The 72,089-nt window shown below is 34.5% G+C and overlaps 4 protein-coding genes and 1 pseudogene across 9 annotated transcripts in view; 4 read left to right on the top strand and 1 right to left on the bottom strand.

Annotated features, from left to right (window-relative positions):
- Positions 1-26,332: 26,332 nt before the first annotated feature.
- LOC114276940 (protein LATERAL ROOT PRIMORDIUM 1) lies at positions 26,333-29,661 on the bottom strand. Of its 3 annotated transcripts, none has more exons than XM_028218774.2 (3): positions 29,397-29,661; positions 28,069-28,817; positions 26,333-26,905 (listed from the first exon to the last, which is right to left on the bottom strand). In XM_028218774.2, the coding sequence occupies exons 2-3, from the start codon at positions 28,649-28,651 to the stop codon at positions 26,571-26,573; spliced, it is 918 nt and encodes a 305-aa protein (XP_028074575.2). In that variant the 5' UTR covers positions 28,652-28,817; positions 29,397-29,661; the 3' UTR covers positions 26,333-26,570. The 3 variants fall into 3 exon arrangements, with proteins under 3 accessions (XP_028074575.2, XP_082755993.1, XP_082755992.1); XM_082899867.1 differs by having other exon boundaries at positions 29,515-29,647; XM_082899866.1 differs by having other exon boundaries at positions 29,463-29,614.
- A 19,198-nt stretch (positions 29,662-48,859) lies between these two features.
- Positions 48,860-50,407, top strand: LOC145804779 (delta(24)-sterol reductase pseudogene; annotated as a pseudogene). Its single transcript, XR_014347177.1, has one exon. The product of XR_014347177.1 is annotated as a delta(24)-sterol reductase pseudogene (transcript).
- A 5,739-nt stretch (positions 50,408-56,146) lies between these two features.
- LOC145803869 (uncharacterized) lies at positions 56,147-56,923 on the top strand. The gene has a single exon (XM_082897249.1). It carries the CDS (start codon positions 56,147-56,149, stop codon positions 56,921-56,923), a length of 777 nt encoding a protein of 258 aa, XP_082753375.1.
- Positions 56,924-57,058: 135 nt separating this feature from the next.
- On the top strand, positions 57,059-58,822 carry LOC145803868 (uncharacterized). The gene is made up of 2 exons (XM_082897248.1): positions 57,059-57,927; positions 58,471-58,822. Exons 1-2 carry the CDS (start codon positions 57,059-57,061, stop codon positions 58,820-58,822), a joined length of 1,221 nt encoding a protein of 406 aa, XP_082753374.1.
- Positions 58,823-71,444: 12,622 nt separating this feature from the next.
- Positions 71,445-72,089, top strand: part of LOC114276973 (signal peptide peptidase) — a 7,892-nt gene continuing 7,247 nt past the window's right edge. Inside the window, exons 1-3 of one of the 3 annotated variants that reach the window (XM_028218805.2) lie at positions 71,445-71,774; positions 71,954-71,996; positions 72,088-72,089. The exon at positions 72,088-72,089 is cut by the window's right edge and continues 119 nt beyond it. The gene's annotated coding sequence lies outside the window, so the exon portion shown is untranslated. Of the gene's footprint in view, positions 71,775-71,953; positions 71,997-72,050 lie in introns of all 3 variants that reach the window. The other 2 variants (XM_028218803.2, XM_028218804.2) reach the window with 2 other exon arrangements.

Here is a 72,089-nt window from a genome sequence, read left to right as displayed (position 1 = left end):
AAACACTTAGCTCTATGTTGGCCGGAATAACTAACATTTAGCTCTCCTAAGCCGAGATAAGGATATCTAGGCTGTAGGAAGTTGGCAGGTTTAACCAAGAAGTCTTTGCCCGACTTGGGGGGCAATCAAGAAGTTTGGCAGGAATAACCAAACGCTTAGCTCTATGTTGGCCGGAATAACCAACATTTAGCTCTCCTAAGCCGAGATAAGGATATCTAGGTTGCAGGAAGTTGACAGGTTTGACCAATAAGTCTTTGCCCGACTGGGTGACAATGAAAAAGTTTGGCCGGAATAACCAAACACTTCACTCAGAGTTGGCCGGAATGGCCAACTTTGAGCTCCTTTCAGCCGAGATCAGAATCTAGGCTGAAGAGGTTGGCTGAAAAAACCAACATTCATTGTTCTTCAGCCGAGATAAGGATCTAGGTTGAAGAGGTTGGCTAGAAAAACCAACTTTTAGTCCGCTTCAGCCGAGATAAGGATTTAGGCTGAAGAGTAGTTGGCTGGAATAACCAACTTTTGGTACTCTTCAGCCGAGATAAGGATCCAGGCTAAAGAGTGGTTGGCAGGGATAAGTAGATTGCAAGGTTAAGATCGAGATTGGTATCTCGGAAAGAAATTGTTATACTTCATACAAGTTATAGTTGAATAATGGATGCAGGTATAAACCGAACAGAAAGGTGAGAAAATTGAAGATTTCATTCCAAAAGTGCATTACCAAATGAGGGGCCATAGCCCGGTTACAAAAGCTTCCAAAGTTAGCATCCAAAGAAAAGAAAGTACAAGGTCATGCAAAGAGATCATCTAAATCGGCGTCCAATTCAACCCTGGCATCACCTAAAGGTAGCTCGGTTATGGCAAGCACACTTTTGTTGAGCTCGGTCGAAGGCACCGCATCAGACATAATAGGAAAAGGTGGGATGGAAACCACTGGAGTTGGAGAGATGGACTGGCGACCGAGCTGGGTGTTGTTATTAGGCTCTTGGGATGCATCATCTTCCTCCTCAGCTTGAAGAAATTTTTACCGAATGGCATTTATATAATCCGCCATGGAGCTCAGTATAAAATATGAAGGAGGGTTTAGGAAGACCTCGGTCTCTTGGCTATGACCGAGTTGCGCCACAGCTGCTTTCCACCCACACTTGAAGAAGAGGTCTTTGGCAGCCTCACATTGCAAGATATAGGTACTTGTCTTTTCATTCGACCAGGGCCTTTTGCTTATCTGCTTCCGCTTATTTGACTAGCTCGGTAAGGCGGACGATTTCGGTCTGAAGTTCGGTTGTCTTTCGTTAGGCCTCTTCAGTATCACGTTTGAGCATGCAAAGGTGTGCCTGGCCAACCTAGTCAGTCTATAAAGTGAAAAGGAAAAATATTAAGCACGGATCGTTGGACCGTGCTAAAAGAAACAAAGGCAAAATAAATGGAGTCCTCGCTCGGCTAAGTGGAACGAGGGATTCGTAGCCCGTTTGAAGCTTTTGGTGCGCCATTCTTAGTTCGGTTTTGACTAAGTCAGGGAGTTGGTTTCGCCCCAAGTTATTGCTCGGTTGAAGGGCTGAAGTTTTTAGCTCGGCTGTTAACAGCTAATCCCAAATCATGCTACGCAGATGGAATTAAGGGGCAATTGAGAGGGTAATTTGTGTAACCAAATTGGGCCGAGCTAGGTTGGAGTGGCGATCAAAGATGTTTTTAGGACCTAGCTACGAGACCTAGCTATGGGACCTAACTATAGGACCTAGCTACGGGACCTAGCTTCGGGACCTAGTTACAGAACCAAGTTGTTGGACCTAGCTACAGGACCTAGCTACGAGACCGAGCTACAAGACCTAGCTACGGGACCAAGTTATTGAACCTAGCTACACGGCCTAGCTATGAGACCTAGCCACGGGACCTAGCTACGGGACTTAGCTACTTCTTAGTGGCGGTCAACGCTATGGCCGAGCTACCAAGCAAGGTAGTCAAACGGAGAGAAGAGCCGAAGTAACTTAGTTGATCGCAATGTTAGCCGAGGTAAAGGTGTCAGCCGAGGTAAAGGTGTCAGCCGCGGTAAAAAGAGCTTAGCAAGTGGATCACAAGTGTTAGCTCGGTCCAGAGTAGCCTTGCAGTTAGTCCGGTCCGGAAGAGCTTGGTGGTTAGCTCTGTCACCACGATCGGCGCGGTAACAGTTAGCCTGATCATACCATATTGAGCCAAAGTATGTTGAGCGTTCCTCAGAACCATGCTATGGGTTAGTTTGGTCCTAGCTCAGTATGGTTAGCACGATCTCAACAGCCTGGTTGGAGTATGTCGAACCGAGGTACACGCAGTGAAAGGAAGAACCAAACTACGTGGAGCTCGATCTAGCCTGCGGCTTTAGCATGGCCATGTTATCCCAGTCGTATTGACATCCGACCTAGGTAAAACCATCTCACTTGGTTTAAGCAGTGAGGGGGGTGTTGAAAGATAAATATTATCTTTCAGGAATGTTATTCCTATGAGGACTTTACATGGAGGAGTAAGAGTCCTATTAGGATTGTGCCACGCGGAACCTATAAAAGCTTACAACATCACCTACGGAGAGGTAACACAACTTTGATTCTCGAATACACAGGGCTTTTGTCTATTTGTTTATTTCGCTGACTTAGGCATCGGAGAGATATCCAGCACACACCCGCCGGCTAGCTCACGTTTGTATTTTCAGGGAGTAAAGCGACGTCGTACGGAGGAGAGCAGACTTGATCAACAAGATTATATGAGAAGGATTATTTCTTGCTCATACAGTATCTAAAATTGTAGGGACAAACAATATGAGTTTCGAGTTCAAAAAAAAAAAACAATATGAGTTTTTAAGTTTATTTATTAAATGAGTTTGACTTAAGAATAGTTATTGGTACAAGTTTTAATATATATATATATATATATTTGTTTAAATATTTAAATTGCACATCTAAGTTCCAACGATGCTGTTCCGTGAACAATTTTTTTCCCCTCAACTTTGGAAACACATCGATTAAATATATTTTTTCTTACTATTTCACAGTAAATCTATCAATTATATTAGTACTCTTATAGTTTTAAAATTTTGATCTCCTCCCATAAGTTTTGAGTCGCATATTGTGCCTATTTGGTACAGCTTATTTTCAGCTTAAGTCAACTTATAGTTTAAAATAAATTATTTTTGTGTGTTTGGTGTAGCTTAATGGTGTGGATTATAGCTTTTTATATGTTGATTTTCAGTTTTTTCTTTGAGTGAGGGAGGAGCTGTTTTCCATTTCAGCTTAAATGAAAAGCTAAAAATCGAGGGGCAAAATTAGTTAAATGACCCTCGTCAATTTCAAATATTACAAAAACCCAAGTATATAAACTCCCTTTCTCAAAACACTGTCATTTGCTCACTGGAGAGACAGAGAGAGAGAGAGGCGATTTCCGGTAAACAAATCAGAGTTCTCTCTCACGAACCGCTATCTCTTCTCTCTCTCTCTCTCTCTCTCCGGCTGCGTTGTTCTCCGGCGTTGTTTGCCACCGTAAGGATCGACCCGTGCTCTCTCTCTCTCTTTGCGATCGCGATTGCGATCTGAAACCCTAACCATTGCCATTCCTCTCTCTCTCTCTTTTTATCTGCATTGTTTGTCACCGTCGCAATCACGATCGTGATCTCATTGTTCTCCAACGTTGAAACCCTAGCCACTAGCGGCGGTTAATAAATTAATAAAATAATATGTTGTGAATTAATAAATTCAACAAAATTAACAAAAAGAAAGAAGAGAAGAAAATAAAATGAAGAAAAAAAAATCAACAATTTTTATGTTGGTATCAATATTAATTGGTATTAATTATTAATAAATTAATATTGTATATTTTTGTAATGAATTAATTATTAATTGATACTAATTAATAACAATTGTTGATTATTAAAATTAATTGATACTAATTAATAATTTTAGTATTAATTGATACTAATTAAGCCATTAATTGATACTAATTAATAATTTTAGTATTAATTGATACTAATTAATTTATAGTGGAAAAAAATTGTTATAATAATACTTCCATTACATTTTTATCAAATGTGCCAATTTTTATATTAATTGATACTTATTAATACTAATTATATTAACTTTTATTAATGAAATAATTTTTTTAAATTAAAACTGAAAAAAATGACAAAATTATCATTTCTATATCATATAAGGACAAAAATGACAATTACACAGTAAAAAGTTATTTTACAGCTTATCAACCAAACACTACTCTGCTGCTTAAATCCATAATCTCATAGCTGCACCAAACAGGTTAACAGCTTATGTTCACAACTATAAGTTATAATCTGTTAAGTTATAATTTATAATCACTTTCCCACCATGCTACCAAACGGGTCATTATATTTCTCTTTTAGTTTGTCAATCATTAAGTTAAATAACATATTATATTAACATTTCATAAATAATTATTTAAAATATCAATTTTGACTCTAATTGGGATGTTTTGGAAAAATGATTAAAAACTAACTTTTGACCATTTTAAATTTTTTTATTATTTTATGTGAGAGGTGATGTAATCTAAAATAAATTAAAAGTTGGCTTTTAACTTTTAACCAATGTTTTCAAATGGCCCCAATGTGTAATCCAACACTACATCTCACAACACAACAACTTCGGCCTCGTTTGGCAATATCATTTTTTAGTTTAAAAGTCAAAAAATCACTAAAAAAAATCAAAAAGTCAACAACCTATACCAAAAAGTTAAAGACTCTATTTTCTCTTTACTTTTTGCATATCTTTTCGTAAAAAATCAAAGAATCATCTTAAACATACTAATTTTTTTACATTATATTTTAATAAAAAAAATTAAAAGATTACTAAAAAAACAACTATTCTCAAACGAGTCCTTAGTACTTTTGTTTGTGGTATCTGAGTAAGCGGTATCTTCATTGTCTGAAAAAAGAAAGATTAAGTGATATTGCATCACACCTTTTAAAACACACAAAGGTGATTTTTTTTTTTTTTTTTTTGTGGACATTTCTCAAATTAGTAATTGGCTTTTTTATATTATCTAATTGCTTATTTTGTGGGTGTTTGGGAAGTGGTTAAAATATGATGGATTTTTATTTGAGTTGGTGTATTGAAAAATGTGTAGAAATAATGTTTGAAGTTAAAATAACAAATTTATCTCTAACCTCACATTTTTCAAAATTAATCTGAAGGGGTAAAATTGTAATTTACCTACCTGTCACTGTGACAGTGGTAGGTTGTGCCTACACTGTCACAGTGAGAACCCACTGCCGACCTATTTTTTATTTTATTTTTTTAACTTTTGGTTTAGGAGCTTTTAGGCTAAAATTGTTTTTGAGGCTATTTTAGCCTTAAAGCTAGGTTCCCAAACACCCATTTTATGTCAATGATAAAACAGTACAACTCTTTTTTTTTTTTTTCTTTTTTTTTTTTGTTACAGTTGGTTTGATAAAAGATGTGAGAAGATTAAAAAAAAAATAAAAAAGATTGCAACTAGTGTGGGAAAAAATAAATAACTGATTTATTTATTTTTATTATCATGTTTGAATGAGTGAAAAAATAAAACATATAAGATAATAATATGAGTAAGATTTCTTTTTGACAATTTTATGATTCGCCTCCTCTCCAGCAGTCTTCCTGTGCAACACTGTGCAGCAGTTTCAACAGGATTGTGTCACGTCATGGAGAAGCAATCCAAGGAATTCAAAGCTCCCACGTTGCAGTGATAGAAATGAGTCTAGTGTTGGACCAAAAAACAATGTCGTTTTATCATATAATGTAAACGTAACAGAGGCCTACATGCTCACAAACTCCAAACCCAAGTCACTCCTCTTATTCTAAACTCAAATCTCAAATCTCAAATCTAACACTCAAATCTCCATTGACGACCGAAGAAAAGAAAAGGAAGAATGGAGTAACAGCGGGGCCGATTGAAAATGACGTAGATGAAGTCACCACCAAACAAGAAAACAAAGAAAAAAAAGAGTTGGAGTTCCAATTGTTGGGTATACTTCCTTAGTAGAGTATGGGACCCAATTGGTTTATTAAAAGAATTTTAATTTGATTTGGTTTGATTATAATATATTTTATACATTATATTTGACTTTTGAAAGCCCAATGGACATTTTATAATCAGTTTAGTAGCAAGCAGGGTTTTGATAAATAAAAAAAAGCCTAAAATTCAACAATATATATAAAGATTGTCTTTGTTTTTCCCGACGTTGAGTGGAGTGGTAGCCAACATTGATATTCAAGGGTACTATTTTTGTGTGTAATCAAGTTGGTGCACTGTTTTTGTGTGGAATCAAGTTGGTGCATATTTGGTTGTTTCAGTGGAGATTGATTTGGGTTATTATTTTAGGTATTCTACAATTTTATTTATGTCACGACCCAAACTCGCTCTTATAGGTCTAGCGTCGTGACCGACCAGTAATCCGAGATTACCAAAGGCCTGCTTAGCAGTAATACAATAATAGAGCCTGGTGGAAGCTTGTAAATAATAAAAAATAACGTCCAATGAGCTATGAGAACTTAAATGTAACCAAACGGCTTTCATATATGTATATACGCATCGATCCAAGCATCAAGCTTATGTACAAAAACACGACATAATTAGGGATTAAATCTTATTAACAAAACCAGTCTTAACTTCAGACTATGATAACATTTAGAACTAGTCTCAGTAACGTTCAAAATAAAAGGGTGAACTCTAAACCACCCATGAAGCCTTGAAGCTTGTCTAAGTAGGAACCTCAAGGTGAGGCACAGAAGTTGGCTTGACAAAACAGAGTCTAGGTTGACGCCAATAAGTCTGCTCTTGCAGTTGATCACCTACATATAAATATAAAACAATGAGTTAGAACCCAGTGAATAACAACTGTGTAAAGGGGTTATGAATGATGTCCTTACAGTCTTTGAAACAATCGATTAGCATTAGAACATTTTCAATCAATATCATTTGTCAATCAATCATTCAATTCGATCAATTCGATCCATCATATTCATTAGGTCATACGTGGTACATCCAACAACAATAATACACTAGGTCTTAAAAGACCGAACAATCAATTGATGGCCATCATTCAATAACAATAGTTCCAAGATTTGGAACTGATAGAGATCTCTGTAACAATAACGATAACAATATCAATAACAATAGCAATATGCTATGGATGTCACGAATACAGTTCAAAATAGGATCATCATTCAATCGATAAAAAGTATCATTTCAAAAAACAATATGATTTATCAATCAGCAAATAAATACGATTGAACATATCTTTACAACGTTGTTACTCACAGATGGCTCTACTAGAAGATCAGATAATGCAGACTATTCAGATAGTAGGCGAACGATAGTGCGTGACCTACACAAACCCATAACATATACACATCGAAACACAATATCAATTCCTTGATCAAGCTTGACTTTTCTTCTCTTTTTCTATCTAAGTAGTTCGAGATTCTACTACGTGTATTCTTCCTTTATTCAAATGAATCGGATTCTTATTTCACATATCATTTCATTACTAAATCATTATTTTCTGAATAAACCAATTCTCACTTGGCTTCTTAATCAAATTCTACTAAGTTAATGACTTATTCTTTTAATCAACTAATTAATGTTGATTGATAGCTTATTAATCTTTATTGAGCTATAAATCATGCCCAGAATGCTTTGGAAAGAGATGAGAATAAAAATGTGAACTAAATGTAATTTTCCAAAATATGCTGAAAATAGGATCTTCGCTCGAGTGCCACTTTGGTCGCACAAGCGGACTGTAAAATTTTGAAAAACTTCCGGGAGCTCGGCTTTCACACTCGAGCGAGACTTTCTTCGCTCAAGTGGACAGTGTGAATTCTGGAATTTCCAGAATTGTATTTGAAGTTCAGATTTGATATTCAAACCTCAAAACTTGTATTTTTGGTACACAAATATGCAGAACCATTGTATAATTTAGTAAACACTCTCAATTAGAAATCATTTATTCAAAATCATGCTCCAATTGCCCAAATTTAGTTTTAACTCATTTTCTCCATATCAAACCCACAAATTTTTAAAACATGAATTAAACTTCCAAGACTCTTGCAAATTCATGATGCATGTGCAATTGAAACTCAATTTCATGTAAGAAAAATAAATTCAAACCCAAAATGGTTATTTCCAAATTAACTTCTATAATTTTGAATCTAATTCAATTTCTTCACCCTTTTACTAATTCCTTTTAATTTACATGAAATTGAGTTGTATGACTCTTACGAAAGTATTTTCATGTATGAAACTAAGATTAAAACTAACTAATTTTTCTATATTCAAAATCAAATCATAATTTAATTCTTGATCTAGCTAAATTTAGATTTAATTAATTTTCTTTATATCACACTCAAAACTTAATTCGTAAACATAGATGTTCCATAACATATTTAAATTTTGAACAAAACTCTTTCATTATATTACATGCATGGGTTAGAGATCAAAATCAAATCAATGTCTAATTTTCCATAAACATGAGCCTAGCTTAATTTTCTTCATATCTATTCCAAATTTAAACTTATAAGTCTTTCACACATGAATTTAAGTCTAAAACATTAAAATTCCAACATGCATGTAAGGATGAGTTTCAACTTCGTGAAAAATAACAAGAATCATACTCAATTAATTACTCTCTAAATTTATTTCCATAATCTTACACCAAACTCAATTTTTCATCATCTTCTTGCCAATTTCTTTTTAATTATATGTAATTGAACCTAGTTATCTCTCAATTTCAGCTTTTAAATGATTTATCTACAAAACTTAAACTTTAATTTCTTACCTAAACCTTCAATTTGTTGAGCCTCTTGATCAAGTTGTGAGTTGCTTCCTTTGTTTTCAATTTCTTGCTTGAACTCTCTCTCTCTCTCTCTCTCTCTCTCTCTCTACTCCCGGTTTCTCTCCCTCTCACCCGGCTGTTTTGCCAGCTGAAAGCATAAACATAGATGATATAGCTCTAAGGCTCAAATACATGGCTCACCTTCTTTGATTTCATTTGTTATTTTATTAAAAATAATGGGACACTTGTCCACCTGAAAATAATCCATGTGGTGACATATTAGGATTAGTTAAGCACATTAATTACATATTAGTTTAATTAAACATCACTTAATTTTGATTAATCATAATTAGCATATAACTTAATTAATCATAACTAATTACAATTCTTAAATGATTTAATTAGTCTAATTTGACTTTCATAAGGCCCAATTAATTATATTTAAATTTATCATTCTGAATCAAATTTTTAATCAATCTCTCGAAGGCTCCAAATGTTAAATTAAATTTATTATCATTATCAATTTTAATTTCCCAAATCATTTAGGTCTTCAATTTTTGATCAGACTCAAATTTCCATCAATAAATTACATATTCAAATTGAACACCTTATAATTAAATTTAATTTATAATAATCACAATTCTCAATCCTCATGACTTAATCAACTCCAATTCAGACCCAATTAATAAAATATCAATTTTATAGATTTGAATCAAATATTTAATTAAGCTCTCATACGATTCGATACTCGAAATTAAACTAATTCAACTCGTCAATTACACTCTCTTGAGCCATGTTGGCTTTCAATTTCTAATTTCAAAATAAATCCTCAATAGAATCATATACAAATCAAACTAAATAATTCTTATGACCCCAAATCAAATTAGAACAATGGGCAATTAGAATTCAAATCTCCTTAATTAATCAAGTGTTATTCATTATACGTGGTGGGGTCGTCACAATTTCAAAGGCTTTTGTTCATCTACTTGGTGAGTCTTTCCTCTTATTTATTTATGATTATTTGGAATTCACTTAAGAGTGGTTTTGTGAGACCATTCGTATCTCATTTGTAATCGTTTGGAAACTCTTTGGTTGATAGTGGAATCGGATTTCGATTCCGTAGGCGTACTTCACATTGAGGGAACCACGTAAAATTCTTGTGTCGCTGTTGATTTAATTTTTTCGCATTAGTTTTTATTCCCATTGATTGATTTACTTGTGGGAAATCATATATTTTCCCTAACAACTGGTATCAGAGCTTACGGTTTATTTGGATTTATTTATTTGTGTAACTCAGTGGAGGAGAATGTGGGTCGTATGTCTAGCTTCAATGAAAGCAATTGGGTAACTTGGAAAACTAAAATAGAGGACCTATTATTTTGTAAAGATTTGTATGGACCCATTGAGGGTGATAGTAGCAAACTCGAGGGTATAAAAGATGATGGTTGAAAGAGAAACAAGACAGAAATTGAAATGCATCTGATCAAACAATAGTGGTGAATACATTAGGTGTAACAACCCTCGTCATTGTTTACCGATAAACTACCAATTACTGCTAAACTGAGACTGATTATGATTGATAACTGAAGTAATTGAAATATTGAACTGATTAACTGAAATCTGAAACTGATTGATTGACTGTATCTGTTTAAATGCATTTTCTATCTGTTGATTGTTAATTGATCTGTTCGTGTTTTTATGTTTAAACTACAAATTAGAGGCCTTATCGGTGGCCATATCTAAAATTGATTAATGTTCTGTGTTCGTTAGAATTTATAGGATTTGATGGTATATTTATCTGAAAACTGATTTGGTATGATTAAATTAAATTAAATAGTACTAAATTACAAGAGTTGCATTATTTACCAAACTAACCCCTAGTGGACCACTATACCAAACTTTGTTTAAGCCTTAGCCTTGCATTACAAAACATTTCATCAGCCACATTTTGAGCACACCACCGAACTAGAGAGAGAGGAAGTGAGAGAGTTGAATTGTTCTAGAGAATTGGCTTGAAAGACTTGAAGAGATCATAGGAGAATTGCCTAATTGGACTTCTACACTTGTAATTGAAGCTCTAGGTAAGGAATTCAATCTCTCATTGTTGTGTTTAAATGGATTCTTGCATTGTTCATGTCAAAATTAGTGGATTGAGTCTAGAAATAGCTTAATTTGCTGAATTGAAGCTCATTTCATGCATGCACGTTTACATTGTTGTATTTTGAGTTGATTTCATGGAAAATTGTTACATGCATGCCCATGTTTTGAGTGTAGGCCATGATTTCATCTTGTTTTGGAAACAATTGGCTCATTTGAGTTTGTATTTAAAGCTTTGAAATGATTTAAGTTCATGCATGTTGCATGTTCATCTTATTCATGAAAAATTGGTTTGAAATTGGGTTTGAATTGAACACCCTTGGGCTTTGATTTTACAATTGAGCTTTGGAATCATGTTAAATTATGAGTTTTGGATTGTTTTCTGAAAAATTGGCCCAAGATGATCGAAATTTGTACATTTGAACTTGGTTTTGAGCTTGAAGTTCAAATATGGAAATTCCAGATTTTGAACTCACGCTCAAGCGGGGTGACTGGCGCTCGAGCGTGAAATTCGTGCTCCTAGTACTTTGCATTGTTTTGAAGTCCGCTCAAGCGGGGTAATTAGCGATCGAGCGGGACCTTGTGTTTTACGCTCGAGCGGCTATCGAGCGCCCAATCGAGCGTGATTTTCATCCATCCAGCACTTTTGACTGTTTTGCAGTACGCTCGAGCGGGTAAGTCTACGCTCAAGTGGATACCTTTGTCTGCATTCACGCTTGAGCGGGGAAACATACGTTCGAACGGGACCTCTGTTTTCTGAAAATTCTGAAAATATTTTCTAAGTGCATCTTTGCATCCTCATCCCATCCTAGGCATTCTTAGGCCTAGTTTAAGACATTTTGATGAGGATATAGATGTAGAACACACCTAGGCAAATTAGGGATTAAGTTATTATCTTTCCCAACTGTATAGCTTAGTGTGTGTTCAATCTGTAAACTGTGTAGGGTTGGCGACTGGGGACGTGCTCTAACTTTACTGTAGCCCAAAACTCTGTGAGTAACAACTGTGTAAAGATATGTTCAAAATGATTATCTTCTGAACAATTGAACTATACTGCTTTCTAAACTGATACTGTTAATTGAATGAATGTATGTCCTATATTCTGAATTGTATTGTGGCATCCTTAGTAACTACTGTTTACTGTTACTGTTACAGAGATCTCTGTCGGTTCCCTTGTTGGAACCACAACTGTTTACTGATTGGTGGCCATCATTTACTGTTCGATCTTTTAAGACCTACTGTTTACTGTACTGTTATGCTAATGGATGTACCACATATGACTGAATGACTGATATACTGAATTAACGAACTGTTTTCATTACTGTAAGGACTTTCATTCTTAACGCATTATGTTATTCACTGGGCTTTAGCTCACTGCTCATATATATATGTAGGTGTTCAAGCACCAGATCGCAGCTAGAAGCGTCAGGGTAAACTCCAGTTTTGTCAAGCCAACCTATGTGCCTCACTGCGAGGTTCCAAGCCTGTCAAGCTAAGGCTACGGGGTGTTTTAGTTTTCCCCCTTCTGTTCTGTTTCGTAAACTGTAGACTGTTACTGTACTGTTTAATAGGGATTAGGTCCCTAAACTGAATGATTGTATATATGTACATACTGTTTTGTCACTGACTGCATCTGTGTATGAAAAAGTCTTTTGCATACAGACTGTCACAGCTCATTGGACATTGTTTATTTACTGTTTTGGCTTCCGCCATGCCCCTGTACTCTGTTTTACTGTATTACTGTTAAGCAGACCTTCGATAATCTCGGATTACTGGCCGGTTACGATGCTAAACCCATAGGGACGGGTTTGGGTCGTGACAGAGTGGTATCAGAGCGATACTTACCATGAGTTATACCGCACACACGTGTCCAAATGAGTTATAGGGTGTCCTAGAAAAGTAATAGGGCATTACATGAGCATGAAAAGTGTGTGTTGCTATGACATGACTGAATATGTGCTAATGTGATAAACTGTTTAAGTATGCAACCGCTTATGTTTATAATTGCTATAACTGCTTATAGTGAAATGGATAATGCAAACACTACAAATGAATCTAAATCCTCATCCTCTGAGGCAAGAATGGCAAGACTGGAGAGAATGATGGAACTAATAACTGAAAGACTAGATCAACAACAGAATCAACAGCCCCCATCTCCTCCTCTGGTACAACCGGAACAGAATGTGAATGTTAACGATAGGGACATAATTGCTCTCACCCAAAAGTTCAGTAAAATGAAACCATCGTCCTTTTAGGGAGGCCTGGAGCCGTTAAAAGCTGAAGCATGGGTTCTTGAGACTGAAAAGTTATTTGAGGTGTTTCCGTGCTTTGAAACACATAAAGTATTGTTAGCTACCTTCACCTTACAAGAAGAGACTAGAAGGTGGTGGATGCTTATCCGTGATGACAACACTATTATGACTTGGGCTCAATTCAAAGAAGCTTTCTTTGAAAAGTACTTCCCTCAGTGTGTCAGGGACAGAAAAGTAACTGAATTTGAACAGCTGAAACAGGGCACAATGTCCGTTGCTGAATATGAAACAAAGTTCACTGAGCTTGCTAGATATGCACCACACATGGTGGACACTGATTACAAGAAGGCCAGAAAGTTTGAAGGCAGCCTTAATGTTGCAATACTGGACAGAATTAATGTTTTGAAGTTACCGAACTATGTAAATGTTCTTGACCGAGTTTTGATGGCTGAATCAAACATCGAGGCACTAAAAAACTGAAACACCAGCATCTGAATGGCGTGGTAAAAGGCAGGGTTTTAAATTCAAGAAAGGCAAGCATAACCCATTGAACAAGAAACAGAATACGGGGTCAACCACTAGCCCCAGCCAAGGGAGTGGTTTCATACCACCCTGTTTTGAGTGTGGCAAGAAGCACAAAGGGGTCTGTTATAAAATATCTGGAGCCTGTTACAGGTGTGGCAAGGTGGGCCACATGGTTGAAGACTGCCCCTCTGCTCCACAAGCCAATAGTAAAGTTGCACCAAGCGTGGCAGCATCAACTGTTGCACCAAAACCGAACCCCAAAGCTACTGAAAAAGAGCCCATGAGGCAGGGCCGAGTGTTCGCCCTAGTACCGGGTGATGTACAGAATACCGAGACCGTTGTGTCAGGTATCCTCTCTATTTGTACTCAAAATGCGTATGTTCTGATTGATTCGGGGTCTACACGCTCGTATGTATCACATGTTTTTTCGCGAAAATTGAGTAGACCATTAGAACCCATGAATTATCTGTTAGCTATATCTTCACCTGTTGGGGGATCTATGACCTGTGCATATATGTACCCTGCTTGTGAAATTATTGTTGGAGATGCACATTTGTTTATTGACTTACTGCCCCTGAACATTGACCATTTTGATGTAATATTGGGAATGGACTGGTTAACGAAATACCATACTACCATAGACTGTGTAACGAAACAAGTAGTTTTCCGTCCACCAGGTTTACCCGAATTTGTGTTTAATGGGGTTGGAGTAGTACCTCATTCGTATTTGATTTCATCTGTGAAAGCTGTTAAATTGATTAGAAAGGGGTGTAAGGGATGTCTGTGTTCTGTATTGACTGTATCTACTGATGATAGTGCTAATGTGAACAGTATTCCTATAGTCAGAGAATTCCCAGATGTTTTTCCAGAAAATCTGTCAGGAGATTTGATTGACAGAGAGATTGAATTCACCGTTGATGTAATTTCGGGTACCCAACCAGTATCTAAAGCTCCTTACCGAATGGCTCCAACTGAACTGAAAGAATTGAAAGTGCAATTGCAAGAACTGTTAGAAAAAAAGTTCATCAGGCCTAGTACTTCACCATGGGGCGCACCTGTCTTGTTTGTAAAGAAGAAAGACGGCTCGCTGAGACTGTGTATTGACTACTGTGAACTGAATAAGGTAACTGTGAAAAATAGATACCCATTACCACGTATTGATGACTTATTTGATCAGTTACAGGGTGCTCAAGTTTTCTCTAAGATTGATATTAGATCCGGATACCATCAGTTGAAAGTTAAACCAGAAGACATTGACAAAACTGCTTTTCGAACGAGGTATGGACATTACGAATTTTTAGTTATGCCTTTCGGAGTTACCAATGCACCTGCTGTATTTATGAACCTCATGAACAGAATCTTTAAACCATACCTTGATGACTTTATTGTTGCATTCATTGATGACATACTGATTTACTCCAAAAGTATAGAAGAACATGAACATCATCTGAGACTTGCCCTACAGACCCTAAGAGAACAGAAACTTTATGCTAAACTGTCTAAATGTGAATTTTGGCTTGATCATGTTATGTTTTTGGGGCATGTTGTTAGCAAAGATGGAATTTTCGTTGATCCACAGAAAATTAAAGCTGTAGTAAACTGTCCTAGACCAACAAATGTAACAGAAGTCCGAAGCTTTTTGGGTTTGGCTGGGTATTACAGAAGATTTGTCAAAGATTTCTCCAAAATTGCCTTACCATTGACTCACAGAAGGGGATATCATTTGACTGGACTAACCAAAAAGAATCAGCTTTCCAAGAGTTGAAAACTCGACTTGTGACTGCACCGGTTCTCACCCTACCTTCAGGTACGGATGGTTATACTGTATTTAGTGATGCTTCTCATAAGCGTTTGGGGTGTGTTTTAATGCAGAATGGGAGAGTTATTGCCTATGCTTCCCGACAATTGAGACCGCATGAAAATAACTACCCGACCCATGATCTGGAACTTGCTGCAGTAGTATTTGCACTGAAAATCTAGCGCCACTATCTGTAAGGGGTGACATGTGAAGTGTACACCGACCACAAGAGTCTAAAGTACTTCTTCACATAGAAAGAACTGAATATGAGACAGCAGAGATGGCTAGAACTGATTAAAGACTATGACCTACATATTTTGAACCATCCGGGAAAAGCTAATACTGTTGCCGATGCACTGAGCCGGAAATCAATTGGAAACTTAGCCTGTTTGCTTACCGGGCAGAAAGAATTACTTTGTGACCTTGAAAAATCTGAAATTGAAATTGTTATACGAGAACAAGGTGGAACAATAGCTGCTATTTCTACTCAACCGGCACTGATTGAAGAAATTTAAGAGAAACAACAATCGAATGACTTCTTGAACAAGATTATCGAAGAAAAAGAAACTGAACCAAGACCAGGTTTCAAATTTGAAAATAATGTACTGAAATTTCAAGAAAGACTGTGTGTACCGAATGATACTGAACTGAAAAGGAGAGTTCTGCAAGAAGGCCACAATTCAAAACTGTCTATCCATCCGAGAAATACGAAAATGTACCAAGACCTGAAACTGAATTTCTGGTGGCCGGGAATGAAGAAAGAAATTGCTGATTTTGTATCAAAATGTCTTCATTGCCAACAAGTCAAAGCCGAACATCAACGACCCACAGGCTTATTGCAGCCCTTACCGATACCGGAGTGGAAATAGGAACATATTACTATGGATTTCATCGTTGGATTGCCTCGCTCCAGTAAAGGTATGGACTCAATTTGGGTTATTGTTGATAAACTGACTAAATCTGCTTACTTCTTACCTGTTAAGACAATTTATAATGCGGACAAATTGGCTATACTCTATATTGATGAAATTGTTAGACTGCATAGAGTGTCTGTGTCCATTGTTTCTGACAAGGATTCGAAGTTTACATCGAGATTTTGGCAAAGCTTACAGACTGCATTGGGTACTAAATTGAGACTGAGTAGTGCCTACCATCCTCAGACAGATGGCCAATCAGAAAGGACCATCCAGACTCTCGAGGATTTACTGAGAATGTGTGTCCTTGATTTTCAAGGAAACTGGGAAAGCCATTTGCCATTGGCTGAATTCGCCTACAACAACAGTTATCATTCAAGTATTAGTATGGCGCCTTTCGAGGCATTGTATGGCAAAAAATGTAGATCTCCGATTTGCTGGGCAGAAGTTGGAGATGGGCCTTTGCTTAGGCTTGAGATTGTATATGAAACGATTGAGAAAGTGAAACTGATACAACAGAGACTGAAAACCGCACAGAGCAGACAAAAAAGTTATGCGGATGTCAGAAGACGGGATAGAGAATATGAAGTGGGTGATCACGTGTTTGTGAAAGTGACACCGATGAAAGGCCAGACTCGTTTTGGAGTCAAAGGCAAGTTAGCGCCGAGATACGTCGGACCATATGAGATTATTGAGAAAATCAATCCAGTGGCGTATCAAGTTGCGCTTCCTCCTGAAATGGAGCATATGCATAACGTCTTCCACATTTCTATGTTGAGGGACTACCTCCGGGATCCTTTCCATGTGATAGAGCCCACTCGTGTAGTGCTGAATGATGACTACACTTACGAGGAACGGCCTGTTCAGATTGTAAACAGACGGATCAAAAAGTTGAGGAACAAAGAAATCCCGTTAGTGAAAGTTGACTGGCAAAACCATGGTGGCATATATGCCACTTGGGAAAGGGAAGATGACATGGCTAAAAGATATCTTGAATTGTTTCCACTGAATCCTGTTTTCTTCCAAAACGAAGGTAACTCGAGTTTAGAGAACTAAACTCTTTTTAAGGAGGGAAGACTGTAACAACCCTCGTCACTGTTTACCGATAAACTACCGATTACTGCTAAACTGAGACTGATTATGATTGATAACTGAAGTAATTGAAATACTGAACTGATTGACTGAAATCTGAAACTGATTGATTGACTCTATCTGTTTAAATGTATTTTATATCTGTTGATTGTTAATTGATCTGTTTGTGTTTTTATGTTTAAACTACAAATTGGAGGCCTTATCAACGGCTATATCTGAAATTGATTAATGTTCTGTGTTCGTTAGAATTTATAGGATTTTATGGTATATTTATCTGAAAACTGATTTGGTATGATTAAATTAAATTAAATAGTGCTAAATTACAAGAGTTGCATTATTTACCAAACTAACCCCTAGTGGACCACTACACCAAACTTTGTTTAAGCCTTAGCCTTGCATTACAAAACATTTCATCAGCCACATTTTGAGCACACCACTGAACTAGAGAGAGAGGAAGTGAGAGAGTTGAATTGTTCTAGAGAATTGGCTTGAAAAACTTGAAGATATCATAGGAGAATTGCCTAATTGGACTTCTACACTTGTGATTGAAGCTCTAGGTAAGGAATTCAACCTCTCATTGTTGTGTTTAAGTGGATTCTTGCATTGTTCATGTCAAAATTAGTGGATTGAGTCTAGAATTAGCTTAATTTGTTGAATTGAAGCTCATTTCATGCATGCACGTTTACATTGTTGTATTTTGAGTTGATTTCATGGAAAATTGTTACATGCATGCCCATGTTTTCAGTGTAGGCCATGATTTCATCTTGTTTTGGAAACAATTGCCTCATTTGAGCTTGTATTTAAAGCTTTGAAATGATTTAAGTTCATGCATGTTACATGTTCATCTTATTCATGAAAAATTGGCTTGAAATTGGGTTTGAATTGAACACCCTTGGGCTTTGATTTTACAACTGAGCTTTGGAATCATGTTAAATTATGAGTTTTGAAATGTTTTCTGGAAAATTGGCCCAAGAGGATCGAAATTTGTACATTTGAACTTGGTTTTGAGCTTGAAGTTCAAATCTGGAAATTCCAGATTTTGAACTCACGCTCGAGCGGGGTGACTGACGCTCGAGCGTGAAATTCGTGCTCCCAGTACTTTGCACTGTTTTGAAGTCCGCTCAAGGGGGTAATTAGCGCTCGAGCGGGACCTTGTGTTTTACGCTCGAGCGGCTATCGAGCGCTCCATCGAGCGTGATTTTTACCCATCCAGCACTTTTGACTGTTTTGCAGTACGCTCAAGCGGGTAAGTCTACGCTCGAGCGGATACCTTTGTCTGCATTCACGCTCGAGCGGGGAAACATAGGCTCGAGCGGGACCTCTGTTTTCTTAAAATTCTGAAAATATTTTCTAAGTGCATCTTTGCATCATCATTCTATCCTAGGCATTCTTAGGCCTAGTTTAAGACATTTTGATGAGGATATAGATGTAGAACACACCGAGGCAAATTAGGGATTAAGTTATTATCTTTCCCAACTGTATAGCTTAGTGTGTGTTCAATCTGTAAACTGTGTAGGGTTGGCGACTGGGGACGCGCTCTAGCGTTACTGTAGCCCAGAACTCTGTAAGTAACAACTGTGTAAAGATATGTTCAAAATGATTATCTTCTGAACAATTGAACTGTACTGCTTTCTGAACTGATACTGTTAATTGAATGAATGTATGTCCTATATTCGAACTGTATTGTGGCATCCTTAGCAACTACTGTTTACTGTTACTGTTACAGAGATCTCTGTCGGTTCTCTTGTTGGAACCACTACTGTTTACTGATTGATGGCCATCATTTACTGTTCGATCTTTTAAGACCTACTGTTTACTGTACTGTTACGCTAATAGATGTACCACATATGACTGAATGACTGATATACTGAATTAACGAACTGTTTTCATTACTGTAAGGACATTTATTCTTAACCTCTTTACGCATTACGTTATTCACTGGGCTTTAGCTCACTGCTCATATATATATGTAGGTGTTCAGGCACCAGACCGCAGTTAGAAGCGTCGGGGTAAACTCCAGTTTTGTCAAGCCAACCTACGTGCCTCACTGCGAGGTTCCGAGCCTGTCAAGCTAAGGCTACGGGGTGTTTTAGTTTTCCCCCTTCTGTTCTGTTTTGTAAACTGTAGACTGTTACTGTACTGTTTAATAGGGATTATGTCCCTGAACTGAATGATTGTATATATGTACATACTGTTTTGTCACTGGCTGCATCTATGTATGAAAAAGTCTTTTGCATACAGACTGTCACAGCTCATTAGATATTGTTTATTTACTGTTTTGGCTTCCGCCATGTCCCTGTACTCTGTTTTACTGTATTAATGTTAAGCAGGCCTTCGGTAATCTCGGATTATTGGCCGGTTATGGTGCTAAACCCATAGGGGCGGGTTTGGGTCGTGACATTAGGTCATTTGATGAGTATTATCGCAGCCAAGGTATTCGGCACCAAAAGACAGTTAAGAAGACTCCTTAACAAAATGGCATTGCCAAGAGAATGAACCGCATCATTGTGGAAAGAATAAGGTTTTTGCTTTCACATTCTAAATTCCCAAGATTCTTTTGGGGTGAGGCAATGAGGACAGCAGTTGACGTGATCAATTTGTCTCATTTCTATCCTTTGAATGGTGATGTTTCCAAAAGAGTGTGGACCAGTAAAGATGTGTCTTATAAGCACTTGAGAGTGTTTGATTGCCGAGCCTTTGTTCACGTTTCAAATGATGAAAGGTCCAAGCTTGATAGTAAATCAAGACAATACATTTTTCTTGGTTATGGGCATGATAAATTTGATTATAGATTGTGAGATTCGGTCAACAATAAAATTATTCAAAGCCATGATGTTGTATTTCTTGAAGACCAAACAATTGAAAACTTTGGCAAAAGTGATCAACCGGAGCCAAAAACTAGTGATCTCATTGACATGAATCTATCTCCTTCATCTTCAGTTGATGATGAAAATAGGGGAGATGTGCAGCCACCTTTTGAAGATGTAGATGATGATGCTACTCCAAATAAACTTGAGCCAGAAATCGAGGAAGAGCATCCAACACAAGAACCGCCATCGCAACTTGAATTGAGAAAATCTACAAGGGACCGACAACCCTCGAGAAAATATCCTCGCAATGAATTTGTGTTGATTTTTGATTAAGGGGAGCCCGAGCGCTACCAAGAAGCAATTGAGCAAGCAAAAAAAGATGATTGGAAAAAAGCCATGGAAGACGAGATGAATTCCTTACTTGAAAATCACACTTATGATTTAGTGAAGTTGCCTAAGGGGAGTAAAATTTGGAAAAATAAATGGGTTTTCAAATTGAAGAATGATGGCACGAATCTGAGGTACAAAACACGTCTTATTGTGAAAGGCTTTGAGTAAAAGAAAGGTATTGACTTTGATGAGATTTTCTCGCCGATTGTGAAGATGTCTTCTATTCGGGTTGTACTTGGCATGGCTGCAAGTATGAACATTGAAGTTAAGCAACTTGATATGAAGACCGTATTTCTTCATGGTGACCTTGAAAAAGAAATTTACATGGAGCAACCAGAAGGTTTTGTGGAGAAAATGAAATATATTTGTTTGCAAATTAAGAAAAAGTTTGTATGGCCTCAAGCAAGCCCCGCGGCAATGGTACAAAAAATTTGATTTTTTCATGATGAATAATAATTTTTCTAAAACCACTTCGGACCATTGTGTGTTTGTGAAAAAAAATTCGAATAGTAAATTTATTATTCTTTTACTTTATATTAATGACATGTTAATTATGGGTGAAGATTATACTATGATTAATAGGTTAAAACTGGAGTTGAGCAAGTTTTTTGCTATGAAATATTTGAGATCAGCAAAGCTAATACTTGGTATGAAAATTGTTTGTGATCGCAAAAAGGAGCTGATTTGTTTGTCTCAAAAAAGTTACATTGAGAAAGTGCTTGAGAGGTTCAACATGGATAAAGCAAAGTCGGTTGGTTGTCCTCTTGCTGGTCGCTTCAAATTTAGTTCAAATCAATGTCCTACAAGTGAGAAAGACAAGAAAGAGATGCAGAAAATTCCTTATGCTTCAGCGGTTGGTTCTTTGATGTACACCATGGTTTGTATAAGGCCGAATATTGCTCACTCCATTGGTGTGGTGAGTCGTTTTCTCTCTAATCCGGAAAAAGAACATTAGGTAGCGGTAAAATATATTCTAAGGTATTTTCAAGAGACTTTGAAGGTGTGTTTGTGTTTTAGGGATGGTAAACCGATGCCTGATGGGTTCACAAATTCTGACATGGCCAGTGATGTTGATTCTAGGAAATCTACTTCAGGGTATGTGATGACATTTGCAGGGGGAGCTATGGCATGACAATCAAAATTACAAAAATGTGTTGCTTTCTTAACTATTGAAGTTGAATTTATTGCCATTACGGAAGCTTACAAAGAAGAATTATGGTTAAAGAAATTTTTGCAAGAGTTGAGTTTGAAGCAAAAAATGTATGTGCTTTATTGTGATAGTCAAAGTGCTATTCATTTGAGTAAAAATTATACTTTTCATTCGAGATCAAAACACATTGATGTGAGATACCATTAGATTCATGAAATGTTAGATTCGAATTGTTGCAACTCGAAAAGGTTCACACAGATGATAATATTTTCGAATATTTTAACTAAGACTATGTCGAAGGACAAACATGTGAAATGGCGAACTTTAGTGGGTATGGTTGATGTCTCCACCTAAGTCGGTAGGGGGAGAATTATTGAGTATACCTCCTTAGTAGAGTATGAGACCCAGTTGGTTTATTAAAAGAATTTTAATTTGGTTTGGTTTGGTTTGATTATAATATATTTTATATATTATATCTGACTTTTGAAAGTCCAATAGATATTTTATAATCAGTTTAGTAGCACGTAGGGTTATGATATTTAAAAAAAAAAAACCAAAATTCAACAATATATATAAAGATTGTCTTTGTTTTTCCCGAAGTTGAGTGGAGCGGCAACCAACATTGATTCTTGGGTGCATATTGAAGGGTGCTATTTTTGTGTATAATCAAGTTGGTGCACTGTTTTTGTGTGGAATCAAGTTGGTGCATATTTGGTTGTTTTAGTGGAGATTGATTTGGGTTATTATTTTGGATCTTCTACAATTTTATTTCGAAGACTTTTGTTCATCTATTTGGTGAGATCTTTCTTCTTGTTTATTTGTGATTATTTGAAATTCACTAAGGGTGGTTTTGTAAGACTATTTGTGTCTCATTTGTAATCGTTTGGAAACTCTTTGGTTGATAGTGGAAGCAGATTTCGATCCCGTTGATGTATCTCACATTGAGAGAACCACGTAAAATTCGTGTGTCACTGTTGATTTAATTTTTTCGCATTAGTTTTAATTCTCATTGATTGATTTACTCGTGGGAAATCATATATTTTCTCTAACATTCTAAGAGGTTAGTTTTAGAGGAGAATTTGAATGAAAAATGTGAAATAGGATTTGAATGCAGCCAAAGGATTTGAGAAATGTGAAATTGGAGTCTTGAAATATGATTAGGATTTGGAAGTTTGGTGAATTAAGAAGGAGAAGAAATTTTCATGCCGATGTTGCAGTGAAAGTGGGTTTGGGTTTTGATGGAAATGGTGGTGGGTGTGGAAACCTAGTTTCATTAAGGAGGGTTTGGTTAAAGGATTGGGCCTATTGATTGAAAATTTGGTGGAATTGGTTGGAATTTTGGGTGGGTTCATTGCTGGAGAAGGTGACTGTGGATTTACCCCATTCCTACTCAACATTTGTCAAAAAATTTTAACGCCCAAGAGCCACTTCACTGTAAAGCTTTTTTTCCAAGGACCTCTTTCATCTCTACCTTAAGTAAGAACAAGAAAAGAGCTTAACCCCCCAAAAAAAAATAGAAGAGAGAGAGGTAACTTTACTTCCTTTTGGATAGATTTGAGAGATTTGTCTAAGAGTGTTTGAGAGAAGCAATAGATACAAAACACACCATTATTGCTATATGTTATGACTAAACCACGTGGTATTTCTCAAACGACGCCTTTTACTAAATCCATTTGTTCCTCCACAACGTGGCAGCTTTGAATCCTTTGGATCGCTGCTCCACAACTTGTCACAATCCTGTTGAAACTGCTGGACGATAAGACTGCTAGGGAGGAGGTGAATCCCAATTCCATCATCTCTTTTCCCCATGTACCACTACTACTCCTATTTTCCCACTGATTGTCACCTCTCTTCTCCTTTTCCTAATCCATAGCCATTGTTGTCGTTTAACACTAGCAATAAAAAGCACATTCGACGACCAAATTTCTCGACTAAAAAAAATTTGGTACTTTCAGCGACCAAAACAGCATTAGTAGCAAAAAGTAAAACTTTTTGGCGACTAAACAATTTTAGTAGCCAAAAGTCTACAATTGGTGACTAAAAATAAGTTTGGTCGCTGATTATATGGGTTTTAGTGACTAAAAATTTTTTTGTGGCCCAAAGTAAAGTTTTTTGGGGACTAAAAAAATTTAGTAGCCAAAAGTCTACAATTGGCGACTAAAAATAAGTTTGGTCGCTGATTATATAGGTTTTACCGACTAAAAAAAATTTAGTAGCCAAAAGTAAAGCTTTTTGGTGTCTAAAAAAATTTTAGTAGTCAACAGTCTACAATTGGCAACAAAACAAAAAGTTTAGTTGCCAAAATTGGTCATTTTTAGCGACAAAAATAATTTTTGTCGCTAAAAGTTAATTTTTTTATATTTTGCTTCTAAATAGTTTATTTTACATAAATTATGTAATAAAATAATTATGTTTATACATATCTTTTTATATTAATATGGGTGTATGTATTATATAAATAATATATGACACATGTATAATTATGTAGTGCTATAGAGGCGTAGTGGGAAGAGTGTGGTGCATGAGGTTTATGGTGTGGGAGGAGGACGTTGGTGGCTCAAGCCTCCGCAAGAGCGGATATCAAATTGTTCTACAACGAAATTTTTTTTTTCCCACATTTGAACCTTTTGGCGACTAAAGGTGTTGGTCAGCGATTCATTGATTATTGGCGACCAAAATTTTGGTCACTAAAGACCTGCTTTTTGCCGACCAAAGGTTTTTTGATCGACAAAACCCTCCAAAACCTCTCCTAACAAGGTTTTAGCGACAAACGTAGCGACCAAAATTTTTGATCGCAGAATGTCATTGGCGACCAAAAAATAGACAATTGGCGACCAATATTTTAATCGCTAAAACTGACTTTTTTTGGAGTGATAAAAGGTGATTAAATTATCTAAATTATTCATAATCCACTAGTAGTGGTTGATGACTATAATTGATATCATTTTAAAAGTTGAAGATTTAAATTAAAATAATTAAAAAGTAGTTTAATTTCTTGCCAGATAAAATACTGTTTTTTATTTTATAAATTTCCTTTTTTTTTGTTTATATTTTATTCAAACTCAAAACAGATATATACCATGAACCTTTTTTAATTAGCAAAAGAACCAATGGTAACACCAAGGTTTACAATCTATCCACTAGGTGCATATACATCAACCACCAAACCATACCTACTCAAAAACATTTTAATATACACAACAACAAAGAAATTGACATGAACAATATATAACATGCTTTTTACATGGCAATTAAAATAATATAGAACCATTTTGACAAGAATGTATGCATGAATTTTTCAGAAAAGTTCAAGAACACAATACATATATATATATATATATGAATGGACCTAATTTTCAGAGTCTTAACAAATTCTGTTAAATCTTGTTTATTCTTTGTTTGCTTTCTCATAGGAAAACTGTAAGGTTATATATACATCGAACTATTGCAAAAGTGAAGTAATGTTGTTTCAACCTTGAGTAAGTCATGCATATGCTAAGTAAAAATTGAAGCAAAAACAAGATTAAAAATGAAAAATATCTATAAAATGAGAAAGTGAAAGAAAATGTTGGCATCCTACATCAGATGCATTTAAATATTTTCTTCTTAATTTCAAATCTACAAAGATTACAGCAACAGAAATGAAAGGAATCAATATATATAAATCCACCCTGGACATTGTCTACAACCGATGTAGGAAGCTAACATCCCCATCTGGCTCTAATTCCATGTTAGAGAATGGGCCTAGCTCATCTACAATTATTATCCAGCAATGATAGGTATCATGAAAAACTTTTCATGAAAATAATCATGAAAGCTTTGTGACTCTTGAATTACATTTAGAATAAAATACCACACACTAATCAAGGTAATCTAAAAATCATAAATCTTTCATGATCATTTTCATGAAAAAAATTTCATGATCCCTAACTTTTTTTCATTATTATCAGGTATGTTTCAATCAACAATCACCCTCACAGGTTACTTATTTGGACTCCCAACCAAAAAGGCACCTTATTCTGCGTTGTGTTATAAGTCCAACCCGAACATTATCCATAACCTATGGGATGCCAATACAATCAAATATCGTTGCTTACATGACATGCAATGTCAAATTTTCTATTTCTTAAAAAAAAATCTCAATACATAAAACATTTTTTAACACATATAAAGCCAGCAGCACAAGAAAAGGATATATATGCCAAACTGATCTAATTAATATGGAGATGAGTTGTTTCACATGTAAGCTTTAAAGAAATTCAAAATGCAAGAATAAATGCAGGAGACAGTGTGGGGTATCTTAGAGTAACGTAAGGTATCCCAAATGTATTATTAATATTTGTATCAAATGTTTTACATGAGTGTTCCACGTAAGTCCCATATCCATGTCCGGGACATTTAGTACAAATATTGGTAAAATATTTGGGATCCCTACAATTTTTCAGTATCTTATTCAGCAAGAAAAGAGTTGCTTATGTTATAAAATTTGAATAGACAAGCATTGTGGTCCATATAAATAGAATTTAAATATCAAAAATCAAAATAACACGGTACCGAGTACTTGGGAGGACCAATAGTGTATTTAACACACATAATTTAATGAACATGCAGTGTTACAAAGAAAATTTAGTGCAACCCTACTGATAATTTAGTAGACAAATAATAGAAATTAGACTAATATTGAAATTCCTTCCAAGTCGTCATTATAGTCTAAAACCCAGAAGAAAAAGTACTAACAATAATCAGTTTATTTGGTTACCATAGCATGAAACTCCAAGCAATCCGCCACCAGAGCCACTGTAAGCGTCCATAGCATTAAGAATTGGACCTCCACCACCACCACCACCACTGTTACCGCTGCCCAAATTGAGCTGAGACATGTTGGGGAAGCCATTTCTTTCTTCAACACCATGATCATATAGGAAGCCTTTGAAGACATGTCCACCAATCTTTACTACACCTTGATATGCATACTCATTGTCACCACCGCCGCCGTCCTCCACGGCGGTGACTCTAACACACTTGAACACAGCTGGGGCTCGGACTTTCCCTGGTAATCCCTCTTTAAAACTTGCCCCTGCGCATATGTTTTAAGAACCGATCACAGAATCAAATACAAAATATACATAAAAAAAAAAAAAGAAAGCAAAAGTTCATGTATATTGTTAGAGAGCATTTCTAACGGTAAATATCAAATTTGGCATGTCATTGACAAATCTTAGCGATACTACATTTCAAAAAATGCTAAAATTTGACAATTTTATTATGATTCTTATATTATTTTTAACACAACTATGATTTGATCTTTCTAACCACTATTAGATGCTAAAATTTAACGGTCTGCAACTCTAGTAGTTGGCTGCTCCAATGAAGCTGTCATTGAAGTAGATGAATTTGGACATTACTATTGGTGCCAAATTTCATAGACTTGAAGTATTTTAGAGACTTTGGAAAATGAGATGGTAGTTGTAAATAAAAAATTAAAAAAAATCAACACAAGCATAACAGTAAAATTACCAAATTTTGGCTTTTGTGTTGTGGTATAGCCAATATTTGGCAATGTCATCCTAAATTTGATATTGGAACTGTTTGGTGAAGTTTATATTAATGGCTTATAACTCTTATTGTTATTTTATTTTGCGTATCGTGTCAAATTATTTAGTGAAATTTTAGGGATCTGTTTACAATTTACTTAAAAATTTTAATTATATAAAAATTAAGAGAATGATATTTTCGGTCTCGGCTTTCAAATTATGACCTTTCTTTCGCTGATACAGAATTGCACTAAATAGACCGAACCATACTAATAGCAATGTTAAAATTTGACTATTTCAATGGCAACTCATTGATACACTCGGATGTTATAATCGAGTGTTCAGTACATGTGTGGTGCTTCATAATGGAATGGCGTAACCGCCACGATTTATATTGGGAATAAGATATTGGGAATGAGAGAATAAGGTGGAGCTAAATAATTGATAATTGTCTTGGAGTATGGACTCGTAATGCTCCGAAAATATTATTGAATAATTTCTCATTATAATATAACTATGACAAAATATTATTGAATAATTTCTCATTATAATATAACTATGACAATTCAAATAAGAATTTAAAGTTATAAATACTATTTTTTGTCTTAAGTTGTGTGAAATTTTTTGTGTAGCAGAAATGTTCATGTTCAAAACATGAAATAGCTATATGTATGTAGAGATAGAAAAGATTGAAAAGCTCACAAACCTTTGTGACTAGAACTAGTATCAAAGCTTCTCGGAGGAGTATTGTTAGAAGCCGATGTGTGCGAAGTAGTGGTGGTGGTGGTGGTGGTTTGTGAAGCAGCAACCAGTCTAGCTTTCTTAGCCGCAGATGATGTCGACCCACAAGGCCCCCCCGTCGCCGCCGTAAGGTGGTAGCGCTCACGGCGGCGCACAGCCGGAATCCAAGTGCTCTTAACATGCGTAGCACAATCAAAACCTCGACTCTTACAACAAGTCCTACACCTCTTATGACTACAATCTTTCTTCGACTGGTTTCCACACTCTTCACACGTCGCCACCACCGACCCACCACCAATTCCGCCGCCGCTTTGCAGAAAATTCGAATGCTGCGGCTGTTGGTCGATGCACGGCGATGCTGTTAGGACAGGGAAGACGCCGAGGGCGGTGGCTGCGCCGCCGTGGGGATCGGAAATAATGGTGGGTTCATGGTGGTGGTGGAAAGAGGAAGCTGGGGCGACGACGAAGAGGTCGCGGAGACCCACCATGCCCATTTCTGGGGGAAGCTGGCTGTAATTGATTTGGCGAGTGGTGGTGGTGGACCACATTCCTCCGCCGGCGGCGGCGGTGGGGATGGTGGCATTGAAGCCAAGAGAGAGGTATTCTTCGGCGCCGACGCGGCTGGAGGAGGAAGATGAAGCCAACCAGTCTGAGAAAGCGCCGGAATCTGAAGGGAGTCTCCTTGTAGTAGCCACAATTCCAATCTTTAGATGTCTACATATATATAGAGACAAGTAAAATTCAGTGTATATATATAAATAAATAAAAATGTAAATCTTGAAAATCTTTATTTATGTGGGTGTTATGTAAGTGGGGTCTCTGAAAAATTATTCACAAGAAAGACTTTGAGAGAGAGAGAGAGATTCTATATATATAGATTTAGATATACTGTATGTAAAATACTGTAAATCTTGAAATTCAAGTAGAAGAAAGCTCTTCGAGAGAGTGAGAGAGAGATATTTCAGTATCTAATTACTCTGCAAAAAAAGCAACTGTAAATCTTGGAAAATCTTAAAATTCATCTAGAAGTCAAAAATAAATAAATAAATAAATAAACTGTAAATCTTGAAATTCAGGTAGAAGAAAGATTTTGAGAGATAGAGAGAGGGGAAGGAGGAGATAGATCTTGAGGGATGAGTCTGTCTGTCTCTCTATCTCTCTCCTCTTTCTCTTTCTCTTTCTCTTTCTCTTTCTCTTTCTCCCTCTAATTACTGTTGTTGATGCAGTGCAGGACTGTTATAGCTCTGCTTCAATAGAACTGGGTACCACTACTACTACTACTGCTTTACTTACCCTAGTGTGAGTTGGGTTTTGTGTTTGTTATGCAAGAAAAAAGTTGGTTTGATAGAGGGACTATACTTTGAGAAAGGGAAAGTGCAGAGAAACCAAAAAAAAATATTGCAATAACCACCCTTTCTCTCTTCTTCGATTCTCTCTCTTTTTATGTTTTGTTTTGTTCTGATTGTTTGTTGTTATTGTTGCCGACCTTTCTCTCTCATCGGATCAACATCATTTCTTCCTATTCCTTCTTTTTCATCTAACACAAAGGTGTCGTTTTGGAAATAGAATATTTTAGGGTTGGTTTTGAATGTGAATTGATTTTTTAGTTTTTTTTTTTTTTTTGATTATTTTAGTTTAGGTTAAAAAAAATTATTTGGGATAAGTTTTTTTTTATTTTTTTACTTTTGTGAGAGAAAAAATAAAATAATTATGATTTAGATATAATGTTTTGTCTTATTAGGATAAAAAAACTTATTTTATCTTTTTATGATTAAAATAACTAACAAGTCAAAAAGTCTGGCGTGCCTCGTTTGGAAATTGGGTTGTCTTTTTGATTTTTTGACTTTTTGATTATTTTAGTCTGGGGTTAAAAAGTCTCATTTGAAAAGAATTTTTTAATTTTTTTAACTTTTTGTGAGAAAAAAAATGTAATGATTATTGGTTGAATGTGATGTTTTGTCTTATTGAGTTAAAAAGTCAATTTTGATTTTTTATGACTACTTTAGTCAAAAAATTCCAAACCCATACTTTCCAAACGAGTTTTTAATAATTTTTAAATTTTTTTTATAAAAATGTGTATAAAAAAATATATAAAGTGATATAATAATTTATAATAACTTTTTGACTAAAATATTTAATCTCCAAATAAGGCTTAAGGCCCATTGAAAAATTATTTTGATTAGTCATTTGATTTTTCATAAAAATACATATAAAAAATAAGGAGATTAATGTGATAAAGTGTGTTATTTTATTCACTGTTCTAATTCATTTCAAACATTTTCTAATTCTTCCTTATCCCTCAATCCATATTTTTCTCTACTGAGAGAGAGGGAGAGAAAGTATAGAGAAAAATGTTAGGACTCTATACGTTTGCGTTGGTGTGGGAAGTAACTTGGTTTTTTAATTTTTTAGTTATTTTAATTTGAGATTAAAAAGTCTTATTTAGAAATAATTTTTTTATTTTTTGTGAGAAAAAAATATAATCATTATAAGTTAGATGTGATATTTTGTTATATTGAATTAAAAAATCTATTTTATTTTTTTGTGATTAAAATAACCTTAAACCCACCCAACCCCATTCTTCCCAAAGGAAGCCTAAGGGGCATTTAGAATGATTTAAATAAATATATTTTTTGATTTTCTATAATAATAAAAAAAACATAAAATATAGGTTAGGTTGTGTTTGGAGTGATGTAATAAAGAGGCAATGTGATCAAAATAAGATGATTGTGACTCAAATATAATAATATGCTAAAATAACATGTGCTATTTTAACACATGCCAAACCCCTTCTAAATTTTTAAAATGCAAAATAGATTAAAATAATTAATAAGATAAAATATCACATTCAATCAATAATCATGTTATTTTTTCTCTCACAACCATTCAATTAACTATAAATAATATTAAAAAAAAACTTTCAAACACAATTTTCTTAAGCGGACTAAAATAATTAAAATATCAAATAATTAACTGAAGAAAAATGTTTGAGACCCCACAAAGGAAGACTCCGACAACCTTTACTGATATATTAATCATTAACGTGTTTAAATTTTTTTTTTTTAAATTGTTTTTAACAATAATATGAATAGTTCAGACTATTTTAAAAATTATGAAAGTTATATTTTATGAGGGTATCTATCGTCACTGTTAACTAAAATAACCCAACTTTTCAATCAAAGCCTTTATGTGGAGGGGGTCTCCTAAAGTCACACGACACCTCTCTTTCGTTTGGCCAACGTCTCCAGCTATTATTCAGTGCTCCTCCACCTCATTGAGAAAAAGTTGAGTGAGGATTTTGAGATGTGGATAGATTTTTAAATTTTTTAAATTAGGATTAAAAAATTTTATTTGAAATAGATTTTTTAATTTTTTAAAATTTGTGAGAAAAAAATAATTATGATTTGAATATGATATTTTATCTTATTGAATTTTTAAACTATTTATCTTTTTGTGGCTATTCGACTGTTAAGAATTAGTTATTTTAATTTTTTAAAAAAATATATAGAAAAGTAAAGAAAATAATTGATATTTTTACATGTCGCGATTTTCAAAAACTTGTTTTAGAAACTTTTTCCAAAAAATTAAAAATTAGTTTCATAAAAAAATTTAAAAAAAATCAAAAGTATTTATTGTTTTTAATATAAATGATTTTTAAAATTCAAAAATATATTTTTTATGTTAATTTTTGTCAGACTAATTTATATTTTTTCAAAAAAAAATTAAAAATAGTTTAGAAACTCAAACCAAACATGACAATATTTTACTTCTCGACAAAATAGACCTGAGTATAATCAGTATCACCATCTAATACGTTCTTATTATTCACCTTATCATGTATATATAGTAATGTAGTTATTCATTAAAGTGGGGTTAAATCGCAATATAAAAGCTTATTGGTGGTTAATGATACCACACTATCAGTAGTTTTTTTCTTGAACTGGTTTTTGTATCAGTGAGATTTAATTATATAAAAGTTAATGGTATAATGATATTAATAGTCACTTTTATAAATAAAAAAAAAATTAAAAAATCAGCCGTATAAAAATTGGATTGAGTGATGCCTTGCCTTGTATGGCAACGATTTTATTTTTTTAATAAAAAATGTAAACTTATTTGGTATACCATGATTATTTTTTTTTAAATAAAAATTTGTTTATAATTTCATTTTTTAAATAAATAAAAATTATTTTCAATTATTTTCTAAATAATTTTTCATTCTTCCTTCTAGCCACCAACAATTTCCTACGACACATTCATCTACCCTCCACTCCTCACTACCTCTTCTATAACTTATCAAACATTATTATTTTTAAAAATTGACTATTTTAGTTAATTTTTTTAATTTTTTTCAAAAAATAAAAATAAAACAATTGACTTTGTTGAATACCATCAAACAATTCTTAAAGATTTGATCGGTAAATTTTAGAGAGTTACAATTCAATGGTCTTCTTAAAAAAAATACAAATACATGGGGAAATTATAATTATAATTATTAATATTTATAAATTTACTGTTAATTTATAAAAAAAAAATTCTAAATTTGTACTGAATTGTAATTTTTCTTAAATTTTAAACACTTCAAAGTTAAAATATTCAATTTCTAAAATAATTGAAGTATAATATATCTAAGTCAAAACCCAACTGAAATTGAATGATAAATTCCAGCTTCTAGGAGTTGTCAGCATCATTAGATCCGAAGAAAACTACTTTTCTTGGATGTTTTACAAATTCCTAAAAATAAATAGAAGCAGTTTTCAGTCCTAGCTATAGCTAGCTTCTATTTTTGTTTTTATTTTTTTATTTTTTTATTTTGGTGACAAGTAGCTTCTAGCCAACCCTAAACCTGCATTTGGCTAAATTATTACCATTTTTCACCCTAATAACTACAACATAAATGGTAGAGACTTTTTTTTTTTTTTTTTTTTTCTTGATTCTCACAATTTTCATAGACGCATGCTAGGGAATGATAGGAGAAAAAATTAAACAAAAAATAAAAAGTAAAAAATTGACCAATCTCAATATACTGGGAATGATGAAAGTCAAGAAAAAAATAAGATCTCAACGTTTTTTTTAACTACAATAAGTTTGGGCAAACAAATCTCATTGGAGGATTAATCACATCAAATAATTTTAATTATATAGATGAGATTGTAAAATTCATCATTAAAAATATTATTTCACTCAAATTGCTCAATTTGTATCTCTAATTTGATGTAATTGTACTTCTTGTATTAATTGCAGATAGTTTGTTATATATTCTCCTTACAACTTTAGTAGTAAAAATCACTGAAATAATTTTTTTTTAAATTTTTTAAAATTGATATGTTGTACAAGCAATGCTTGGTAATTAAGCATAGTTTTGCTTTCTTAACTTGGTTTCCTTATACACTTAAAACAAGTGTGTAATATGTGATAATTTTTAGAATTTTATGTTGTAAAAAAAAAATCAACCCTTATTATTAATAATGATGTTACCAACAACAATATCTAAATTATCAATTTACAAGCCAATAACATCAATAAATTAAATTTTAGCTATATATAGCAAGCCAAATGTATAATTTAAATAATATATAGAAATTGTTTAGGATCACTCAAATGGTTGTTCACACGTAAAAGGTGTATTTAAATTATTTGAAAACATTTATGAAAATATATAATAATACTTTTAGGATGTGTAAAAAAAAATGCCTTGAAATTTTAACTCATTTTCATAATTTTCTCCTTATATTGACAACTCAGTTAGCAATTGCCTCCTAAAAATCATACGAGTGTTAATAACGTTTTTAAAATTCAAAATTTAAAATTTAAAAACTCAAAAAAAAATTCAAAACTCATAATCAAACACATTTTTTTCTTTTCATAACTTAATTTATAACTCGACACTTAAATCACAACTCCATTAAATCCTGTCTTTTAAAACTAAATGAAATGGACCTAAATTTTTCTAAACATGCCATTGACTTTCCGCTTGAAAATTTCCAAACCTTGAAACTTGTACACAAACTAAAAGTCTTTAATTATTTTTTATTTTTCTAAACTCCTAACGGTTTAAGGGTTAGCATAACAGAAATTATTGTGTCTCAATTTAAGATATATTATGGGTTTATTTTTATAATTCGAATCGTTCATTTTGTAGAGTTTGTTGGCTACTTCATGTCTTCCACAAATCATATTAATCGGATATCAATAACTATATGATCGATAACAAAAAAAATAAACAATAAGTTTTTCTTTTGAGAAATAGCATAAAAAATATGCAATTCGATCATATAGTTATTGATATCAGATTAATATAATTTTTGGTAGGCAGGAAGAACTGAACAAATCATACAAAATGAACGGTTCAGATTATAAAAATAGACCCATAATATATCTCAAATTAAGACACAACAATTACTGTTATGACATTAATCCACCCCTAACCTTAAGGTTGTAGCTAACAATGTAAGAGGCTAATTTAACAAAGCTAAATTAATTTCATAGCCATCCTAGTGTGATGGGCATCTCTACCTAACAACCTAATTACCAACCTAAAAAGGCATCATTGGTGCCCTTGGGCATCAAAATTAAATTATTGACTTTTAAGGATCAGCTTGTCAATTGCCTTTTTAATAAATATTTTTATTTTTCATATGAGGAACATAAAATGTCAATATATTTATAACTTTAATATACTTTTTATATTTTTTAAATACTGGATTGGATTGTTTCCAACATTTTTCAAAAATTATTATTAAAAAATTGATGTGTTTACTAAATGTGAATATAATTATTGTTTGTCCTTAATGGAAAAGTTGAGTGAGTCATTTTTTTAAAAGAAAAATTAATTGGTTACAATTTTTTTAGCCGAGGGAATCCCAAGAAAAAGAATATTTAAAAAGCAACAACGCTTGATAGTATAAATTTTTATGACTTAAATGTCTTAAAACGACATCATTTGTTACATTCAAGCTATTCAAATCACACAAATTTAAATTATCAAATATTTTTTTAAAAAAAATACAAACCAAGAAAATAGGAACACCAAATGCAGTGAAACTAAGGGTTGGTTTGGGATGTCCTAAAAAAGTGTATTTTTTGTCTTTTTACGAAAAGATGTGCAGAAAAGTAGAGAGGTGATGTGATGGAAAAAAGATAAAAGGATAAAAAGATAGATTATATAGTAGATGCCAAACCAGGCCTAAGAAACGGGGGGACAGTAATCCCAGTGACCAATCACTCACGTACATCGGCCGTAACAATGCTACCTTCTCTGATTTTTTACTATTAAATGATTCTTAATGATATGATATTAAAATTAAATTTTACATAATAAAATATTTAACAAATTAAAATTTGATACTCGTCAGTCAAACATATTATTAAGAGTAATTTTTAAGAATGATAAATTAAATATCTCAAAAAAATTTCTTTATTTCTGTATGTTATGTTGGTATTTATAATTTTAATTAGTTTGATTTTGATACTTCATTTTATATTTTATGTTAATTAATCCAATTAATAACATTGATTAGGGGTTTTAAATAAAAAATAATTATTAAATTAGTTAAAATTAACTCACTGAGTAAACAAATTTATAATTTTATTTGTAAAAATATGATATATGCCGCTCATGAATATATTTTTTTTTATCAAAAAACATAAATAATTTAATCAATTGAATCAAATTGAGATATTTATATAAAATAATAAATTCAAAATTAAAATTATGTCACAATTAAATTACAAAAATCAAAATATAAAAATTACCGAGATAATTCACCCTAACTTAAAAAATTGGCCTAATCACATGCCCATTGCTCTCGTCCAACTCACAATCACACGTTAATTATTTAACCAAATCTTTATCATCGTTCATTCGCTATCAGTGTTGAGTTGACCCACCCCACCATTTACATTTTTTCCTTTTTTACTTTTCTTTCTTTCCTTCTTTAGTTAACTGTTTTTATTTATTAAATTTTTTTACATCATTCAACTTGTTTACACATTTTTCATACTAACATCAACCTAAAAAATTGTTTTTAGAATTTTATTTTCTATATTGATATCACATTTAAATATGAAGATTATGTTTAATTTGAATATGTGTGGGTATTTTAAAAGGGTTCTAAGGGCTATATTAATGAATATAAAATGATTAAATATTTATAATTTTATAATTTTAATATATTGTTTATATACTTCAAAATAATTATATATATTTTTCATTGCAATCCCAATATTAAATAATAATTAAGGGAACCTTGCTTGTATTTGTCATGTTTTAAATACAATTTTTTAAATGTTTTTTACATTAATAAGATAACTATAAATGCTAGCTAGCATATATTTCTAACATTAAGCCAAGTTTGGCTGTCCAAAATAAGTACACACTTTTTATCTTTTTTTTATCACATCATCTCTCTATTTTTCTACACATTTTTTCGTAAAAAGACAAAAAGTGCACTTATTTAGGTCATCTCAAACAACTCCTAATATTGGAGTGTTTTAGGAAGTTGTTAAAAAGTTGACTTTTTGACGTTTTTAGCCTCCGTATGGGAAGTGGATTGACTTTTTGGCTTTTTTGACTATTTGAGCCTGGGCTCAAAAGTTTGGTTTGGGAAAGACTTTTTAGCTTTTTGGTTTTTTTGACTTTTTTTGTGAGAGAAAAGTGTAATGATTATGAGTTGGATGTGATGTTTTGTCTGTTGTGGGTCAAATAGCCTATTCTGTCTTTTGTGGCTCAAAGAGCCAAATGAGTCATTCCCAAATGTCACGTGTTAATCTATTTTATCTTTTTGTAAATAAGTTATATGAGAGATGATATGACCTAAAATGGATAAAAAGTTATAAACTGACTTTTTACCAACTTTCTAAAAGATTTCATTATTAGCGGTTGACACATATAATATGTACGCAGTTCAAATAAGTAAAAATAAAATAAAATAATTATTATATATCGTATGTCAATTAAATAAAGGTTCAATTATCACTCTTTCTATCTATCTAATTTATTTGTTTCTCGTAAAATAATAAATAACACGTGACATAAAGAAAAGTAAAATAATATTTAAACACCAAATTCAACATTTACTTACGCCTCGTTTGAGAATATGTTATTTTAGTAACTTTTTAACTAAAATATAAGATAAAAAAATTAGTATATTTGTAATTATTTTTTAATTTTTTATGAAAATACGTGAAAAAAAGTAAAGAAAAAATAAAATCATTGACTTTTTTATATAAATTATAAATTTTTTGATTTTTTTAATAATTTTTTGACTTTTAGACTTAAAGACTGACATGCCAAATGAGGCCTTAATATAGTAGTATAGAAAGATAGATTATTGTTTAGAAAAATGCTTCGGACCCCCACTGGGGGTCGACTCCCAGTTAGGTGGCACGTCGTGATTGGACAAAAAAAAAACTGTTTTATTTTTATTTTTATTTTTTTTTTAAAGTTTCAGCCAGTGGGGGCTCGCCACCTCACTGGGGGTCTGCAGCATAACTGTATTGTTTATTATTACCTTAAAAAAAAAAAAGGATAGATTATTGTTAGGGAAGATTAGATCTCAGTGATGGCAGGGGAAAAAATATAAATTTATAAAAAAAAAAAATTAAAATATTAAGGGTGTGTTTGGTAATGTTTACGTTTTCAGTTTATATTTACAAAAATTTTATAAACTGATTTTTGTTTATTTTTAGAAAAATATAAACTACAAACGCGTTTGGCAATTGACAAAATGTTTAAAAAAAATTTAAAATATAAAAAAAAGTGAGAAATGGCAAGTGGTGGCAAGTGGCGGCAAGTGGCGGCTGAAGACAGTGGTGGAAAGTGGTAACGGTGGGTGGGTGGGTGGTGGTGGTGGTGGTGGTGGTGGGTGGTGGATGGTAGCGAATGAGTGGTGGCAGGTGGGTGGCGGGATGGCGGTTGGTGATGGGTGGTGGCGGGTAGTGGTGGTGGTAGTTGGTGGGTGGGTGACGGTAGCGGGTGACCGGTGGTGGGTGGTAGCGAGTGAGTGGTGGTGGTGGTGGCGGGTGGTGGGTGGTGGTGACAGGTGGGTGACGAATGGTGGGTGGTGACGGGTGGGCGGTGGGTGGGTGACGGTGGCGGGTGGTGGGTGGTGGTGGCAGGTGGGTGGCGGTGGCAGGTGGGTGGCGGATGCGCGGGTGGTGACGGGTAGGTGGTGGTGATGGTGGTGGTGGTGGGTGGGTGAGTGGGTGACAGTGGCGGGTGATAGGTGGTAGCGAGTGGGTGGTGGCGGTGGTGGTAGCGGGTGGGTGGCAGGTGGCTGGTGAGTAGTGGTGGCAAGTAGGTAGCAGGTGGTGGTAGCGGGCGGTGGATGGTAGTAGCGGGTGGTGAGTGGATGGCAAGTGGGTGGCGGTGGCGGTGGCGGTGGTGGTGGTGAGGGGTGGGTGGTGGTGGCGATTGTGTGGTAGGTAGGTGGTGGCAGGTGGGTGGTGGTGGCAGAAGACGATGGTGGAAAATTGTGCCGGGTGGTGGCTAGTGTTGGGTGGTAAAAAAAAAAAAAAAAAAAAAACTCAAAACTCAAAACAGAAACACATTTTTTGTGTTTTCATTTTTTAGTCAAATTTATAAATTGAGACCACTAATTTATAAATCAAAAATTTTACCAAACAAGTTTTTATTTGAGTTTTTTAAATTTTTATAAATATAAACAGAAAACTGAAAACGCAAGTGTTACCAAACGGCACCTAATATTTACAAACTAATTTATATATACATATATATATTGTGCAAAATTCATTGATGTGATAATACAATATTAGGCTTGATTTGGCATGTTTAAAAAAATTTAAAAAGTCAAAAAGTCACTATTCTATTTAAATTATATCATCTTATTTAAATCACATCACCTCTCTAATATATCACTTTAAAATCAACCCAAACTCAATCTATATTTCATAAAAAAAATAAAAAAATACACTTATTTAAATTATACAAAACAACCCTCTGTATTTGTGTTACGGCGTAAATCTAGTGGATCATCAGTGATCCTGACTTTTGGGGTTTGATCTTTTTACTTTACTTTTACTTTACTATACTATATATTACTATTATTATATGGAACAAAGTTACAAAGTGAGCATGTCGAGGTGCCTCGAGCCCATTCCAATAAAACTCCCACATCTCATTCCTACTTTTTGTTTCTTTCCCCCACCTATACCAAACAATACCATTTATCTGATTTGGAACGAATAGAAGGTAATCGGTTATTTTTAAAAGTTGATTAAAAAGTTAATTTTTAATTTTTTTAAAAAAATATAAGAGGTGATATAATTTAAAATTAATTAAAAATTAATTTTTAACTACTAACTCACTTTTCAAAGGAGTACATGTCTTGTTTTAACAATTAAAATTGTTTATTTTGTTAAAATGATAATGATAACAATCAGTGTTGATTGAGATCACTAGTAGAGCTACTCTAAGGGTTGGTTTGAGATGTTCTAAAAAAGTGTACTTTTTGACTTATTGGCTTATATGGGTTGGGTTTGGGTTGGGTTTGATGTGATGTGTTAGAGAGGTGATGTGATTTAAATAAGATGATGTGACTTAAATAGGATAGTGACTTTTTGACTTTTTGTATTATTTAGTAGATGCCAAACTTAGCATGTAACTCTACTAAGCTGACATACACTTAAAAAAAAATAAATAAATAACTGAAAAAGACAAAATATAAAGAGAAAAAAAACAAATTAATACTATTTTTTAGTGTTCTAAATCATTTTTCAAATAACAATAATGTCAACTTTTATAAAGTTTATTGTATTTTTAGATCTCAATAGTATGCAACATAATTTAAACTTTTTGGGATCTTATATAAGCGACCTCTTTTTTTGAATTTTTTATTTTTAGTGATTTTTTTTTTAAAAAAAAAATTAGATCCGTCTCATGTAGATGAATTCATAAAACAATTTTTTTTTTTTTGTAAAAAAATTGAAAAAATTAAATCTATAAAATCTATAAAATAAATTTAAAAAAAGCACGTGTATATATTTTCTATTTTAATGGGGTTTAGCACAGTTAGGGCTACGCTAGAAGGGGCAGAGTAGTACACGTGTCATAATGTATATGGCCAATTGAGAAAAAAAGTAGGAACGGGTCGGGGTCAAGTCACGGACGGTCTGATCCAGATCGGGCCAATTTTTCATCCAATGCCCCTTTTCCATGTGATGTGGGTAGGTCCTCTCTCTCTAGCTATGTTTGCAAAATTAAAAATAAAATAAAAATATACTATTTTTTTAATTATTTTTATTTTTATTTTTCAAATTTTACTTTTATAAGACCAAGTTTAAAAAGTCTCAAAAAAATCAAAAAGTCAAAATTACTTAAAAAATTAAAAAGTTATTACTATTCACCAAAAGTCAACAATTACGACTGCACCACTCCCAATTCTAATTTTCCCCTACAAACTAATTTTTACAATTTTTTATTACACATTTTTCCATCAAAAGTCAAAAAGTTAACCCAAATATTCATATTTTCAACCTCAACTTTTTAATTTAAAAAGACAAAAAGTACACTTATTTAGGACACCCCAAACAACCCTTAAATTTCTCAAAAAATTTAAACACAATATAAAAATCCACAACATTTATGTTGGTTCATTTTTATTTATTTATTTATTTTTCGGTACATCGAAAATAGATTTATATTGGTTCATGGTTGCATGTATTTCCTTCCCTATCATATAATTTTCAATACAACAATGATTCATCCCATTAAAAATATCACCACTAATAGCACTAATGCATTAAAAAAGTAAAAAATAAAAATAAAAAATACAACTCCAAGACTAAAACATCACATCATTAATGGCGGGACCCACTGCTACCTAATTAGTGGGAGCACTAATTAGTGCTCCCAAGCATTTTTCTTTTCAATAATATGTTTAGCACATTTGGGTAATATTCTATAATTTATAATATAATAAAGGTAAAATTACATTAATGTCCTTAAATTTTTGAAAAACTACAACAATGTACAAATTTATATAAAAAAAAAATATTTGAAATTTACCATAATTTGAATTGAGTAGACCAAATTCATTATTTTATAACGCACAACACATCAAGTTCAATCTCAACCATACATCCACTTTACGAGTAAATTTTATAACAAAACTTTCTATGTTGTATCTTTTTTGAAATACAATGAGTTCGATAATTTTGACAAAATTACATTAAATTCCCTTTACAGTTTTAATTCATATAAAACCTAATTTCATTTTAAAAATATAATATATTTTATCTTATTTATCTTTATATTTTCACACATTTCCATTAGTTTTGATTTCTGTAGTCATACTAAAATTAAAGTCAACATAATTCTATAAAAAAATGTAAGATTTATTAAATTATTTATAAATTTAAAGGGATAGTATAATTTAAACTACAATAAAATTACAAAACACACAGCAGGCCCGTTTGTAAAACAAAGATACAACAAGCCCAATAATAGTCCATAACGGCTAGGTTTGATATGTAGCGTATCACATGTCAGATTTAAGGCCCAACACTATAACGGCCTTGTGATGCCCTGAAAAATCAAAGGCCTGTGTAATTTGTGGCCCATCTTTGTTGCTGAGTATTTATTTTTTATTTTATTCTTTTTCACAAAAGTTTCAAACCTTATCTACCCATAAAAATATTTTAAAAATATATAAACTTTGAATACATAGTGTAAATTTAAATTTAATGTCTTATAGGTCATACTCAAAATCAATTTGATTAATGTATTGCATATTATGACTATTTTTTTCTGTATTTATTTATTTTTTTAATCTATACTATATATATAACCAAATGTAGTATTTTCTCAAAAGGCTCCAAAAAATTATTCTTAAATTCTCATAATTTTAGAAAAATAAAAAAATACGTGACACCTCTCTTTACTTCTCTTTCTACTATTCAGGCCTTTTCACTCCCTCTCCCTAGATTAAAATAAAATAATAAAATATTCATTTTGTATCCATATTCAACTATATCCATCACCCACAACTCCCACATCTCTATTCATCCATATCCACCCATAGAAATATTTGAATTTTAAAATTTCTCCCCATAGATAAACATATAAAAATTTATAAAAAAATAATTTCATGGTCTACAAATAAAGATAAAGATTAAATAATTGATTTACATAATTAAAATAAAAAATTTAGATATATATATATATATATATGATTTATTAATCTATATCTATTAAAAAAAAACATGTATATCCAAATCTTTGTTTTGATTTAATAAAACAAAACAAAAAACTCGAATTTTCCACAGCGCCATGAAGCTATTGGACAATTCTGTTCTTCTTCTTCCCCTGTAATTAACAGGCCTTACATGATGATGAATTCATTGGGTACTCTAATGGGTGATTTTGGCATTTCGACGAATGAGTTACAAGATGGAAATGCCAGAGATTCAACAACAGACTCTCTAGAGTCACTTGATTGCTTACTTTTAGCAACCAACAACAACAGTGATACATCAGCTGGAGATGATCATGGGATCTCCATGATATTTCCACTATTCAGGCATTTTCACTCTCGTTCTTCTTCTTCCTCTCCAATTAACAAGCCTTACATGATAATGAGCTCATTGGGTACTCTAATGGGTGATTTTGGCATTTTGACGAATGGGTTACAAGATGGAAATGCCAGAGATTCAACGACAGACTCTCTAGAGTCACTTGATTGCTTGCTTTTAGCAACCAACAGCGACACCGATACATCAGTTGGAGATGATCATGGGATCTCCATGATATTTCTATTATTCAGGCATTTTCACTCCCTCTTCCTGTAATAAAATATAAAATAAAAATAAAATAATAAAATATTTATTTATATCCATATTTACGTATCCATCACTTATACCCCCTATAACTCCCACACACACATTTTTGTATTAAGTTTATTTCATATTTTAGTCAAATTCAATCATTCTCTTTCATCTATCCATTTTTATTTTCTTTTATCTACCTATCTTTTCTCAGACTAACTCATTCTCTTCATTATTATATTTTGCAAGTTTGATGATCTGCGAAATTCATATTATCTTCTCCATTATTACATTTTCTAAGTTTGATGATCTGTAAAAAATTATTACAAGGTCGGTGTAACATGATTTCGTACTTTATATTTTTGTGTAAATATATTCTTTTTCCTAATATTTTTCAATTCATCTACACATCTTTTCATCTTCTCCATTTTTATGCTCCGAATATTATTTCTTATTTTATATGCATTTTTTTCAATGTTTATTATTTGTGTGTACATATTTCTTTTTTCCAATATTTTTCAATTTATTTACACATCTTAATCATATTCGATTTGTTTTCTTTTTCCTAAATATTTTTCAGTTCATCCACACATCTTTTCATCTTCTCTATTTTTATAGTCCTGATATTATTTTTTACTTTATATGCATTTTTCAGTGTTTATTACTTTTGTGTGTATATATTTTTTTCTCAATATTTTTTAGTTCATCTACACATCTTTTCATCTTCTCCGTTATTACATTTTGCATAGTTTGGGCTTACTTGCTTTTTTAATTTGTGGTTTGCATTTGTTCTTCAATTTAATCAAATTTGATTTATTTCTTCTCATATAATAGTGTTGATATCTTGTTCGACTTTTATAAATCCTTTTTTTTACATATCAAAAATAGTTCACCTAAATTCAAGAAAATTAGATGCCTATCACATAACTTAAATAAATTAAAATAAATCTCACTCTCAATTAAATAAATTAATAAAAAAATATAAACCTGCAAATATATTTTCAATGTCTATCACGTTATTTTTCTTAAAAGAATTCACAAAGTCTAAACCCACAACATATATATCTATATATAAATTACTAATATCCAATGTCTATCATATTATTTAAAAAAAAAAAACTCACGAATATCTGTAAATTAAAAACATATATACAAATTATAAATATCTAATGTCTATCATGTTATTTAAAAAATAAAAAATAAAAAAAATCCACGAGTCTTATTCATACAATTTACGCATGCATATCCATCACCCACAATTCACTCAATCAGATATCTATCACGTAAAATTCAATACAAATCCACAAAAAACACTGCTTTGTGTTTATTTTTGTAATTTAAAAAAAAAATCTTAAAGTCAATCTAAATATAATCCTCTTTTTCCTTTGTGCCCCCCATGTACAACAATAATTTGGTTATGTTATCTTTTTCTTATTTTAAAATCATTGTGTTATAATTTTTTTACAAAATGTTACATTAGTTCCTCAATAGATAGATGTTGTATAGTAGACCTTTTTTTTTTTTTTTCAATATATCTACAATAAATAATGATACTTATTGAGATTTTTTACTCTTTATCTTTTGTATTTCAGGTACCATCGAGCTTGCTTATCTTTTTCTTTATGTAATTGTATGTCAAATGTGTTAAATTTATTATGTAGATAAATATACAGCCTCCTCTAAATTTGCGTTATAGATATCGTTTGGCCATGTAAAATGCCATAAATGAATTTCAAACTGTACTACATAAAAAGAATTTACCAGTAGACAATATTAATGATTGGAAAATCAAAATATGTTGAGCAATGCAAAAATTAGGGAAAAAAATAAGTGAAAAATATTTGATGGAAACAATATTACCATCGAGCTAGAATAAATTTATTCCCTTTACTTTAAAGTAAAGGGAACAAATTTTGAAAAATTTATATAAACACTCCTCATAAGGTAATATATCTTCTTCTCTTTTTTCTTTTTTTTTAAGTTCATTTGTATGTAAAAAACTGATAACATTTTTTTTTTCTTCTTCTTATTTTTTTAGCAGGCACTTTCTGGGGCATTTGGACATAATGAGCAATATTTATTGAGTTTTAATTTATCAAATATAGATAGATTTAATTTATGACATTCAGTTTATTATTAGTTTTTTTAGAATATATATGTTTTAAATATTCGGTTCATTGAGAAACATCTTATTTATTGTTAATTTCATCAATTAAAAATCAAATTTATTATTTCAAGAAAAATATATCAGTTGGATGATTATAATATTTTGTAAATATTTGTTTTGAAGTATTATTGTCCTTATAAAATTTGAAAAGATAATCCATATGCATTATGATTATAATTTTATGATTTAAATTAGAACTTAATGCATTATTAAAAAATTTATATATTATTAAATCAATCCTGTGCATAGCACGGGTTTACTACTAGTTTACATAACATGAATGGGACAAAATGTAAATAAATATGTGATATTCAATATTTATATTAAATGCGCCATACAAGGCATTTCCAGCTTTGGACCTCTAAGGTATAAATGCCATATATCATTTGAAAGTCTATTCTAGACCTATGAGATGAAAGTTATTGTATCGTTTATAAATCTATTAAGAACATTCTCCAGACCATAACGTCAATATTATATAAAATGTGCAACTTAGATCCCGTTTGTCGATCTTTAATTTTAGTTAAAAAATTAAAAAATTAAAAAATTATTATAAGTTATCGCATTATTTTTTTTATTTTTTTATATATTTTTTTCATAAAAAATCAAAAAATTATTAAAATAAGACCTTAGTCATCACATCAAAACATTATTTGTCATAGCTCAACCTTATATTTGTATTTTTTTTTAGTATTTAGTGATTTTTTTTGAAATTTTTTCACAAATTATGTAATTTTTAAGTGTACATATATAGATTAAGGTCTCATTTGAGAAGTTCACTATTTTAGTAGGTTAATTCAATTTTTGACTATTTTAGTAGATTAAAATATTTATATTTGAGTAGGAATGGCAACGGGGCGGGGCCGGGGATCACCCTCCCCGTCTCCGATCCCCGAAACTACAAACTTCCCCGTCCCCGGCCCCGATCCCCGACGGGGAACCCTCACCCTCCCCGGCCCCGCCCCCGCCCCCAACGGGGATTGAGTTTCCCCAACCCCGAAAAATCCTCGTCTCTGTTTAGCTTATCATCATCAGCAACATCATCGATTATCAACACCAACATCATCGATCATCAACAACATTATTTTCATCAACGGTAACATCATCATCATCAAAAAAAAAAAAAGACAGATCTGGTAGGAGGGAGGAGCCGAGCCGACGAATTTTCTCAGATCTGACGGTGGCCTGGCGGAGAAAGATGGCCGCGAGAGGCGACAGGAGGAGGCTGCGAGAGGCGACGGAGGAGGAGGAGGAGGAGGAGGCAGAGAGGCGGTAGTGGCCTGGAGGAGGCGGTGGTGGCCTAGAGAAGGAGGAGGAGGCGACGAGAGGAACCGACTGCGTTGCGTAGCGTCTGCGAGAGAAGAAAGAGAGTGAGACAGTGAGAGAAGAGAAACAGGTCAAAGAGAAGAGACATCAGCGATATATAATAGATTAGATCAAGGATTTGATATATAATATAATAATAGATATAAGGGGATTTGATATATAATATAATAATAGATATATAATAGATTAGATTGGGGATTGGATTTGATATATAATATAATAATAGATATATAATAGATTAGATCGGGGAGAAACGGGGCCGAGGTCGGGGCTGTGAAAGTGATCCCCGTCCTCTGCCCGAATTTGATCAGGGATTCAATTTTAAATACCATCCCTGGCCCGTCGGGGATATTTTTCGGGGAAAAACCACTATTTTCGGGGATGGGGGGTTGGGTCCCCGTCGGGCCGATTTCAAATTGCCATCCCTATATTTGAGAAGAGAGTTTGATTTTTTTGTAGTTTGATTTAATGTCTATGAGAGAAAAAGTGAAACGGTTTTGAATTTGATGTGACATTTTGTCTTATTAACTATTTTAACCTATTTTATTTTTTGTGGATTTTAATACCAAAAAAAGTTCTAAAATTGGCTTCCCAAACACCCCCCTAAGTGTTAGGAAAAAATAGATGATTTTCCACAAATAAATCAATCAATAGAAATAAAAACTAATGTAGAAAAATTAAATCAACAGCAACACAAGAATTTTTACATGGTTCCCTCAATGTGAGGTACGTGCACGGGATCAAAATCTGATTCCATTATCAACCAAAAAGTTTACAAACGATTACAAACGAGACACGAATGGTCTCACAAACCACCCTTAGATGAATTCCAAATAATCACAAATAAACAAGAGGAAAGACCTCGCCAAATAGATGAACAAAAAATCTTCAAAATAGAATTGTAGAAGATCCAAAATAATAACTCAAATCAACCGAATACGCACACTTACAATACTTTAACCAAGCCATAGAACTGATTCATCAATTGAATTTGTATGGCAGCCGCAGCACCAAACCTGAAGTAATAAATAAATGAAATCACCTAACAAGCAGTCTCTCTACGAAAATATGAAAGATTGATGTTAGCTGCCGCTCCTCACTACTTCAAGGGAAAAAAAAACACACATATATATATAGTTGAATCTTGGGCTTTTTTCAAAACCCTAATTATACTAAACTGATTATAAAAAACCCATTGGACTTCTAAAAGTTAGATATAATATATAAAATATATTATACCCAAACCAAACTAAATTAAAATTCTTTTAACAAATCAATTAGATCTCATATTCCACTAAGGAGATATATCCCAACAATTCTTCCCCTATCGACCTAGGTGGAGACATCAATCATATCCGCCAAGATTCGACACTTCAAATGTTTGTCCCTCGACAAAGTCTCAGTCAACATATCCGAAATATTATCATCCGTGTGAACCTTTTCGAGTTACAATAATTTTGAATCTAACACATCACGAATCCAATGGTATCTCACATCAATGTGTTTTGATCTCGAATGAAAAGTGGAATTTTTACTCAAATGAATAGCACTTTGAGTATCACAATAAAGCACATACCTTTCTTGCTTCAAACCCAATTCTTGCAAAAATTTCTGCAACCATAACTCTTCTTTGCAAGCTTCCGTAATGGCAATAAATTCAGCTTTGGTAGTTGAGAGAGCAACACATTTTTGTAATTTAGATTGCCATGCCACAACTCCTCCTGCAAATGTCATCAAATACCCCGAAGTAGCTTTTCTAGAATCAACATCACTGGCCATGTCAGAATCTGTGAACCCATCAAGTATCGACTTACCATCCCCAAAACACCAACACACCTTTGAAGTCCCTCGAAGATACCTTAGAATCCATTTTATTACTGCACAATGTTCTTTACCCGGATTAGAGAGAAACCGACTCACCACACTAACGGCGTGAATAAATTTTTCATAAGAGTCAAAAACCATTATTCATCATGAAAGAGACAAATTTTTTGTACCATTGCCATGGGGCTTGCTTGAGGCCATACAAATTTTTTTTCAATTTGCAAACAAATTTCTATTTCCCTTCTCCACAAAACCCTCTAGTTGCTCCATGTAAATTTATTCTTCAAGATCACCATGAAGAAATGCTTTCACATCAAGTTGCTCAACTTCAAGGCTCATACTTGTGGTCATGACAAGTACAACCCGAATAGAAGACATCTTCACAATAGGTTAGAAAATCTTATCAAAGTCAATACATTTCTTTTGCCCAAAGCCTTTCACAACAAGACGTGCTTTGTATGTTAGATTCTTGCTATCATTCTTCAATTTGAAAATCCACTTATTTTTCAAAATTTTCCTCCCCTTAAGCAACTTCACTAAATTATAAGTGTGATTTTTAAGTAAAGAATTCATCTCCTCTTCTATGGCCTTTTTCCAATCATCTTTCTTTGCATGCTCAATTGCTTCTTGGTAGCTCTTGGACTCCCCTTGAACCTACCACCACTACCACCTTACCTACTCCACTAAACCTAACCCACTACACCACTACCACCTCCACTTCACCTACTCTCCTCCACTTCACCTACTCTCCACCTACTCCCAAACACACTCCTATATAATAGGAATCCTTGTAATTGTAATAAACACAACATATCAAAACATCAATCAATAATACATACATTTTAACATGGTATCAGAGCAAGGTTGAGAATTTAGTGATTCCGCTTCACCGGCGGACGGCAGCCTCGCCTTAGCCGTCCGCCGGACAAACCCACAATTTCTAATTCTCTCTCTCCTTCCTCAACAAACTGATTCGTCACCCAACCCGTGAAGCAACGGTCCAGATTCATCCAAAACCCATCTCAGTCTACGTTTCAAGCCTCATCTGAAAGCCTCTGCGTCTGCACTATACTATAGCATTTGCATTTGCTCTCTCAGTCACTTCTTTCAATACAATGTCAGATCTTGAGGCCCCACTACGCCCCAAGAGGAAGAAGATTTGGGTGGACTATTTTGTCCAGTTCCGATGGATTTTGGTTATCTTTGTTGTCCTCCCTATCTCCTTCACATTGTACTTCATGACATATCTTGGGGACGCCAGATCTGAGTGCAAGTCCTTCAAGCAGCGTCAGAAGGAACATGATGAAAATGTCAAGAAAGTAGTGAAACGCCTCAAACAGAGGAATCCATCCAAGGACGGCCTTGTCTGCACAGCTCGGAAACCCTGGATTGCTGTTGGAATGCGCAATGTGGACTACAAGCGCGCTCGGCATTTTGAGGTTGATCTCTCTGCATTCCGAAATATCCTCGAAATCGATAGAGAGAGAATGATTGCCCGAGTTGAGCCTCTGGTCAACATGGGGCAGATAACCAGGGTTACTGTCCCGATGAATCTTGCCCTTGCAGTTGTTCCTGAACTTGATGATCTGACTGTTGGTGGCCTCATCAATGGCTACGGTATTGAAGGAAGTTCCCATATCTATGGCCTGTTTGCTGATACGGTTGTGGCCTATGAGATTGTTTTAGCTGATGGGCAGGTTGTTAGAGCTACAAAGGACAATGAATATTGTGATCTTTTCTATGCTATCCCGTGGTCTCAGGGAACACTGGGGCTTCTTGTTTCTGCTGAGATCAAGCTTATTCCAATTCAGAAAGAATTTGCAAGAAGGCCTAAAGCTGAAATTCCTGATGTGAATCTTCACGAGTGGTGGGCTTTCACAAGAACATGCTTTTTTCTCTCTCCCACTTTTCTTTTTCCACCACCCACACCACACCATCCCCTTCTTTTCTTTTCTTTATTCTCCACTCACAAAACATTATCATCACCTTTTGCACCTCACCCGTTGCTCCACTTTCTTTCTTTTCTTTTATTTTCTTTATTTATTTATTTATTTTATTATTAAAAAAAAAAAAAAAAAAACACGGAGGAAGAAGACGAACTGCAAACTCATTTTATTCATATCGGGCCTCACCCCGATCACCATTTTACACAAAAAACAAAAAAAAAAAAAAAAAAAAAAAAAAAAAAATACAAACAAAACAACCACACCCACAGTGGGATTTTTCTTTTCCTTCTCTATTCTACTGCAGGTCTCTTCTTCTTACTTTTATCTTGGGCGTCCCGTGCCAGTCCGGTCTCCGTGTTTCCTTGTCCACCGAGCACGTTCATGCCCCCATACTCCTCCACTGCAGCATATGGAGGACCTCCAAATCGGAACATAACGGTGGCCTTCCGCTTCAGCTCCTTGTTTTCTGCCCTTAGCACGCTTATCTCTGCTCGCGCATCCTTATACATGCGTTGGAGCAGAGCCAGTTGGGAGTTTAACTGCTGCACCTCATTTGCCCTACTCTGCAGCCGGTTCGACAAGTTTGTGACCGCCGTCATGCTTTCCACACATGCCTTCAACGTATACTGATTGGCCTCCACATCCGACAGCACTGCCATTCTTTGCTCCACAGACCGCATCGGAAAGTTCAACGGAGCAAACTCCGGGGCACTTGGTTGAGGTTCCAGTGCCACCGCTCCAGTAATCTCTCTTGTTGACTCGTTGAGGTCGGGAAAGACGGTGAGCAGACCGCGGGAAGACGAAGCCATTTTCTGGGCAACCAAGTGTTACAGACTATTTTCTGGGCAACAGAGTATTACAGACTATCTCTCCCCGCAAACGGAACTATCTTTCTCAGCAACACGAAGGATTTTTCAGAGGTTTCTCTCAGTTTTTCTCTGCCTCAGCCTCTGCCTTCGTCTTGGTTAAATAGCCGAGGCAGCCACGTGCATCGCGCGCCTCTTGACGCCCGACAAACTGGCACGCCTTTTCATGGCACATCCTTTGATAAAGTGGGCGCGCCTTTTGAGGGCGCGACTTTTGAGGGCTCACTATATATATCCATATATATCTATATTTGGGCAGCCTATATACACCATCATACAGTGTATTTTTTATGGGTCCGACAAGACTCTGTAAACTGTCCCGACATTGATTCCGGTTAGCTCCTTTATGGGTCCGACAAGACTCTGTAAACTATCCCGACATTGATTCCGGTTAGCTCCTTTATGGGTCCGACAAGACTCTGTAAACTGTCCCGACATTGATTCCGGTTAGCTCCTTTATGGGTCCGACAAGACTCTGTAAACTGTCCCGACATTGATTCCGGTTAACTCCTTTATGGGTCCGGCAAGACTCTGTAAACTGTCCCGACATTGATTCCGGTTAGTTTCTACAAGGGTCCAGCAAGACTCTGTAAACTGTCACAACAACTGTCACAACAGTGTCTGCTACATCGGTCCGACATGACCCCGTAAACTGTCTTCTACATCGGTCCGACATGACCCCATAAACTGTCTTCTACAACGGTCCGACATGACCCCATAAATTGTCTTCAATAACGGTCTGACACGACCACACAGTGTCTGCTACAACGGTCCGACATGACCCCGTAAACTGTCTTCTACATCGGTCTGACACCGCCATCCAGTGTCCTCTACACGTTATGACACCACCATACAGTGTCCTCTACAACGTTATGACACCTTCACCAACGGTCTGACACGACCATACAGTGTCTCCTATCTTCTTTTATTTTTATGTATTTTCTTGTTTTGTAACTCTCTCCAAACTCAAGTTGGTTAGTTCCTATCCTCCTTGAGTTTGCGGGGGGCTGTTAGAATTTACCATAAACCTACCACCACTACCACCTTACCTACTCCACTAAACCTAACCCACTACACCACTACCACCTCCACTTCACCTACTCTCCTCCACTTCACCTACTCTCCACCTACTCCCAAACACACTCCTATATAATAGGAATCCTTGTAATTGTAATAAACACAACATATCAAAACATCAATCAATAATACATACATTTTAACATTCTTCAATTTGAAAATCCACTTATTTTTCAAAATTTTCCTCCCCTTAAGCAACTTCACTAAATTATAAGTGTGATTTTTAAGTAAAGAATTCATCTCCTCTTCTATGGCCTTTTTCCAATCATCTTTCTTTGCATGCTCAATTGCTTCTTGGTAGCTCTTGGACTCCCCTTGATCGGAAATCAACACAAATTCATTGGGAGGATACCTTCTCGAAGGTTGTCGGTCCCTTGTAGATTTCCTAGCTCAAGTTGTGGTGGAGGTTCTTGAGTTTGATGTTCTTCCTCAATTTCGGACTCAACTTCATTAGGATTAGCATCATCTTTCACATCTTCAATAGGTGGCTGCACATCTCCCCCAATTTCATCATCAACTGAAGATGAAGGAGATGGATCCATGTCAACAAGATCACTAGTTTTTGGCTCAGGTTGATCGTTTTTGCTGAAGTCTTCAATTGTTTGGTTTTCAAGAAATACAATATCACGGCTTCGAATAACTTTCTTGTGAACTGGATCCCACAATCTATAACCAAATTCATCACTTCCATAACCAAGAAAATGTTAGGAAAAATATATGATTCCCCACAAGTAAATCAATCAATGGGAATAAAAACTAATGTGGAAAAATTAAATCAACAGCAACACAAGAATTTTACGTGGTTCCCTCAATGTGAGGTACGTCAACGAGATCGAAATCCGATTCCATTATCAACCAAAAAGTTTCCAAACGATTACAAACGAGACAAGAATGGTCTCACAAAATCATTCTTAGGTAAATTCCAAATAATCACAAATAAACAAGAGGGAAGACCTCACCAAATAGACGAACAAAAATCTTCGAAACAGAGTTGAAGAAAACTCAAAATAATAAACCAAGTCAGCTTCGAATTAGAAATAGTAACTGCATCAACCAATCAAGCACAACATTAACCAAAACACCAATTGAGAAATTCACCCAGCACAGTGACCGAGGATGAATCCATGAATATGGTTGCCGCTTTCTCTTTTTCGAAAAATAAACCAAAATAATACCAAATATATCTCTTAGACTTTTATTCAAAACTCTAGTTGCTACCCAACTGAATATTAAATACTCATTGGGCCTCCAAAAATTAGATATAATATGTAAAATATATTATACCCAAACCAAACCAAATTAAAATTCTTTTAACAAACCAATTGGGTCTCATACTCCACTAAGGAGATATACTCCAACAATTCTCCCCCCATCGACTTAGGTGGAGACATCAACCATACCCGCCAAAATTTGACACTTCAAATGTTTGTCCCTCGACAAAGTCTTAGTCAACATATCCGAAATATTATCATCCGGTGTGACACCCGAATGTTTTAAATTTAACATTACGATAAATAGAACTCAGAAATTAAAAATAAAAATAAAAATAATAATAATAATAATAATAATAAATAAGTATATATATACATGTAGTGATAATAATAATAATAAATAAATGCATAATTTAGGAAATTGGAAATTTTATGGTTAAAGAAATACGTTGTGAAACACTACACATTAAATATTTTGCTAAGTGGTACGTGGTGATTGATAGTTGGGTAGTGAGGTTTTTAAACGTGAACCTAACTTATCATTATACGTAATTTGTAGGAATCATTGTGGATTACCAAAGAGGATAGTAACCCTTTAAACTTATAACTCAAATTCTCAAGACTTGGGTTGGTTCTCAAGACTTGGGTAAGTACAAGATAAGGCCCTTGAATTAAGATCAGAGTCAAAGTTTATGAGTCGAAGTAAAAGTAAATCAGAGGAGAATTGAGAGATGTTGCCACGTATACGGCTAATTGCTTGGGCCTCACACCTTATTAAGTATAAATAGAGAAGTGAAATTAGTTACTGAAGCACAGAAAGAAGGTGAGCGTAGGAAACGTAACAAGTGAGGCTCTGAAGTGCGAGGAAAATAGGGATAAATTTATACTAGAGGTGAGTTATATTATACCTTAAGTCTTCAAAATGTATTTTATGTATGTTTTGACTTACCAAAATCTATTTTATAAAAGTTATATTTTATTAGTATATTAATAAAAGTTATATTTTATAAAAGTTTCAGTTACGTGGTTTATTTTCTGAACTCTATTTGTTTAAAAGGAAATCCATGGATATGTTTGTTTTACTTTTAAAGAATATTTGGCTATAACCTTATATGAAAATATGTTTTGTGAGTACTACCACGGAAGTCCCATGCCTTGGGGGACTTAAATAACCATTGGCTAGTGTTTGACCACTTTGTGGTCCAGTGTTTGTCATGGATCCATTGACCAATGTAGTACTTGTCACTTAGTGATGTACCGTGGTTATAGTGATTATTTCAGTTTCTGACACTTAATTAATTTGTGTATTCGACTCAACTCAATTTATAATGTTTCAGCTTAAATAAATATCCATGGCCATTTTGTGCCCCTCATAGTATAATATTTCTCACTCTGCTGTGTTCTTATAGCTTTTACCCCTTTCAGGTAACGAGGTTTAGCTGGATCAAGATGAAAAATGAATCACTATGTTATTTTATTTTTAAGATTTCTATCTTTTATTATTAAACTCTGGTAATACAGTGAAATTCAAATGACTATGTTTTATTTCCTTTTAAATAAACAGTTGGTACCCCGTTAATTATTTTAATTTATTTAATTTATCCGTTTATGCTGTGACTACAAAATTATCCGAATTACATTATTTTTATCTTGTTACGACGCTGAACCTTTGAGTACCGGGTTTGGGTCGTGACAAAAGTGGTATCAGAGTAATGGTTTTTTTTAAATAATAATAATAATAATAATAAATAATTAAATGAATAAATAAATAAATATAGTACAAGTTTTAAAATTTTATATAATTTTCACATTATTTACAATTAAAAAAAAAACATATATGTATTAAACTTGCATTATTTTGTATTATGTGGTATGTCTAACGCAAATAAACCATGTTATCTGTACGTCTAGGCTAAATTTTCTTGTGTTGTAGGACATGGCAAACCTATTGGAGCTATTCTGGTACGAGCCCCCAGAAGCTCATCTCCTCCCGAACCAATTAGAGGGCTGGGGTGACTCAGAGAGTCTGGTCAGGCAAGCCCATCCAACACTTGACCATCTCATGGAAAGATCCGTTATTTACAGGCTGACCCCGATGAGGACTTATTATTCTGGAGACTTAGCCGAGGTAGCACTCGTGAAAGGTACATAGGACCGACCCACGTTGTTGGCCTTGCTCCGAACATAGAACCACCACATTTTCTGGTCGCACCTCTACTCGTAGGCTTTGCAGAGAGGAGGGGACCAGCATATCCTAGTAGCTACATTCCCACCACGACACCACCTCCCCAGCACATTGTCTATACCCCAGCTGTGGACTTTACCGACGGTGCATCATACCTGGAGACACTGATACGGATTACTGGACGGGAATTCTGGGGTTATGATCACGGTACTCCTGTTTACATGGTTCAGGTAGTATGGAGCTGCTTTGGAGTTGAGCTTAGTGGGTGGAAGTTTGAGTCCATCATGTAAAGTGAGTTTCCGGGGTTGTTTCATGGACCAGTTTTCCGAAGCCAGTTCTCCTGGTGGCCTAATGGACCATTCTAGATGTCTGACCAGAAGACCTTTTTTGTGAGCTGACCACGAGTAGTCTAATCTTTTTGGTATTAGTAGGATTAGACATTAATTTGTGATCGCTAGACTAACGCCCTATGTATGGTAACAATGATGTATATGGTATTAATGTGGTAATATTAACATGATGGTAAAACTAATATGTTATATATGAATGTGATGACATTAATAGTAAAACTGATATATTATATATGAATGTGGTGTTAGTATTATATCAAAATTGTATCAATATGACGTCACGCTTATATCATTTTACCTTGTGATAATGGCCAACGAAGGAAATGAAAACGGATCATCAGTCAGTGGTACCATCCCAATGGAACAAATCATGGAAAAAACAGTAAACAACTTTTTGCAGGCCTTGCAAACCAACATGACCAATGGGGCATTAGAGAGACGAGAAGAATCGACTACGATTAAACAATTTCAGGATCTGAAGCCCACCATGTTTATCGGCAGTCCAAATCCACTAGTAGCAGAGGCTTGGGTTAGGGACATGGAGAAGATCTTTCGCGCGCTACCTTGCACAGAAAGACAGAAGGTGACTTCTGCCATCTTCACCTTCAAGGATGATGCACAAGAATGGTGGCTTCTTACCCTGGAAAAGGAAGATATTGTGACTTGGGCAAGATTTTTAAAAGTATTCTATGAAAAGTACTTTCCAGATTCACTATGGGAACAAAAGGCGTCAAAATTCATACATCTAAGGCAAGAAACCATGACAATGGCCAAATATGAAAGTAAGTTCACACAGCTGGCCCGGTTCGCGACATATGTCATTCCCACCGAAGCTCGAAAAGCTAGGAGATTTGAAGCAGGGTTGGATCCTGAAATTAAGGACAGGCTGGAGGTTCTGAAACTACCAACCTATGCGACGGTGGTAGATCGAGCATACATTGCGGAAAAAAGGATTAAAGCCTTGCAATCTGGGGAGCCAAGTCAGAGGAAGCGATTTTGGAAAAGAGATAACAGAAGGCCCGGTGTCACACCTCCCAAGAGAATAAATACGAGCACAACCGGTTCAACCGGTCCAAGCAATTAAAGCCCTGCAAACCCTAAAGGAGGCACCACTCCAGCTTGCTCTACCTGTGGACGAATTCATTGGGGACTATGCCATCAAGATACAAGAACATGCTTTAGATGTGGCCAAGTTGGCCATTGGCTGAGGAATTGTCCAATGCTTGTCCGCCCCTTTGAACCAGTCCGAAAACCCGTAGTACTTGAAGGAGCGAGAAAGGACCAAAAACGCCAAGGAAGAGCTTTTGCCCTGGTGCCTGGAAACCCAGAAGTTACTGAAAATGTTGTGTCAGGTACACTCTCTGTTTGTGGTCACTTAGTCCATGTTCTCTTTGACTCTGGTTCAACTCATTCTTTTGTTACACCACACTTTGCTACCAAGTTGGCGCCAACACCCGAACCCTTAGGATACATACTATCTGTGTCTTTTCCCTCTGGAAATTCCGCCCTTAGTACTGATGTATACAAATCTTGCACTGTATCTTTAAAAGGTGAAACCTTACACGTAGACTTGATACCCCTTGGCATTAGTACCTTTGATGTAATCTTAGGAATGGATTGGTTAGCTGCTAATCGTGCCTCTATCGATTGTAAAGCCAAAAAGGTATTCCTCAGGTCACCAAACCAACTTGAGCTTGTCTTCGAAGGAACTGGAGCCTGTCCCCCTCCCTGTATTATATCCTTCATAACAGCCCAACGACTGCTAAGAAAGGGTTGTTGTGGTTGTATCTGTTATGTGATTGATACTCAACAAGAGACCCCCACACTTGATACGATCCCCGTAGTTCTTCCGGATGTGTTTCCTGAAGACCTGTCTGGCACCCTAGTTGATCAGAAAATCGAGTTCACCATTGAAACCCAACCTAGTACACAACCAATCTCAAAGACCCCTTACCGCATGTCTATGGCAGAATTGAAAAAACTAAAAACTCAACTCCAAGAACTACTGAATAAAGGCTTTATCCGACCAAGTACCTCACCATGGGGAGCTCCGATACTGTTCGTAAAGAAAAAGGATGGTACAATGAGGTTATGTATCGACTATCGAGAGCTAAATAAACTCACCATAAAAAATTGTACCCCCTTGCCACGAATTGACGACTTGTTTGATCAACTGCAAGGCGCCCACGTGTTCTAAAAAATTGACTTGTGTTCTGGTTACCATCAACTAAAAGTCAAAACGGAAAGCATTGAAAAGACTGCCTTCAGAACCCGTCATGGGCACTACGAGTTCCTCGTCATGCCATTTGCCGTCACCAATGCTCCAGCGGCCTTTATGGACCTCATGAATTGAGTGTTCAAACCTTATCTTGACGAGTTCGTCATTGTCTTCATTGACGACATTCTCATATACTCCAAATCGCCAGAAGATCATGAACACCACTTGTGAAAAGTTCTACAGACATTACGTGATCACAAACTTTATGCCAAGTTGAAGAAATGCGAATTCTGGATCACTAGTGTACACTTCCTCGGTCACGTCATTAACAAACATGGCATTTCAGTTGATCCCCAAAAGGTTGCAGCAATCGTGGATTGGCCATGACCTACTAACGTATCAGAAATTCAAAGGTTCTCGGGCCTAGCCAGCTACTACCGGCGCTTTGGGCAAGACTTCTCGAAGATAGCTTCACCATTGACCCAGCTAACTCAAAAGAACACACGCTTTGAATGGACAGACAAGCAGGAACGTTGCTTCCAAGAATTGAAGGACAGACTCGTGACGGCTCCAATACTAGCGCTCCCCGTGGAAGCAGAAGGGTTTATAATTTACAGCGATGCCTTATACAATGGTTTGGGTTGCGTTCTTATGCAAAACAGGAAGGTCATTGCTTATGACTCTCGCCAACTAAAGACTCACGAAAGAAACTATCCAACTCATGATCTAGAATTGGCTGCGGTGATCTTCACCCTCAAAATCTAGCGTTATTATCTTTACGAAGTAGCCTGCGAAATCTACACCGATCACAAAAGTCTCAAATATCTGTTTACACAGAAGGAATTGAATATGAGGCAACGACGATGGTTATAATTTATAAAGGACTACGATATAGAGATCCATCATCATCCCGGCAAAGCTAATGTAGTAGCAGATGCATTAAGTCGAAAAATGACCAAAAGTTTGGCATGTACCTTCGTTCCTCGCAAGATCCATGGATTGCTCGCCAACATAATCGTGGAACCTGAGTTGATGGAAGAAATTAGAGCCTGCCAATGTAAAGATAAACTTTTGAAGAAAAAGTACAAGGAGCAAGGAAACACGCCTGATCCTGACTTTACAATAAGCAATGGGATGCTAAAATTTCAAAATCGAATTTGCGTACCCGACCTCCCAGAACTCAAGAAAAAGATATTGGTAGAAGCTCATAGCTCGAAGGATGCGATCCATCCTGGCAATGCGAAGATGTATCACGATTTGCGGGAACACTTCTGGTGGACAGGAATGAAGAAAGACATAGCAAACTATGTCTCCAAATGCCTGCAGTGTCAACAATTTAAAGTAGAGCATCAGAGACTTGCAGGTATGTTGCAGCCACTCCCCATTCCCGAATGGAAATGGGAGCATATTACTATGGATTTCGTGGTCGGGCTACCGCAATCAGTTTCAAAGAATGATGCAATATGGGTTATCGTAGATCAATTGACGAAGTCGGTGCATTTTCTACCAATCAGAATCATGTACTCCCTCTCTAAGTTCGCTACTCTCTACATTAAGGAAATCGTTCGCTTGCACGGCACCCCAGTTTCAATCGTCTCCGATAGAGACCCCCGTTTCGTGTCTCACTTCTGGAACAAATTACAGGAAGCTTTGGGAACCACTAGTTTAGCACGGCTTACCACCCACAAACTGACGGCCAATCTGAAAGGACGATCCAGACTTTGGAAGATATGTTACGTTTGTGCGTACTAGACCTCAAAGGTAACTGGGATGATCACCTACCTTTAGTGGAGTTTGCGTATAATAATAGCTACCATGCAAGTATTGGAATGGCACCGTACGAGGCACTGTATGGAAGACGATGTCGATCACCTCTGTGTTGGACGAAAGTCGGAGACAGAAAATTATTAGGCCCCGAGATCATGCAAGTAACGAGTGATAAAATTCAACTCATCCAACAACGAATTCGCACTGCCCAGAGCCGCCAGAAAAGCTATGCAGATACACGAAGACGAGACTTAGAATTTCAAATAGGAGATCACGTGTTTCTTAAAATCTCACCGACAAGAGAGGTAATCCGATTTGGGAAAAGAGGAAAGTTAAGACCACGTTACATCGGCCCATTTGAGATAGTCGAAAGGATTGGTCCTGTAGCATATCGTCTTGCGCTTCCGCCCGAACTATCCAATGTCCATAATGTGTTTCACGTTTCGATGCTTCATCGATATCTTCGAGATCCAGAGCATGTTGTCGATCATGAGAACCTAGAAGTTCAAGAAGATCTCTCCTAGGAAGAGCAACCTATACAGATTCTCGATCGTCATAATCAGATCCTTCGAAATAAAACTATACCCCTCGTAAAGGTCTTATGGAGAAATTATTGTGTCGAAGAAGCAATGTGGGAAACTGAAAGCCAAATGCGAGCCAAATACCCACACCTCTTCGAAAACCAAGGTACGTCAAGTTTAAGGACAAACTTCTTTTAAGGAGAGGAGAAATGTGACACCCGAATGTTTTAAATTTAACATTACGATAAATAGAACTCAAAAATTAAAAATAATAAATAATAATAATAATAATATATATATATATATATATATATACATGTAGTGACAATAATAATAAATAAATAAATAATAATAAAAAATAAATGCATAATCTAGGAGATTGGGAATTTTATGATTAAAGAAATACGTCGTGAAACACTACACATTAAATATTTTGGTAAGTGGTACGTGATGATTGATAGTTGGGTAGTGAGGTTTTTAGACGTGAACTTAACTTATCATTTTACGTAATTTGTAGGAATCATTGTGGATTACCAAAGAGGATAGTAACTCTTTAAACTTATAACTCAAATTCTCAAGACTTGGGTTGGTTCTCAAGACTTGGGTTAGTACAGGATAAGGGTTGAACAAGGGATAAGGCCCTTGAATTAAGATCAGAGTCAAAGTTTATGAGTCAAAGTAAAAGTAAATCAGAGGAGAATTGAGAGATGTTGCCACGTATACGGCTAATTGCTTGGGCCTCACACCTTATTAAGTATAAATAGAGAAGTGAAATTCGTTACTGAAGCACAGAAAGAAGGTGAGCGTACGAAACGTAACAAGTGAGGCTCTGAAGTGCGAGGAAAATAGGGATGAATTTATACTAGAGGTGAGTTATATTATACCTTGAATCTTCAAAATGTATTTTATGTATGTTTTGACTTACCAAAATCTATTTTATAAAAGTTATATTTTATTAGTATATTAATAAAAGTTATGTTTTATAAAAGTTTCAGTTACGTGGTTTATTTTCTAAACCCTATTTGTTTAAAAGGAAACCCATGGATATGTTTGTTTTACTTTTAAAGAATATTTGGCTATGACCTTATATGAAAATATGTTTTGTGAGTACTACCACGGGAGTCCCATGCCTTGGGAGACTTAAATAACCATTGGCTAGTGTTTGACCACTTTGTGGTCCAGTGTTTGTCGTGGATCCATTGACTAATGTAGTGCTTGTCACTTAGTGATGTACCGTGGTTATAGTGATTATTTCAGTTTCTGGCACTTAATTAATTTGTGTATTCAACTCAACTCAATTTATAATGTTTCAGCTTAAATAAATATCCAAGGCCATTTTGTGTCCCTCATAGTATAATATTTCTCATTCTGCTGTGTGCTTATAGCTGTTACCCCTTTCAGGTGATGAGGTTTAGCGGGATCAAGATGAAAAATGAATCGCTATGTTATTTTATTTTTAAGATTTCTACCTTTTATTATTAAACTCTGGTAATACAGTGAAATTCAAATGACTATGTTTTATTTCCTTTTAAATAAACAGTTGGTACCCCGTTAATTATTTTAATTTATTTAATTTATCCGCTTGCGCTGTGACTACAGAATTATCCGAATTACATTATTTTTATCTTGTTACGACGCTAACCCTTTGGGTACCGGGTTTGGGTTGTGACATCCGGTGTGAACCTTTTCAAGTTGTAACAATTTCAAATCTAACATATCACGAATCCAATAGTATCTCACATCAATGTGTTTTGATTTCGAATGAAAAGTGAATTTTTTACTTAAATGAATAGCACTTTGAGTATCACAATAAAGCACATACCTTTCTTGCTTCAAATCCAATTCTTGCAAAATTTCTTCAACTATAACTCTTCTTTGCAAGCTTCCGTAATGGCAATAAATTCAGCTTCGGTAGTTGAGAGAACAAAATATTTTTGTAATTTAGATTGCCATGCCATAGCTGCCCTTGCAAATGTCATCAAATACCCTGAAGTAGATTTCCTAGAATCAACATCACCAGCCATGTCAGAATCCGTAAACCTATCCAGCATCGTCTTACCATCCCCAAAACGCAAACATACCTTTGAAGCCCCTCGAAGATATCTTAGAACCCATTTTACCGCTGCCCAATGTTCTTTACCCAGATTAGAGAGAAACTGACTCACCGCACTAATAGCGTGAGCAATATCTGGCCTTGTACAAACCATGACGTACATCAAAGAACCAACCGTTGAAACATAAAGAATTTTCAGCATCTCTTCCTTGTCTTTCTCACTTGTAGGACATTGATTCGAACTAAGTTTAAAGTGACCCACAAGTGGACAACCAACCGACTTTGCTTTATCTATGTTGAACCTCTCAAGAACTTTCTCAATGTAGCTTTCTTGAGACAATTAAATCAACCCCTATTTGCGATCACGAACAATTTTCATACCAAGTATTTTCTTTAAAGGTCCCAAATCTTTCATAGTAAAGGACTTGCTCAACTCCAATTTTAACCTGTTAATCATGGTAGAATCTTGACTCACAATTACATAAAGCAAAAGAATAATAAATTTACCATTTGAAAATTTTTTCACAAACACACAATGATCCGAAATGGTTTTAGAAAAACAATTATTCATCATGAAAGAGTCAAATTTTTTGTACCATTGTCGCGGGACTTGCTTGAAGCCATACAAACTTTTCTTCAATTTGCAAACAAATTTCTCTTTCCCTTTTTCCGCAAAACCCTCCGGTTGCTCTATGTAAATTTCTTTTTCAAGGTCACCATGAAGAAATGCAGTCTTCACATCAAGTTGCTCAACTTTAAGGTTCATATTTGTGGCAATGCCAAGTACAACCCGAATAGAAGACATTTTCACAACTGGTGAAAAAATCTCATCAAAGTCAATACATTTCTTTTGCCCAAAGCCTTTCACAACAAGACATGCCTTGTACCTCAGATTATTGCCAGCATTCTTCAATTTAAAAACCCACTTATTTTTTAGAATTTTCCTTCCCTTAGACAACTTCACTAAATCATAAGCGTGATTTTCAAACAAGGAATTCAATTCCTCTTTCATGGCCTTTTTCCAATCACCTTTCTTTGCATGCTCAATTGTTTCTTGGTAGCTCTTAGGCTCCCCTTGATCGGATATCAATACAAATTCATTGGGAGGATATTTTCTTAACAGTTGTCGGTCCCTTGTAGATTTCCTCAACTTAAGTTGTGGTGGCAGTTCTTAATTTAGATGCTCTTCCTCAATTTCTAGCTCAAGTTCATTAGGATTAGTATCATCTTCTGCATCTTCAGTAGGTGGCTGCACATCTCCCCCATTTTCATCATCCATCGAAGATAAAGGAGATGGATCTATGCCTATGAGATCACTTCTTTTTGGCTCCGGTTGATCACCTTTGCCAAAGTCTGTAATTGTTTGGTTTTCAAGAAACACAACATCGCGGCTTCGAATGACTTTCTTGTCAATCGGATCCCACAATCGATAACCAAATTTATTACGCCCATAGCCAAAAAAAATACATGGTCTTGACTTGCTATCAAGCTTGGACCTACCTCTCATCGTTTGGAATGTAAACAAATGCTCGGCAACTAAACACTTTCAAGTGCTCATAAGACACATCTTTACCGGTCTAAACTCTTTCGGGAACATCACCATTCAAATGATAGAAATGAGACAAATTGATCACGTCAACCGCTATTCTCATTGCCTCACCTCAAAAGGATCTTGGCAATTTAGCATGTGAAAATAAACACCTTATTTTTTCCATAATAATGTGGTTCATTCTCTCGGCAATGCCATTTTGTTGAGAAGTCTTCTTAACTGTCTTTTGGTGCCGAATATCTTGGCTACGACAATACTCATCAAATGGCCCGATGTATTCATCACCATTGTCTGATCGGATACACTTCAATTTCTGTCATGTTTCTCTTTCAATCATGGCCTGAAAATGCTTAAATTCATCTAGAACTTGATTTTTAGTTTTTAGTATAAAAGCCCAAACTTTATTTGAATAATCATCAATAAAAGAAACAAAATAAAGTGCACCACTATGTGTTCTAACTTTCAAAGGACCACAAACATCCGAATGAATCAACTCCAAAACAGTTTCTTTTTTAGAAGCAGCATTTTTATGAAAAGAAACTCTATGTTGTTTACCCACCAAACAATGAACACAAGTTTTAATATGTGTACCTTTTAAACTGGGTAGAAGCTCTTTATTGAACAAAACTTGTAGCCCCTTTTCATTTATATGGTCGAGCCACTTGTGACACAATTCGTAAAAGTATCATCTTCAAGTGCATTAACAACACCTTTACCAAATTTTCTTTGTATCGAATAAAGTGCACGAGTCTTCTTGCACTTAGCCACAACCAAAGAACCCTTTGTAAGCTTCCATATTCCATCACCAAATTTGTTGTTGTAGCTTTTATAATCTAACTTCCCGGTAGAGATCAAATTGAAACGAATGTTAGGAATATACCTCACATTTTTAAGGAACAACTTGCAGCGTAAATTTGTTTCTAAGCAAATATCACCCATGCCAATAATCTTGGACAAACCTTTATTACCCATTCGAACAGAACCATAATCTCCTTTGGTGTAGGTAGTGAAGAAATCAACTCGAGAAGTCAAATGAAAAGAAACACCAGAATCAATCACCTAATTGCTCTCTTGGCCCACAAAATTGATACAATCATCTTCACAAACGACCATGAGATCATCGGTAGTAATCGCCGTTGTGTCTTCTTACTTCTTATTCATACTTTTTTCATGCATTTTCTCATTATTCTTGAGTTTTCATCATTCCCGCTTCATGTGCCTTTTCTCATAGCAGTAATAGCACTCAATCTATTTCTTTGAAAAAGAATCATCTCTTGATTTGTCACGGCTTTGATCACGACCATGAAGAGTCTCATCCCTCTTGTTTTGCGTCGGCTTCTCACAACAAATGCTTCTAAATGAGAGGAACCCGTTGATTTTCTTCTAGTTTCTTCATTCAACAAGCTACTACTGACTTGGCCGATTGTGACAACTCCATCGGGTGCTGAATTACTAACTGTCACAACCAAAGTCTCCCAACTTTCGGGCAAAGAACTAAGTAGCATCAAAGCCTGCAACTCATCATCAAAAATAATTTTCATAGAAGCAAGTTGATTAACAAAACTCTTTATTTCATTTAAATGTTTCGAAATAGGGTTGCCCTCTTTATATTTTAAATTAACCAACTTACGAAACAGAAAAGCTTTATTTGTAGCTGATTTTCTGTCATAAAGACCTTCTAATTTTTTTTCCATAAATCATGTGCTGAAGTTTTAGTAGCAACATGATAAAACACACTATCATCAATCCATTGTCGGATAACACCAACGGCTTTTCGATTAAGCCTCTTCCATTCATCATCTTTCATATCATCAGGTTTGTCACTATTACCCTCAATAGGCCCATACAATTCTTTACAAAATAATAGGTCCTTCATTTTAGTTTTCCAAGTTACCCAATTGCTTCTATTGAAGCTAGACATACGACCCACATTTCCCTCCATTGATTTACACAAATAATAAATCCAAATAAACCGTAAACTCTGATACTAGTTGTTAGGAAAAATATATGATTCCCCACAAGTAAATCAATCAATCGGAATAAAAACTAATGCGGAAAAATTAAATCAAAAGCAACACAAAAATTTTACATGGTTCCCTCAATGTGAGGTACGTCCACGGGATCGAAATTCGATTCTACTATCAACTAAAAAGTTTTCAAACGATTACAAATGAGACACAAATAGTCTCACAAAATCACCCTTAGGTGAATTCCAAATAATCACAAATAAATAAGAGGAAAGATCTCACCAAATAGACAAACAAAAATTTTCGAAACAGAGTTGAAGAAAACTCAAAATAATAAAAAAAGTTAGCTTTGAATTAGAGATAGCAACCTCATCAACCAATCAAGCACAGTATTGACCAAAACACCAATTAAGAAATTCATCCAGCACAGTGACCGAGGATGAATCCATGAATATGGTTGCCGTTCTCTCTTTTTCGAAAAAAAACCAAAACAATACCAAACATATCTCTTAGACTTTTATTCAAAACCCTAGTTGCTACCCAACTGAATATTAAATACTCATTGGGCCTCCAAAAATTAGATATAATATATAAAATATATTATACCCAAACCAAACCAAATTAAAATTCTTTTAACAAACCAATTGGGTCTCATACTCCACTAAGAAGATATACCCCAACAAAAAAATGCATTGTCTTGACTTGCTATCAAGCTTGGATCTCTCATCCTTTGAAATGTGAACAAAAACTCGACAACCAAACGCTCTCAAGTGCTCATAAGACACATCTTTACCAGTCCAAACTCTTTCAGGAACATCACCATTCAAAGGATAGGAATGAGACAAATTGATCACGTCAACTGCTATCCCCATTGCCTCACTCCAAAAGGATCTTGGCAATTTAACATGTGAAAGCAGACACCTTATTCTTTCCACAATGGTGCGGTTTATCCTCTTAGCAACGCTATTTTGTTGGGCAGTCTTTTTAACTATCTTTTGATGCCGAATACCTTGGCTGCGACAATACTCATCAAATGGCCCAATGTATTCAATACCATTGTCTGATCAGATGCGTTTCAATTTTTGCTTTGTTTCTCTTTCAACCATGGCCTGAAAATGCTTAAATACATCTAGAACTTGATCTTTAGTTTTTAGTATAAAAGTCCAAACTTTTCTTGAATAATCATCAATGAAAGTAACAAAAAAAAGTGCACCACTATATGTTCTAACTTTTAAAGGATCACAAACATTCGAATAAATCAATTCCAAAGCATTTTCTTTTCTAGAAGCAACATTTTTATGAAAAGAAACTGAGGGTGTGTTTGGTTTGTGTTTGTAGAGTAGTTTTTGAGATAAAAAATACGAAAACTTGTTTGATTTGTCTTTTTTCAGAAATGAATTTGAAAAATTATTTTGGGGAGAGAGTTTTTAAAAAAGTAATTGATTTGATGTGTACGAGAGAGAGAGTGATTTTGGAAAGTAGGTAACTAAACAAAATTTTGAGATTTTTTTTAGAAAAATTTGTTTGGTTTGATTACTCTTGAAAATTTGTTTGTAGAGAATTTTTCCCAAAAATTTTTCGGAAAAACAAACCAATTAAGGCCTCTATGTTTTTTACCCACTAAACAATGAACACAAATTTAAGATATGTACCTTTCAAACCGGGTAGAAGTTCTTTATTGAACAAAACTTTTTCACTCATGTGCCCAAGCCGTTTGTGCCACAATTTGGTAGAAGTATCATCTTCAAGTGCATTGGCAACACCTTTACAAAATTTTCCTTACATCAAATAAAGTGTACGAGTCTTCTTGCACTTAGCCATTACCAAAAAACCCTTTGTGAGCTTCTATATTCCATCACTAAATTTGTTATTGAAGCCTTCATTATCTAGCTTCCCGATCGAGATCAAATTGAAGCGAATGTTGGGAACATGCCTCACATCTTGAAGTAGCAACTTGCAATCTAAATTTGTTTTCAAGCAAACATCACTCATGCCAACAATCTTGGACAAGCCTTCATTATCTATTCGAACACACCCATAATCTCCTTTGGTGTACGTACTGAAGAAATCAACCCGAGAAGTCACATGAAAAGAAGTACCGAAATCAATCACCTAATTGCTTTTTTGGCCCACAAAATTGATACAATCCTCTTCATGAATAACCATGAGATTATCGATAGTAACGGCCGTTGTGTCTTCTTGATTTTTATCCACACTTTTGTCACGCATTTTCTCCTTGTTCTTGAGCTTTCGGCATTCTCGCTTCATGTGCCCTTTCTCATGGCAATAATAACATTCAATGTTTTTCTTTGAAAAAGAACTATCTTTTGATTTATTACGGCTTTGATCACGATCATGAAGAGTCTTACTCATCCCCCTTGTTTTGCTTCGGCTTCTCATAACAAATGCTTCCGAATGAGAGAAACCCGTTGATTTTCTTCTAATTTATTCATTCAACAAGTTACTAGTGACTTGGCTCGTTGTGACAACTCCATCGGGCACTGAATTACCAACTGTCACAACTAAAGTCTGCCAACTTTCAGGTAAAGAACTAAGTAGCATCAAAGCCTGCAACTCATCATCAAAATTAATTTTCATAGAAGCAAATTGGTCAACAATACTCTTTATTTCATTCAAATGTTTCGGAATGGGGCTGTCATATTTATATTTTAAATTAACCAACTTAGGAAACAGAAAAGCTTTATTGGTGGTTGATTTTCTGTCATAAAGGCCTTCTAATCATAAATCATGTGCCGAAATTTCAGTAGCAACATGATGAAACACATTGTCATCAATCGATTGACGGATAACACTAACGGCTTTTCGATTAAACCTCTTCCATTCATCATCTTTCATATCATCAGGTTTGCCACTATCACCCTTAATAGGCCCATACAAATCTTTACAAAATAATAGGTCCTCCATTTTAGTTTTTCAAGTTGCCCAACTGTTTCCATTGAAGCTAGACATACGACCCACATTCCCCTCCATTGATTTATACAAATAAATAAATATAAAAAAACCGTAAGTTCTGATACCAGTTATTAGAAAAAAAAATAGATGATTTTTTACAAGTAAATCAATTAATGGGAATAAAAACTAATGCGAAAAAATTAAATCAACAGCACCACAAGAATTTTTTACGTGGTTCCCTCAATGTGAGGTACGTCCACGGGACACGATTAAGTAATTCTCTCAAAAAGTTTTCAAACGATTATAAACGAGACACGAATGGTCTCACAAATTACCCTTAGGTGAATTCCAAATAATCATAAATAAACAAGAGAAAAGATCTCACCAAATAGATGAACAAAAAATTTTCAAAATAAAGTTGTAAAAGATCCAAAATAATAACCTAAATTAACCGAATATGCACACTTACAATACTTTAACCAAGCCACCGAATTGATTTATCAATTGAATTTGTATGGTAACCGTAGCACGAAACCTGAAGTACTAAATAAATGAAATCACCCAACAAACCGTCTCTCTCCGAAAATATGGAAGATTGATGTTGGCTACCACTCCTCACTACTTCGAAAAAAAAAACATATATATATATGATTGAATCTTAGGCCTTTTTTCAAAACCCTAATTATACTAAACTGATTATAAAAAACCCATTGGACTTTCAAAAGTTAGATATAATATATAAAATATATTATACCCAAACCAAAACAAACCAAATTATTTTTTTTTTAACAAATCAATTGGGTCTCATACTCTACTAAGGAGATATACCCCAACACTAAGTTGATTTAAGAAGTAAAAAAACAATTAAAAAAGTTCACTAAAAATAAAAATATATACAAACTCAAAACTCAAAATACTGTTTTTAAAAACTACATACATTTTGTGTTTCAAAATTTTGAATAAATTATATTTGGAAAAGAATGAATAAAAACAGTATATTACACAAGTTTTTTGTTTTTCAATTATTTTTAAAAAGAATAAAATAAAATAAAAAATGGAAAACGTTATCAAAGAAGGCCTAATGGGCCAAATTGTTATTTATTTATTTATAGGGTAAATTACAAACATATTTTTTGAGATTTATTTAAATTATAAATTAATTTTTGTAATTTTATAAATTACATTATGCCTCTAATGTTTTTAATTTCATAACAAATAGGTTCTTTTATTAATAAATCATTAAGCTAATTAATAGTTTTTAATAATGTTAAAATTTTATTTCAGTTAATCACTCAGATAATTTTATTATTGTAGAGGTGAACAGTTATAAATTTTATTTTTTTTACTTAATTTTATTAAATAAAAAATTATAACAGGGAAGTATTTGTAATTTTTCAAACTACATAGGGTAATTCGTATTTTTAGCAAATCTCATGGGTATATTTGTAATTTATCCTTATTTATAATATGGTGGTGCTATATGTATAAATTAATGCACTAACTAGTGTATTAACACTAGTTATGAAATTATTATTGACCCCACTCATTAATCACATTACAAATACTAAAAACTTTTTAAATTATGTCACATCATTAATTGGTATACTAGTTAGTACACTAATTGGTGCATATAACATTATTCTTTATAATATATATATATATATATATTTAGAAATGATAGAGATCCCTTTTTCCTTGACCCTCACCACCTCCAATGTATTGGGATTTGCTAACTTTTTACTTTTTTTATTTGTTTTTTTTTCCTCCTATCACACACTGACATGTGTTTGCTACCCCCAATGTATTGGGATTGGCTTACTTTTTGTTTTTTATTTTTATTTTTTTCCTTCTATCACGCACTGACATGTGTTTGTGGGGGTCAAGGATAAATGGGGTCTCAACCTTTTGGGTGCTTCTATGTACACATCACCTTTCATCTTAAGGCACACAATTAATTATTTTTTTATTACAATTTTAATTTAAAATAAAATGACCACAAAAGACAAATGGTTATAATACACACCATTTGTATAATTATCATTTTCGTGTACTTGTTGAGGGTGTAAACCGTTTGTATTAGTTCGGTTATCAAGAGTCGAATAGTATATTTATGTTCGACTACCCACAACTATACAACTTGGTTTTGTTCGATCTATTATTGTCGAGCTTAGTTCATTTTTTCGATTTGTATGTGTCGAACAAAAACTATATGTTCGGATATCAAGTCTAATTTCTTTTCCTTTTTTTTCCAGAACTGTGAGGATCTCTTATTATACTTTCAAATCGATTATTTCTTTCGACTCGTATTCAACTTGGTGAAGAGATCCTAAGCGACTTCACCAGTGAAAATACTTTCAACTCGTATTCACAAATATCCGAACATAAGTGAATACTTTCAACTCCTAATATCTTCACCGATTTAAATAGAGAATGGGAGGGGAGATGGAAATATCATGGGTGAGTGGAGTGAGTAAGTGAGGATAAAGATGGAAGATTGTAAAAATAAGATGTGTGAATAAAGATAAAAATGAAAATTTATAATGTGTATTAAGTAAAATATTTATTTATTAAAATATTATAGGGTTGCCTTAAATAATAATTTGCCTTGAGTTAAAATGTGGGCGGCAAATGGTGGCCCCTCAACCTTTCTCCATATTTTTTTTTAAGGGATTTGAGAAATGTCGGAAGATATTTCCGAAAGCTGACATGGCTATCGTTGATTGGCTGTAAGATCTCCCCAGACGTGGCTCCACTTGACACAAGCCAAATCCTCACGACACGGCCTTTATGGCCCCACTCCGGTGCGTTAACCGTCCCATTAACCGGTCAGTAAAAACACCCCTCTCTCTCTCTCTCTCTCTCGCTCTCATCTCTCCGATCTGTATGCGCTCGAGCAGTAGAGAGAAAGAGACCCAATCTGTTTCTCTCTCCTTCTCCTCTTCCTCAGGTACCTCAACTCTCTCTCTCTCTCTCTCTCTGAATTCAACATTTGATTGTCAATCTGTGTTGTATTCTTGATTATGGGTATACTTCAATTCCTACCAATTTAGGGTTCATCTACTCGATTTGAATTTTGATTTCAGGAACTATATATATGTAACTATTTCTGTACTTTGTTTTATTCAGATTCTCGGTATCTTATAAAGATTTTTATAATTATTGTGATTGGGTAATCAAAACTGTATAAGATTTAAATTATTTAAATTTTTTTTTTTTTTGCCAGTGAACCTGTTTTGATTTGGTACTTGTATAATTGGCAGAT

This window comes from Camellia sinensis, chromosome 12 (genome assembly GCF_055761805.1).
Source record: "Camellia sinensis isolate YWXY chromosome 12, ASM5576180v1, whole genome shotgun sequence".
NCBI lineage: Eukaryota > Viridiplantae > Streptophyta > Magnoliopsida > Ericales > Theaceae > Camellia > Camellia sinensis.
This window is presented reverse-complemented; position numbering and strand designations above follow the sequence as displayed.

Excerpts from the sequence above, each read along its gene's own strand:
- LOC114276940 (XM_028218774.2), bottom strand. The coding sequence starts at position 28,651 with ATGTGGTCCACCACCACCACTCGCCAAATCAATTACAGCCAGCTTCCC. Across the intron at positions 26,906-28,068 it reads TACTAGTTCTAGTCACAAAG|GGGCAAGTTTTAAAGAGGGA; the intron begins GTTTGTGAGCTT and ends ACATATGCGCAG.
- LOC145803869 (XM_082897249.1), top strand. The coding sequence starts at position 56,147 with ATGGCCAACGAAGGAAATGAAAACGGATCATCAGTCAGTGGTACCATC.
- LOC145803868 (XM_082897248.1), top strand. The coding sequence starts at position 57,059 with ATGCTTGTCCGCCCCTTTGAACCAGTCCGAAAACCCGTAGTACTTGAA. Across the intron at positions 57,928-58,470 it reads AAAAAGGATGGTACAATGAG|GTTCTCGGGCCTAGCCAGCT; the intron begins GTTATGTATCGA and ends AGAAATTCAAAG.